The sequence below is a fragment of the Myodes glareolus genome, chromosome 5 (genome assembly GCF_982192425.1).
Source record: "Myodes glareolus chromosome 5, mMyoGla1.1, whole genome shotgun sequence".
In the NCBI taxonomy this organism is placed as follows: domain Eukaryota; kingdom Metazoa; phylum Chordata; class Mammalia; order Rodentia; family Cricetidae; genus Myodes; species Myodes glareolus.
The window spans coordinates 25,206,342-25,268,333 of record NC_142030.1 but is presented as its reverse complement, the minus strand read 5'-3'; the positions used below and the strand labels follow the sequence as shown (position 1 = coordinate 25,268,333).

The following is a 61,992-nucleotide window of genomic DNA, read 5'->3' as shown; positions in this document are numbered from 1 at the left end:
AACTCCATTTGACACGGAAGACTCGCACACTTCCCTCCGTTCGGTAGATTCCAATTTGCATTCAGAAATTATGCTGCAAAAGGAAAGAAAAATACAATTTGGGGGGGCTTTCAGTACTGAAATGCAATTTCTATTGCCTCAGAGCTGATGGTGTCACAGAAATCCCATAATATAGTTAACATTTTGCCTGTGGAATGGAGGAAGAAGTGGAGGGCCAGAAAAAAAGTGATTTACCTGGAGTCACATTTGTCAGTTTTCTTGCACTGGGACAAAATACCTAAGAAAAACAACTTATAGAGAGATTGATTTGGGCTCAGGATTTCAGAGGTTTCAGTCCATGGCTGGCTGGCTCAACTGAGAGAAGGCAGAGTGTTGTGGTGGGAAGACCTTGTAGCCAGGAAGTGAGGGAAGGAGAGAAATTGAGAAATTGGGACAGGAGGAGAGAGGGAGAGAGAGAGAGAGAGAGAGAGAGAGAGAGAGAGAGAGAGAGAGAGGAAGAAGAAGAAGGAGAGGGAGAGGGAGAGGGAGAATACATAACCTTTTAGAACACACAGACCACACACAGGCACACAGACCTGCAGTAATCTACTTCCTACAGCTGAGTCCCCCTCCCTGATGTTTATAACATTTCTCAATATGTCATCAAATTAGGACTCCATATCAATGAATTAATTTATTGATGAGGCTATGGCCCTCACCATTTAATCATCTTCCAAAAGCCTTAACTGTGAACAGTGCTAGATTGAGGACCGAGCCTCTACACATGAACGTTGGGAACATTTCAGGGCCAAACCATAGCCCCGTCTAATGAAACACCTTTGTACCTTCTCTCCAGGTTTCCCAGCGCCTCTGCTTAAGCTGTGTAGCTCAAAGACTGGTGCTACATTCAGAGTTCACTAAGGCTGAGTATAAAGCCTCTACCCTCCAAATGTAAAGACAGAAGGGATAAAAATCCAAATACCTGCAAGTGCCATAAATCGCCAGCTAATTTCTAGCAGTGCTACACCATGTGGGGAGCCGACATGGGACTTCCAGTCACAAAAAGGTAAAACAATGCCCTACTAAAGAATCTAATATGTGACATGACCTGGTCAAGTACTCACTTGAGGAATTTTATTATTGTTTCTCTGGATCTGTCTGACCTGTCTCTTAGAAATGAGACAACCATGGTTCAGTCACAGAGAGGTGCTTCAAGGTACATCCACATGACGCTGCAGCATCCAGATGTTCCTGAAGTGTGAGAAGTTAAGCCTAAAACTCAGCAGAACAAACATGGACTTAGTATGGCTTTTGATGTGGTTGATTGCCTTAAATCAAACTCCTTATGCCCCATTCAGAGAATGGAAGATGAAATAGAGAGGTATTGCTAACAAGATGAAATAGTGATTTGGTCAAGGCAAGGTGACCCAGCCAGCAAGCATCATCCATAACCATGACTCAGGGAAGCTTAAGGAGGTTCTACTTACCTTTATGGAGTCACGGATCACATCTCACACCAAATTAGAAATGAAGAACCACATAAGAGAAATGTATTAAGGTACAGCTTTGTTTTGAACTTGTACAGTTTGTGAACTCCCTCCCTTCCTCACTTTCTTTCTAGCCCTTGAATGCTGATGGATGGGGAGAAAACCACACAGTATTGTCTCAAGGTCTCAAAGAGAACCCTGTTGGGTAGACACACCTAGAACCATTAAGGTGACAGCTACACCTAAGACTTTATGGTAGTAACAGTGACTACATCATTGTCACCTGACAAAGAGAAGTGAAAAAATAGTCAGAGTGAAGCCAGAGGTTTCTGGTGGTAAGGAGAATGTTCTGAAGAATGAGTCTTGTCCTATTTTGGAGCCAACAGACCTCATTGTGAGAAGAACTTGCTCACCTAAAATAAATGTCTGAAGCAATGCCTAAACTTATTTGGACTGGCTGAATTCTTGGCAGAAGCTTATGCAAGAGAAAGACTGAAGGCAAGGAAGGATCCTGTTGATAACTTTGTTGGCCCAGGGGCGGTCACCATGTAGACGTTTCTCCGGGGCATATGTGATGAAGAAATGAAGCTGACAGTTCACTCTCCAGCAAAGCAAGCTCTCTGGCAACAGCCGTCACTTCAACTGTTTCAGGTAATTTAACTCACTGGGCAGGGAGTGTGTTCACTTAAGCACCAAATGGTCACCAGGCACGTTATGCCTGAAGGTCATGTGTTAGCTTTCTTACTGTCCATTTTGCCTTTATGTTCCATGAAGTTCTGTTTTTAGGAATCTATATTTCCTTTCTTTCTTGCCCTTCCTTCCTTCCTTCCTTCCTTCCTTCCTTCCTTCCTTCCTTCCTTCCTTCCTTCCTTCCTTCCTTCTTTCCTTTCTTCCTTTCCTCCTTACTCAGTCTTTTTAATTATTATTTTCCACATTCAGTTTCCCTTCATGCATCCAATAGACACTATTGGATAGTAGCTTTAGTTCTATGTCTGTTCTCCAGAATTGACTCAGGTCCAAGAGCTTAAATTCTCACCATGTAAGGAGCTCTGTGCCCACATCAGAAACACTAATTAATATGGCATTGTAAGATTACCTTTGCAAGTTCATGCCACGATATGAGCATGTGCGGGTCACTGGTGCCTATGCCCACTACCTGTGGAGCACACAGACGAAACCTTCTGTATGAAGGCTGCTATCAAAACCTCACTGCTTTTTAAAGGAAACAAGAATTTAGGAAGATACCAACAAATGATACAAGGCAGCATAGGCTGAGTTTTGCTGAAGCTGTGTATATTAACATACAGAAACGAGCTGCTGGGAGCAGTAGAGTTCGTTGATATTTTCGTAGGAGAGTCACGCATCACTAGGATTACAAAAAAAAAAAAACAGATAGAGGGTTTTTTCAGAGAAAATGAAAGAGGGTACAGCCAGGAGGAGAAACAAAATTACCAAGACAACAAGAAGAGAATGGGTTTACCTTTAATTTTCTTTCTCTTCTTACATCTAGGTCTTTCTAGAGCTTTTGTTTTGTTTTGTTCTTTGAGAAAGAGAGTACTTTTCTTTTACAGTATAATAGGTAGCATTCGCTGATTTTTGTTTTTATCAGAGATCCATTTGTATGTCCTTGATGTAGACTCTTCTTTGATCCATTAATTCAAATAAATGTATTTGATGGCTGTTACTTAGCCATTTTAGCTTGACCTTTCCCTAATAGACAAATCACAGGGTTGGTTAAGCAAAGCTCTGCCTAACTCTTCACTGTGCTAGTACCTCTTGCCGCAAGCACACAGGCTGCTTATGTCCCTGGAGGGTGTCTCGGGGGTGATCCGTGATTCATCCTCTAGGTTCTTTGTGTATTGAACAAAGAATCAGCGGGATACAGGCTAGTAGTAATACACACGTAGATTTACTAAAAGTAAAAAGAAAAATATGAATGCATTCCACATTGTTCAAATTTTCTAAGACAAGAACCCTAAAGCCACTTGCTTAGCTTTGGTAGCCTTTGAGTTTTCAGGACCCCAGAAAGCCCCAATGGCTCTCAAAGATACACCCTAGCATTCCCAAATCAGTAGAACATTTACTACATGAACACTATATGTGAAGAATTGTTGACCTCTAGCAGGTCCATTGCTCTTTGTATAACAGCTGATCTAACTGAAGGAAATATCTACAACTAACTTCCTCTCAAACTGATTCGGTGTGAGACTTTAGTATCATCCTCGGGACTTACAGAGCATCTTTATGAGAAGGAATAAGTACTCAGGGTAGCTTGTTTATACTCTACATTTATTAGTTTCAAAAATGTCTCTCAAAGATGCCTGAGGTTAGCCCGAAATTTTGGATCTATGACTTCTGAAGGTGCATGAGCTCTCTCAACAACCATATCCCCTCAATCCACCGTTACATTGTGTCCCTATCAAATCTCCCTTTATCCTGTTGTTTGTACTCAGGAAGTGATAATTATAGTTTAGAAAGCTTTATGGTGTTATGGAAAGAACATAGAGCTAAATGGCTGAACACTCAAGCACTTATTAGCTATGTGAATTTTCCTCTTCTCACCTGTTAACTGGAGGCCAGAACAATAAATAACACCCACTTCACAGGCTTTTGTGAGTGTAGACTCAGCCAACGAGCCTTGTGACTTCCAAAATATTATGCTTCCTGGTCTCTATCAGGGTAAGTAACTGGGCCAAGGGCCCTTTCCCATTAGCCTTCAAATTCCTTACATACAGATTGTATTCCCAGCAGAGCTCCTGGCATTGACTCACAGGTAGGGCTGGCCCTAAGTTGATGGCAGCTTACCTGTACGAGTGTGCACAGGCTCAGCTCCTTGTATCGGAGCTAACTTCTCCAGCTCAATACTTCCTCACCGAAATTGATATGTGGCTAACTTACTGCTGACATAAATCTATTTCCTTCCCTTCCTGCCCCATTTTCCCTCACTTCTCTTTTCTTTTCCATTCCTTTTCCTGTACTTCCCTTCTTCCCCTTCACCTCCCTTTCTCCCTCCCTCCCCTCCTCTAAAAAAAAAATTACTCCTGGTGCTGGTTAGTTAGATTTGTCAATTTGATACAATCTGAGCTCACCTGGGAAGATGAAACTTCAATTGAGAAAATGCCTCCATCAAGTTGGCCTGTAGGCAATCTATTGGGCACTTTCTTGACTGATGATTGACATCACTCAGACCGCTGTGGTCCTAGGTATATAATAAAGCCAAGTGGGTAAGCCAGGAGGAACAAGCCAGTAAACGGCATTCCTCCATGGTCTCTGCTTCAGTTCCCGCCCCAAGGTTCCTTCTTTGAGTTCCTGTCCTGACTTCCTCCCATGATGGACTATAAACTGCTTTTGGTCATGGTCTTTATCACAGCCATAGAAATCAAGTAAGACACTCCCTAAAACACCAAACCTCTGGGGTTGGGGCCTCTGAATCTATCATTTTCAATAAATTTCTCCAACTTTTGCTTCAGGTGAGCCCCTAATCAGTTTTATCTAAGGCTAGATAAGTTTAACATCACATGGAATTGCCTCAGGTGCTATTACATCCTTAGAGAGTGAAAGAGCGATGTGAGGTGGTTACTAAAGGTAGTGAAACTCACGGGAGGGGACGATTAGAGCTCCTGTGAGCCAAAGAGCTAGGGTCTCAAATGGAACTCATTTTAATCCCGAGTCTGAACACTGGTTGTGATATTTTGAGTCAATGGCTCAATCTCACTGAAGTCTGGATAGATTCATGAAGTAGAAATACTGAAAAAATTGGATGGTAACTTACACAGACTACAATTCCAGGCTTCATGGCAACACCAACAAATAGAAACTATTACTTACTAAGAAGTATAGATGAAGATTTCTTTTCAGTAATTCCTTCATTTCCCTTTATTTTACATGGACCTTTCTATTTATACTTAAAATTGCCCTCGTGCTTCAAATTTCTCATAGTATTTTATTCTCAAGAATAATCAGCGTGCAAGCCTGTCTTCAGCACTCACTTTGTTGCCAAAGTCACAGAGTAGCCACGTTATTTTCTCGATTCTCAGTTGAGCTAAGGCCCACATGTGAGGCAACAGAATTGGAGGCAGGTGTGGAGACTGTCCCACCTGCCATTGGTAATTATTCCATGGACTGAGTCCAAAAGCTAATGGGAAGACAGGAATTACAGGCGCAGCTAAGTAGCTGGCTATGATGAAAATGCCCGTACAGCTGTGATCTGGATTTAGTTCAGCTTTAAATGTCCTATCATCAGAAGTGCATGGATATCTCACGTAGATTAGGAAGGGGGATGTGGAGGAGACATGGGTGTTAGATGATGGTCTAGGGCAGGAAGCTCAGAAACCTTTAAGAAACAAAAGATAGGCACAAAAGTGGGCATGTTACTATATATAATACAAGAGAGCAAAAGAAACTTTCAGAGGAAAAAATCTTGAGCGAAAAGTGGACAATGAAAAATATATTTATGTAATATGTTTTGTATAACTATATATATATGTATAACTATATATAAACATAACTATATATAGTTATGTTTTGTATAACTATATATATATAAAAGCAAGGAACTCCATGCTTTTAAGAGATATACTTGGACTGTGAGACCATATTGTCTTGTGGTCAAGTCTTGATATTTTTGCTCATGAGATATGTGGTCTTGAGTAATTATTTGCTTATCTGTGCATCTGTTTTTCATCTGTGAAAGGAGGATTTTTACAGTCTCTTTTTTATTGGTTACAGTCTCTTTATCATGGTGGTTCTATGTATTAAAAGAGTTAGAGCAGATGAAGTGGTACGAATACAAAATAAATGATGAATGTCAGTAAAAATGCTGCAGATGCCACTGAGGGGATAGTGCACACAAGGGAACACAATCTGAGTGTATTCCATATATGAAATAGAACTAATTTTAATTATCTATGTAAAATAGGAACACGATCGGAATGTATTCCAGCTATGAAATAGAACTAACTTTAATTACCTATGTAAAACAGACACATGAACACTCTATTAGCACACTTGTGACTTTTCACAAAATCTTTTTTTCTGTAAGTGGCTCCAACAATGCCTTCTCTACTCCATGTCATTCCCACCCCTCCACCACAAGGCTGGGGAAAACATCCTTGTGTTTTACAAGAAATGACAGGAACATAGAGGACTTTGAGAAGATTACATCACAACAATACTCAGGATGCAGCAATCACTCAGGGAAGTTGGGGGAGTCAGATGGACCACTTCCTTCTTGCATCCAGAAGTCTGTAAACTGATGTGAGTCATCCCACCAGCAGTCATCCTCTATGTGCGAGGCTCATGACTTGGTGCAGGCCTTATTAAAGCAATGGAGCATGGTCCATGGCCTTGAGAACTTGGCAGTCAAATTTGGAAGGAAAAAATTAGTGATTACTGAACAATGTTCTGGGGAGGAAAGCACACTGAGCAGTAAAGGAAATCCCCAAGGAAGAATTAAGTCATTCCAAAAAGTGGGAGAAGTTTCTCAGTGGGGATAGGTCTTCAACTGAATTTGTAACGAATGTTGACACCAACTAAATGAAAGGTATGCACTGACCAGAAACATCACAGGAACAACTGGCCAAGGACCACTTCAGAAATTGCCCATCTTCACAGCAGGATCCAAGAGAGAGTTGTAGAAGATTAGACAAGAAAGCTGGAGAGACTTCAATATTATAGAATCTGGAACACCAGCTGGGAGAGTTTGAAGCACTGTAATTTTTCAGGAAAAGGTAGATGCACACCTATGAACACCATGATTGTTACTCGAAATAAAGTAACCCATTGGAAGACAGAGAGGCCTGTAGACAGTTTAAGTCAACAGCCCAGGCCGTGCCCTCTCAGGCCCTGGATGAGGGGACCTTCCTGCAGGTGGAGAAACTTTGAGAAGTTCCACCCAGAGAGTACTACACAGTCAGATGTCTGCTGAGTTTCTGGAGTTTCCAGGTGGGGTGACTCCATGTAAGCTCAGGGCCACTGCTAAGGTAGGATATAGAGGAGGGAGAGAAACATTTGAGCTGGAATTTGCCAACATTCCTGAGAGTTTTCTTCTTCAAGGCCAACAAGGCAAGAAAATATTAGAAGACAAAATTTTCTTTTTTTATGATGCTACTTTATTTTTTTTATTACTTTATAAATAACACCATTCAAAATTTCCACTTCCTCCGCTCCTCTCACTTCCCTCCCATTCCCACTCCCCCCTCCCTCTCCAATCCTAAGAGAGGGCAGGGTACCCTGCCCTGTGGGAAGTCCAGCCCTCCCCGACCCCTCTATCCAGGCTTAGGAAGGTATTCATCCAAACAGACTAGGATCCCAAAAAGCCAGTACATGCAGTAGAGACAAATCCCAGTGCCATTGTCATTGGCTTTTCATTCTGCCCCAGTTGTCAGCCACATTCAGAGGGTCCAGTTTGGTCCTATGCTCGTTCAGCCCCAGTCCAGCTGGAGTTGGTGAGCTCCCATATATCAGGCACATAGAAGACAACATTTTCAAAAAGACCAAGTCCTCTAGTGGGGAGAAGAATAGAAAAGCAAGTGTTAGAAACAGTGAGTGGTGGGAGACAGAATGCATGATTTGTCTTCAATGAGACACTAGTTGTTTTCCCACAGTTCATTATCATCGAGGGAATCTTTTGAGGATATGCTGTCCTGAGAGAAAGTAGTTGGTGGAAAATCTGGGAATCTTACAAAATACCCCACGAAAGGGAGGGGGTCAGGGGAGGGGAGCGGAGAGCCTCCTTTAACTTCAGCAGCAATGAGCACAAAGTCAGTCTTGCAGAATCTTGGGAGGCTGTCACTCTCTGGTTCCCACGGTCTAGCTCACTGGTTTGCACATGCTGTTGCCTTAACTGAACTCCGGGAGTGGGGACAGGGCCCTTTAACCTACTGGCTTCCTCCCAGAGGGAAGGCAGGAACGTGAGGAGGACCATGGGCCCCTGCCTCTTTCCAGCTGTGGTCCTGGCTGCATATATTTCCTACTGGCTGAATGACTTTGTTGTGTAATTGCCCCCCCACCCCACCCCTGTAGAGTCTGAGAATTTAGGGTACCTTTTATCTTTTTTAAATTTTATTTTAAGTATTTGTCTATTTGTGCTCTATGAATGGTACTGAGTTTGGCAAGTTTAGAGAACAGAGAGGAACCAGAGAAGTGACTCTCAGAACTGTCTTTAGTATCTAATGCTTGCTTCCAAAATGCACTTTTTGAACAGATCTGCAGAGAATTCCCACTTGCCCCACCTCGGACAATACATGGGCAAACCAGCCAGCCTATGCCATGGAGAGGACGGGTGGCTGGCATTTTGTCCCATTTCACAGTAGCCACCTTTGATCCCCTCTCGCTTTCCTGTCCCTCTTGTCCACTTCCTTTCTCCTCCTTGTCCTTCCTAGCTCCATTTGCCTCATCCTTTAACCTTTTCTCTCCATTTCTCTTTCTTCCTGGGATTTTTCCTGAACTTTCTATGACTTCCTCCCCCCCTTTTCCTCTTCCTTTTCTTCTTTCTCAGCTAGGGTAATGAGACTTGTGAACTCCTGAGTCAGAATGCTGGGCTCCTCGCAGCCTCTACCCCTTCTCTGAGTATATGCTACTGGATGCGTCTCAGGACTTTCTGATATCTGAATTTTCCCATCTGCAGTGAAAAGACACTAAGATCATCCCGGGTTAAACAAGATAACATAAAGCATTCAGCACCTGCTTGGCTCTTCGAACTCATGGCATGCGTGTAAGGTGTAACCATTAGCTTGTGGACTTCCTTTGGGAAACTTCTCCTCTCTCCAAGCATTATTCATCAGTCTTTGTCATAGAACAGCCATTCCTATTGGCTTTCTTAGCCCCTTGCATATGCAGTCTAAGATAATAGGGTTCTAAAGGTAAATGAGCACTGAGCCATCTCACTCAGTTGTCTCCTTTTCTAACAGAAAGGAGAGACCCCAGTAGTTTCCTTTCTCATGTCATTGCCAGGTACCACGTAGGCATAAAAGAAGCAAAACAACATCGACTAAAACAACAGGTTTTTAAAAAGCTGATCATCTTGGGCGTGAGGACATATGCAGATTCTTGGTTTGAATTCAGCCTCCAAGGGGATGACCAAGACTGTTTGGTGGCTGCACGGCCAGCTTTTGCAACTGCATGGTCGCATCAGTTATTTGACCTGACTCGAACTTTCTTTGCTGGAATGATTCTTTTGTCCCATGTGTTTAGCCTGGATTAAAACATAGTTGGTTCTTTTTTTTCCCCATGTTTTTTCTTTCTTCTTCATCCTTTCTCTCCTTTTATCTTTTTGTCATCTTTTTAAAAATTTAAATGTCTCAAATTGGCAACAGGTATTTTTGGGAACACAGGGCAAGGCCCACAGGGGAGAACAGACCAGCAAAGTCTAGCTTCTGTTTTTGGACAGCCATAGAGATGGATGAGGAATCTAAATCCACACTTTGGAACACCCCTGCCCTCCCCCCACCGCAGGCACAAATGAATAGCAACAGCAACTTGCAGGGTTTAAGAGGCAGATCTCTGTATTGGTCTGAGTAGCGGTGTAGTAGTATTATGGATTAGCCAAGAACCTGCATACCTTCTAACTACCAACACTCCTTCATCTGTGCCTGCACCTTCTGGAACACATAGCCTAGGAAGCTGCCAGGAAGAAGGGAACGATAGAAATATATTTTGACTACATTCTTGATCAATATGACTAAAAGTGACACCTTTGGGGCTCTTAATCCATTTGTATGTGGCTATTTGGAGGCTGCTGTGAGTTTCTGGCCAGTTCTCTGTGGGCTATAATGCCCGAGTACACACCCCAGTTCTGTTGTTCGCATGGCGGTGAGCTACTTTTCTTTGTGTTCATTACCTCATCTGTGAAAGATTTTAGAATCGGTTCTCATGATTGACATCGCTTCTTCAGAGCTGTTGTGAGAAGCAAGTGTACATGAGACGAACAGGGAGATCTCAGTCTGTGTTTCGATGGGTGTGTTGTAAACATTTTGTATAAATATTTATGAGAAATTTGGGTTCCTTTGTGTACTTTTCTAAGTATAGGATCCAGGGTTTCTGCCAGAACTTTAAAGGAGCATTACTCAAAAATGTCTACAGTGGTCTATGCCTGCTGCCCTGTGAGCAGAACCGTTAGAGCCGGAAGGGAAAGCGGCAGGAGGGTGGGGGGGGTCTCATGATGTGACAGGGAACTGATTGCCGATGTCAGCACTCTGACCGCTTCCTCGGAAATTACCAAAGGGCGAAGAGGATAGCGAGGAGCTGGGCCGGGAGCTGCTGCCCAGACATCTCTCCGTTCCTTAGCCTTCTCAGTTTCCCCATGATCCATCTCCCCTCACTCGGGCAGGCCGATGAAAGCAGACAGCGGATCAGAAGGTGAACCCTATCCTTTAAAGCCTTATTGAGTCTAGACAAGGAGAGCTGTGCCAGTCATGCTAACGCTGGGGAGGGTGAGACGGGAGGATGGCAATGAATTTGAGTCCAAACCAGGCTTCATAGGTGAGTTTCAAGCCAGTCCAAGCAGAGTGAGACCCTGTTGCCGTTGTTTGTTTTTAAAACCCACTGAAGACCTGCAAATGACCACTGTGTTCACCTCGCAGTCTTGGAACCTAGAGCTCCCTGCGTCTGTGAGCAGAAGCAGCAAGGGCAGCGAAGGGAACCAGAGCATAAACAATGGAGTTTCTGCTTTCCTTCCCAGGGTTGGCAGGGAAGGGATAAAAGACTCAGGTGAGTCACTTTCGAAGGGCATCCTAGGCCCTGCTCTTTCTCACAGCATGCCTCTCTCTGGGTCATTAATGTGTTTCCAAGCCGACTGTTTTGTGGGAAGCATTTATTGGCTCTTGTTATGTGTGTTTCATTGGAAGCATCAGCATCGAGGCCTATGAAGCACATGATAGAAACAGGCATGCATACGGAGGAAGTAGTCTCTGCGTGGACCAGCAGCAGGCAGGCTCACTGTATCAATGAGCAATGGGAATACAATTGAAAACACACTCAAAATGTATTACATAAAATAATTTACTTCTCATCCAGAATGACTTTCCAGACCTACTTGTGAGACCGCAGTCTGTGAGTACAGGTACAATCTCAAAGTTATGATAACATTAGGGCAAGACCAAAGAGTTGTACAAACAAGATCACGGAACTGTGTATAACAAAAGGGGGTTGGGTGGGGAACACTGATGGGGAGCTCTAGGGACAAACAAGACTGTCAAAGAGACAACGGGAAACAGTTAGAAAACCAGCTTCTTCAATACAATGAGACTTGGACACACACTACTCTGGTGTCTTCATTTTGCAGCCCAGTACGTTGGTTTACTAGCCACAAAGGTGCCCGTGCATGTGGCTGAGACTGGAGCGATGGGCGCAGTGTGCGCATGAGTATGTGTGTGCTCTCGAAGACAGCAGTTTTAGAAGAAGGAGAAGAAAATTACTTCCTGGGCATTCATTAGTAATTCGGGTAATATCCTGTACTTCCACTTACAAAACAATACAGTAATATAAACATTGTACAAAACAACATCATAAATAACACAAATGAAAAATTTTCAAGTATTTCATGTGCCTTGAAAAGCTCCAACCAGTAGTTCTACCAACTGATATCCTGACCTCTTTCTTCTTCTTCTTCTTTCCTCTCTCCTTCTGTTGGTCTCTGCTACCCTTGATGTTTGGAATAGGGTGGACAAACTCTTACCTCAAAGCAGAAAAGCAAGGAGGGCTTTTCAGTGTGTGAGAACTTACATCCTCCTTATTAAACAAGACCTTCCCCGTGGCGAGGCTTTACAAATGTAGGCATGAAGCTTTGAGCCAGGCCATGGTTCTGAAAGTGAACCACCACCCACAGCAAACTAAGGAGACTCATCTGACAGCCAAAGCTCTTGGGGGTGGGAACAGAAGAGCACCTTAACAAGAGAGGAAAGAAGCAGGACAATCTTTAGGTCCTCTGCCCTCACATAGCCAGGGGACCTGTGAGCGGGCTAGTCGGCAAGGCCTGGGCCTCTTTCCTTCATTAGGCTCAAATATTCCCATCTCCCAACTCCAGACCAGTCCAGCAGCTAAACTGGCATGCCCTGAGCACCCAGGCAAAGGAGGGAAGCCATCAGATAGGGACCTAAAAGTACCAGTCGTGATCACTCATGCAAGGCAGTTCTGTGTCAGCCAGCAGAGTTTTCAGAGCGTTCGCCCCTTAGCTTAGTGCGGTGCTTAGCATCAAGACCCGATGGTTCTACAGAACTTGCTTTCCACAAGCCAGTGTTCCTTTCTTAGCCTGCATGGCAGTTAATTTAGTTTGCTCTGTTCAAACACAGTATGAAGGACCAGAGATCAGAACATGCGTGTAAGCATGCGTGCATACTCCAATTTGAGCACCTAGGGTCTTTCCCATCTAGTCTTGTAGAAATGTGTGTGCACGTGTGAATGTACATTCACACACATATTTGAATACATAGATACAATATATACAGAATGCATATGCATATATTAGATATATTTGATATATACATACACACACACACACATCAATCTCACCTAAACGTCGAGAGTCTGTAGGAAGTGCTGCTGGCTGATGTTGTGTGTGCGTGTGTTGTCATAGGAAGTGGACCAACCAATTGACTTGAGGTCAAACTGCTGGAAGGGAGGCACTGCCAGCAATCTTTGAAAATCCAGGCCTACAGGGACGTTATTTGGAGACTTCCTCACGTGACACCCTTAAGGAAACTTGGGGGAAATTTGAAATGAATTGGGTCATATCCCAAGGAAAACCCCAACACCCACAACTAAGTCTAGTTTTACATGGAAGTGACTCACACACAGCAGGCAGCATGGACACTAGGCTACAACGTGGAGAAAGCATTGGTGCTTAATACAGATCAATATTTGGCCTCAGATTTTCCAGAGCATAGAGTCTTGGCATTTCTGCTTTCTGCCCCTGGTGAGAATTAGGCACACTGAGGCAGCAGGGAGGCACAGTCTGAGGAACTCTTGGGTGTTTTCTGCTTCTCTGCCCCGCAGTTGGAAGGACTGGCCAAGTCGAGATAGAATCGAGACTTGAGGAAGCGACGGTATGAATCCTTTTCCATCAGGTTGAAAATCTTCTTCTGGGCTTCGTCAAAACAGGTTATCGTGGGCTCTAACATGTTCCGGCTCGTCTCCTCCCTGGTGCAAGAATCTAGGTTCACCTAAAATGCAGAGATGAAGGTTGTATTAGATCTAGAGCCCTGTTGAAGGGAGGAGGCTGCAGGCTTATGCTCAACAAGAAACAGCCAGGAACCTTTCTTTACATTCCTTCCAGAAATGACGCCCACGACATGTGGTTCTGCTCTGGCATATGTGGGATTATAAAATGTTCACCCCGCTCCTAAGTGGGAAGAGCACTTTATTTTCCTATGTTCTCTTTCACATTGAGGAGATTTATCATTGTATTTATTAAGGAGAACCATTGGAATCATATGGGCAAAGGTAACTTTTATCCTAATAGATTTACTCGAAAGATTGATAAGATTCTAAAAGCTTCCCCCATCGTTTCCTTTAGCTGGTAGATCTAAATCTACCCTGAATGCCACTCCTAGGAATCTTCACTAAGATCTAGAAAGTTCTCTGCGGTGGAAACTTACCTCTTTTGTTGCTTGCACTGAGATGAACTCGTTGTAGATCTTCTTGGCCCTGGGGCTTAGTTTAGACGGGGACTTGATTTTCTTGTATTCCTCACAGCTGATCCAGAAGTCAATATTCTCTTCACTGTATTCTGATTTCAGGAAAGCTTTGAAAGCTGCCAGTCCACCTGTGACGGATGACAACGAGCCACAGTCAACACACTGGTTGACTTGCTCGATAGAGCACTTCAAAAACAGTCAAGGTAATTAGGAACCCAGATGCGAGTTGAAGGAACTCCCCTTCCTTCCCTCTTTGGCAGTCAGCTAGCCCAAATTTATGTTTGATAGCCAAAAGACCCCAGTTTTATCTAGTAATTTCTACCCAAGATTGAATCGTCTTCCAAGGAACTGTAATTCTGAAACATCCGTGTGGCTATCAACTGCCAAGGTGGGTTTAAAATGTGACTTGTGGTCCATTGTTCTGGAGGATCTCATTATGTGAATCTTTTCTTTGCCATTTTGCTCATGCAATGAGAGGGATTGGTTTATCTTGCTGATGATCCAGATGGTTCCTAAATTAACTTTCCATCAAATTTGGCAAAGTTCTCAAACATATCAGCTATAAGACTGAAATGTTTGTCCCTGATTCTGGAAGACAGAGCAATCCAGGCCTTCTTTGCAGTTCCCTCTAAGCTGACAAATTAGGAGATGACTTGTATAATATAGAGTACTGCTATCCTCCTCATGTCTCCTGTGTGTGAGTGTGCGCACACACCTGAGCACGTGCTTGTTTGGGGATGAGAGAAAGACAGAGGCATGGCTACTTACATTCATGAGTAATCAGATTTTCCAGTGATTCAGCCCATTTTTTGACTTCTTCTTGGCTCACCCTGGCAACATTACAGAAAAAAGAATAAATTAAATACAGCATTGAGTCTCTCTCTCTCTCTCTCTCTCTCTCTCTCTCTCTCTCTCTCTCGTGTGTATGTGTGTGTGTGTGTGTGTGTGTGTGTGTGTGTGTGTTATAAACCTCAGGCTGGTCTTGAACTCATGACCCTCCTAACATTTCAAGTGCTGAGATTACAATTGTGTGCTCTCACCTTGAAAATGGAGGCCATCATTATCCAAATATGGCTCAAGTAAGGGCTGCCTTCCCACCCACTCTTCTCCTACAATCTTTCTATCATCAGATAGTTAATACCTAATCGCTTTTCTGCAAGGCCACTTCTCTCACCTCTGGCAAGTGACTGCTTTGTCCTTCTTGCTGTGTGAAGAGCTGTGCTCACAGGAGTCAGACTTCTGCAGCAGGAACCCCAGCCGATGTTTCATATCCTTTGCACTGCAAGAAAGACAAGAGTTGACATGAAAAACAGATTTCTTTAAAAGAGAGACTGGTGGGCATCAATAGTCCCTGGCTGCTGTGCTCAGAAGCAGCTTCCTTAGGAGATCAGCAGTAGCATGGACTCCCAGGAAAGATTCCTTGTGTCTGCCTATGACCTTTGATATCTTCGGTGAAACCGTGCTAATAAACAACTGCTCTTTTGAAATGCCCCCAAAAACTGCAAAGCATGACACCTTCTCCTTATGGAACATCTCCTGGGAAGTGGGTGTTATCTCCTAGAGAGAGCTAGGTTAGCACTTCAATAAACTAGAGTGAGTTCAGCCAGCCCTGAGTGTGGTAGCCAAGCAGTTCCTAAGTGTGTGTGTGTGTGTGTGTGTGTGTGTGTGTACACAGAGCACAGCTTATGTGTGCATCCCTGTAAAGAGGAACAGAAAAGACACAAATGCTCAGGCTGAAAGCTGAGCCCCACTAGGCTTGTTTCCAGGCAATCTCCAGCAAGAGCTTTAAAAAAAATTGCATTACAGGGAGATGTACACCAGAAAGGGCGTATGAGACTTTGGGATAAGAGAAGCAAGACAGAGTCATCACTGAGGTGAGTAATTATTTAATTAGAGCACTTTCTAGTTCACTACCACCATTTAATAGGCAACTAGGGGATAGCGGAGTTTCTGACTACTTGAACTTCCAGCTCAATTCCATCGTTCTTTTTTAATAGCTTTTAAAAAATTATTATTACTGTTATCTCTTTTATTATAAAAGCCAAGAAATGATTGGAGGAAAATAGTGTTTCCTAAGCAACAAAGAATGAGATGCTCTTGCCTGGAGGGACTGAAAAAGAAGGGTGGCGCATGGTGGCATTTTAGGAGGGTGCTGGCACACTGGGAGCTTCTCAGTCGATTTTTCTCAGTGTCTGAGTCTCAGCGCTGTTCTTGGGCTGCCCTTTAAAGCAGGATTTTGCCACCCCTCACAAAGCTCTCTCCCTTTCTCTTTTTTCCCAGGTGCTGACTGGTGACATAGTCCTCCCCAGTGACAGCAAGATAAAATCACCAGAGCTGGGACAGTTCTACAGTGATGCTATAGATGCTTTGTAATCTAGCCCGAAGAGAATGACCTCCTATCTCTGTGTGCTGCCTCCATCCGGGTCCCAGCCGCTACTGCTAACACTAACGTAAGCGTATTTCCAAAGAGCTGAAAGTGTGTGTGCAAGGACCTTGTATCACAACAGAAGCATAAAGATAAAACCAAAGTGACTTTGGAAGTCACTGGAGACAGGTAGCCTGGATGGGATCCTTCCTCTGCCCCCACCATTCTTGTGACCTTGAGCAGAAAAGACCCTCTGGAACCCCTTGCACTGAAGATGAGAGCTGCTCAGCCCTTGACATGTTTTCATTTGTCCCAAAAACTATTTGCTGGGGGCAAACCTGAGTCCCACCACTCCTAAGTTCTGCATGGCTGGTTTTCTATCATTTGACAGAAGCTTGGAAAGACTCCCTTCTGTTAACTCCCCCAGGACTTAAGGGTGAAGGTGAAAAGGCATCTGCCTTCTAGCTCACCATCTCCCCACCCTGCTTCATTTTTAAAAGTGATCAATGTGTTTATACTCCTGGATGGCAGACTGTGGAAGCAGGCTCACTAACACACAAATGTTATGCTTTGGGTGGGGGGGGGTAGAAGGAGTTGGTAGACCCACACAGAGAGACCCACTTTCGACCTTTAATTTCAAGAAGAAATCATGTATACACACTAGCCTCATGGTTTTTGGTAACCCAGATACTCTCTAAGTGCTCTATGAAATAATTTATTCATGCCCTTAGAAAAAAGGACACAGGGATGCCTCTAAAACTTTAAGCTGATGAGTTACAATCAGTGTTTATTTCCCAGCCACATCTCACGTCAACAACTGGAGGTGGGGTAGGAGGATAGGAGACAACTGGTTTGGAAAAGCATCTCTGGTTGAGTGGAGCAACTGGAGAACCCACACAGAGCATTCTGATAGCGTTTCCAAACTTCCTCCTGGGGTTTCTTCCCCCACACAAGGACTAGCATTATCAGAGAGGGTGATCCTGGGTGCTCAGCAATGCTCAAACAAGGAACAACAATCCCCGAAAAGAGTACAGCTCCATCCCCGACCTCCTATCACTTTGCAATCCAAACAATTTGACTAAGGGACCACGCTTAAAAGTCAGAACCCGACTCCAAACTAAAGTCATGAGAAATAAAACACACAGGAAGCAGCATTTGAGGAGCCTGCTCCCTAAATCAAAGTGTCTGGCTAGTCCTGGAGAGAAGCTACAATTGTCCCGGTCCCCCCCCCACCCCCCCCCCCGCCGATAACCCCAAAGAACTTCGTAAGCAAAGCATGCAAGTCATTAAGAAAGTCTATGCAAAACTTTAGTCTGGCCAGTGACAGAAACCAAGCTTACCTCCTCAGGCAGGAAGCCGGCAGACCTGCAAGTCCTTTGCACATGGTGTTTAACTGTGTGATTCGCAGCGAGGAGAGAAAGGCAGGAGGAGAGCTCCTTTCTGTCTTGAGCACAGTTGCTTCCGCTAGACAATGCTGCGGGCAGAATTCTCTGAGACTCTGACTTCCAAGCCTGTAGGGGTCTCTTTTATAGGCCAGCCACGGGCCGGGCAGCCAATCAGATGGCAGATCTTCAGGCTCAGCTCCTCTCTGGCACTCTGCCTCTTCAGCCCCTGAAAGGGAGAGGAAGAAAGGACTGAAGCATCGCGTATCGCGGATGCAGGGGGACTGAGCAGAGAGAAGCCGTTTGCAAAGTAGGCATCTAGAGAATGAGGTTTTGCTTTTTGCTTAGCGTCCCTGCTAACGGGTGAAGTTTTGTATTTGTAGGAAGGGGACTATAAAGTTCCGCGGTGCTGAAAATAGGGGGCTCTTTCATTGGCTTGTAAAAGCAATGTCCAAGGATGTTGCCTCCCAGAAAGAAAGGAACCAGCAAGAATTCTTCAGCTTGTCTTGCGGCTGACTCTCAATATGCTTTTCCCCGTTTGGATTAGAAATACATTCTATGCAATCTAAGGTAGAGTTGATAGTAAGATCATGGTCTCTGGGCAGTGATTTGTGGAAGTAGCCTGCCTGATTGGTAGGCACAGAAGGATGTGTGTGGATGGCACACAGTTATATGCCTGGCAGCATAGCAAAAGCCCAAGGGAAGATAAATTCAGTATGTCTGTAATCAGCTTGACTTTGAGACATTTCTAACTATGTCACTGAGAACAAAATGCAGCCTAGCTTTGACATTCTCTCCTGAAGGGGCTTGCCTCCTGCAAAGCCTAAAGCAGCAGCTGAAAACCAAAGCAGGGGGTAGGCAACCATAAAGCACCAACTCTCATTGCAGCTGGGCTTAGGCCTTATGTAAGTCGAAGTCTTTATTATTCAACAAAGAAAGAAAAAGCAGAGCAAGAAGGTCCAACAGGCAGAAAGAAACGTTGTTTGCCTGAATACTAACAGGTTGCGGAAACCGGTGGAGGAATAGTCATCCCTGTTGGTGCCTCTGAAACTCTTCCACATTCAGTACCACGGACTGGATTCTTCAGGCTTGTGAAAGTATTTCACTTCACATCTCGTAATCACGGCTGAAATACCCAGATCGGCACTGCAAGGGGACCATTTTCACATTGGAAAGCTGTGACTAGAAGGGAGACATATTTTTTTCAAGGTCTGACCACGGCAGCTTTCATCTTAAAAATCACACAGAGACATCACTGCCTCTCCCTCTCTTTGGCTGAGACCAAGTAAAAACAACAAGATTTCAGATGATTTGCACAAAGAACAGAAGGTACCGGTTGATGGGTTTCTCGCGAAGGTACTAGACTATAGAAGGGGAAATAGAAATGTGTAATGTTCCTCTGTGCTCTGGACCAGAAAGGTTGTTCCCTCAGACACCCCACCCTTTTTATCCAGACACCCCCATGCACATCTTTCTTGGATGTTTGGAGTTTGGAGAGGGCAGACAAATGTAAAAGAGGGAACTGGGTATAACATTATAGGGAAAGTCCCCAGCCTTCTCTGAAGACTGAAAAACACTTGTTAAATTTGGCCACTGAAAATCTCAGGAAAGTTGTTAGCTGCCCTTGACCGTGGTGTGGGAGGGATCACAGGGCAAGATGAAGTGAGAGAGACCTTGGACCGGGAGTGCAGGCAGAACTTTCATCAGAAGAGATCAATTAAAAGCTCTCCCTCAACAGTGAACTAGAGCATTCTTTCTTTACCTGCGCACCTAAGAGAGGGGTCACTCAGATAGTGTGATGTGGGGAACATCAGTGGAAGAGCCAAAGAGATACACGGAAGCTTGAGAAAGTCCCAAAGGGAGAACGTTTTTACCTTGAATCTAGAAGGAAAGAAGTGTGATGTCAGTTAAGCAGAAGTCACTGTGATAAGTGAACCGAGTGGACTTTAAGAACCACCTGATACCCTCAATCGAATTCCTGAAAAGGAAAGCCATTGCTTGGGCTGGTAACAGGACAGGATGCAGACCCAGGTTTCTTGACACTGGATTGTGTAGACTGTCCACTGAGCTGGCCTGTCATTCAATGGTCTTATCAAATGAGAGACACTATGTACATAGAGATATTTCTAAACTGCAGAGTGCTTGGCAAATACTTTTTATTGTCAAATTATACATAGCAGATAATAAAGCTCAGTATTAATTTTATACCTTTTATTCAAGAAGCTGTGTGTGTGTGTGTGTGTGTGTGTGGTGTGCTTGCACGTGTGCACACACATACTTCCTAACTACTTCTCTGAGAAAATAAGTTCTTTAACTCTTTTTTATGTCCACTTCTTTGGCCTTTCCTTACTTTCCTAATTGCATTAACACTTTCTACAGCATTTGAAAGTTTCCGATACATTAGCTCATCTGTTAATGGAACTTGCTGCTTGTTTTGAGAAAGAGAAACTGGCATATCATGCTACTCTGCCGGTGGGCCGCCTCCCCTCTCTGATAGGTACAAAGCATCAAATCCTATTATCTAGTGGTTTTTCATTCCCACATAATTTTTATGTGGATGGGGTTGCTCCCAAAAGCTCTATTTTGTATGCGTTCACTTAACACACACCTTCTGAGCATCTCCCCTCACATGGTGAAGGAACAACACAGCCTCCGCCCTAGTGGACAGAATCAGAAAAGCATCAAAGGCAAGTGATTACAAGGGGCTGACCCACACCAGGAAGAAAATAAACGGGATGTGACAGAGGGTAACTGGAGGGCAAAAGATTTGTTTGTTTGTTTGCTTGGGTTTTGTTTATTTGTTTGTTTGTTTAGTCAAAGTGACTGGTAAAGCTGAAAATAATAGTCCAGAAATGACAGTACTTTTTACTTAAACTAAGGAAGTTAAACAGAAGTGAGGTGAGGCATAGTACGCTAGACAATGGGGAAGAAGAAGGCAGTGGCTTAGAACTGAAGTGCAGCTGGAAACCAGATGTTGCAAGGATTTAGGGACTGTGGTCAGGGGACTGGACGTAATCACAAAGTCCAGAGAGACAAGACAGGTGTTGGATGTGATCATGCTGGCTGATGTGGGAGGAAGAGTTAAGGTGTGTAGGCAGAAAGATCAGCAGATTTAGCAGTTAGGATGCCAAGTCATTAGTTTGTACAATGCAAAATGGAGGCTTATTTCCAAAATTAGCATTTCTTAGACACTAGAGCAAGGATTCTCTTAGGCTCTGGTGACTTAAATAGGAATCAGAAATGGTTTGTGCCTCTCGGCAGCTCACCTGATGATGGGGAAGATGCGTGAATCACTGGAGATGCTAAGGTTAAGTGCAGCTATTGCAAACTTGTTCAGTATCTACAGAATTGTAAGAGAGCTTGGGGAGATGGAGAATAAACTCAGTCTTTAGAATCTCAATGGTTTTTACAAAGAGATGCGTCAGGGTTGGATAGAGACACAATTGTTACACAAAGAAACCAAGATCATTGTGATTTAGGGCACAATACTAATTTCTAACTCTTTGGTCATTAATTGTTCAAGACAGTATTTTAAGCATTTATAACAGTTGTCTCATCTATTTCCCACAATCCTCCCTAAAAGACAGGGGTCCTAGTGAAGGATTTTAGTAACCTTCCTACGGTTTCACATCTCAGTGGTGGTAATGGCATGCCATCTCAGGCAATCTGATTCCAAGGTATTAATATCAATGATATCATAGCCATGCAAGATGAAGAAAAGTGGGCTGTTTGGAGATCAGAGCTATTGGATTTCTTCCAAGAAGTAAGAGGAAGCCCAGCCTCCTCTCCTCAGTGCACACTCAGACAAGAATAGTGAAAGGCAAAGAAAGATCCATGCAGTGTGGTGACCACAGTGGGAAAAGAGCAAATAAAGAATCCCAGTGAGATGTTCAGGTCCATGCTGAGTTCTATCATGAGCTTTAGGTTTAAATACAAGACAATCCCATTTAAGGTAAGGTTCCAACAAGCCATTGTCTTGGCCCCAATCTGTCCTTCAAGGTGCTTTGACAACTTGTCAGAACTATGTGAATTCTCTTCCTGGGAAACAAATTCCACCATTGGCTGACACCAGGCTTCAGCCTTTTTCTTCTAGCATGAGGCTCCTGGGGGGGATTTCCAAATTCTTTGGGCCCATTGTCTCAAGAATCTTATAGCCAAAGGGAAGGGCACAGGTATCTCTCTACATCACTTCTTCAAGGAAGCATAGAATCATTATTATCATTATGTAGTCATGATTGCCTCTTTTGGAGAAAAACACAAGGAAACAAGGTTGTTTGGGATCTCTTTCTAGAGAGCTAGTCTTAAAGTCTGCTGGGAATGGATTGGAGGACCAAAGGGAAGCCAAAAAAAATTTCCCTGTAACACTCAAAAGGTTTGCTTGATCGTTTGTTTGATCACTCTGAGGACCACGGTTTACTTGATGAGGGTCTGAGCTGGCCAAAGAATTGAAGCTAAACAGATTAGTGTGCACGTGAGAATTTGGGAGCCGTAGTAAGGTTGGATGGGAGAGAAGCCACAGTGAAACAAAGAGCCAGCGCTGAAAGTGGTGGTGGTGAGAGTCTCCAGCCGGGCTGTGGGAATCAAACGGAGCCCTGCACAGAAACGAGCTCCTTAAGCCTGGATGGAGACACTGTTGACAGAAGCTCTAGAGAGCTGCTTCTTCCTCTGCGACATGACGTCACACAGCAGGGTGTGAGCTGTGTGTTGTGTTCAGGTAAAATCTGAAAGTCCCCCAGACTTTGTTCCTGGTGAACAAAAGAGAATCTTTCTTAAGTATTTATGTGATCCGACACAAGGAAATCAGCCATGGCTGCAGGTCGTCTTGCTTCCGTCAGGTTCTCAAAGAGGGATTGCTGCTCCTTTTGGGCCAGATGCCAGCCAGAACTCAGCGTTAGGCTATATTTACACTCTATCGGATTACAATTTCCTCTAAGCCGTGAGAAAACCCCTTCTCTCTTTAGTGTTTCCTACAGTGGCCCTGGCACCAGTGAGAGTTCGTGATTATTAGTTTTTAAAGAATAGAAAGCAAACAGATGGCGTTGGAAGGGGCCGCATGCCAGGAAGACACACAGGGACTTTCCCAGTGTGTGTGGCTTTTGGGAAATATGTCTGACTCCACAACCATATACGATAAACCAAGGACTCTGACCCTGACACTTGACAGGAGCAGGCGGTGCAACCCTCTGAAGGGGCAGCAGCACACTTAACTAGCTGGGGACAAAGCCTTTCTTTTCCAAGAAGTGGGGGAAGATCCAAAACAACCTTATTCCAAAGACTTTTAGCTTTCTTCTGAAAGGCTTAGCCCAAGATAGAACAGCAATTTCATGGGAGTTCATTTGCATTGTGCAGGTGGAAAGAGTATGTCATGCTAAGCGCTTGAACCTTACCAGGAGGCAGACCTAGATTCTAATTCTAGCTCCTTCATAGATTGGCTGGGGGATGGTAGCCATGCAGTGTGACCTTTGACCCCAGTCCCACTTGTCATCTGTCCTCCCTATGTGAGCTCCATGTGAACAGTCTTGTGCACCAGTAGGTTTGATATAACTTATGTTGTGCATTATGAGATCCCCGCATGCTCAGCTACAGTCTCAGCTGCTGTCCTTATTTTGACTCAGGGCTTAGATTTTAAAGTGTGGTGGGGACTAGGGATTGTAGCTCAGTTGCCAGAGTGCTTGCCTAGCATGCACAGAGCCCTGGGTTTGGTGATGCAGCCTTCAGGAAGTGGAGGAAAGACAATCGGAGGTTTAAGAGTGTCATTGAAAGAAGCAGCTCTCAGTTCAAAAGAGTAGAGAGCACTGTTTATCCAGGAGCAGAGTATGAGAAACCATGGCCTAGGAACATAGATTTAGGTCATGCAAAATATAACGCTGCAATGTAGAAGCAGTTTCATGGAGGTCTTTGGTTTGTTTGTTTGCACTTCCTTTTGTGTGTGTGGTAACAAAACAAAGAAAGGTAAATAAAGGCATTCTAAAAATACAGTAGAAACGGCTGCTTTTCAGGAATTGTTGCTCCCAGGCTCATTCTTGGTTACATAGTTAGTTCAAGGCCAGCCTGGAATAAATGAGAAAATAAAAATTTGATTGGGAGCTAAACACCGGAAAAATGCTGATTGAGGAACAGCCTAGGAATGATTCTCCACTGGGGTGGAGAAACATCGCAGAGGCAACCAGGGAACAGCTTATGGGGTCTGGATCCAGGGACCCACAGTTGGTTACAAAGACAAACTACAGAGAGGGAAAGAAAACAGAATGGACGCTGGAGCAAACACACAGACTTGGCTTCTCATGCCCTCCCAAAGCAGTGTCAGCCCCCGAAGGCTGGCTGTGGTTTCTCCTTTAACTCAACCCTGAACATTCCAGCTAAAAGTCAATTTTTCATTCAGGCTACTGTCATCTCTAGGAACTTATGAAAGGTACTGTTTTGATTTGTACATCCAAGTTTATCAACTCACACAATAGTGAATTCTTCAGACACCTTTGCCTCTTTTGTACAATGCTTTCACGAATTTCTCGACACTAACTGGCTTAGAATAGTTTCAGCATTGATGGTGCCACTTGAGGTAGTGTGCCACCCTCTCCCTGGGTCACTGTTTTGAGGTTTGTCACTCTTTCAAAAATGCCTGTCTCTGGAGTCTGTTCGAAAAAGCAGTATAATTTTTTTTTATTTACAAATCAAAGCTTCTAAGTTTTGGGATACAAGAGAAGACAGTACACTAAAATGCCCCAATTTAGCTTAAAAGAGAAAAATCAGACCAACTAGCCTGATTGAGATGTTGGCCTTAAAAAAATCTATGGAGTAACTCTGCAAGAAACGAGACAGTCGCAGAGAAAGAAGTACAGGAGGCCTGGGGATGAGCAAGTTGGGCCATGGATTGAATTCACGCACCTTCCCTCCTCCCTCATAACAATGTGCATCATCAAGATGGTCCTCCTTTGATGCTTTACTTCCCATGGTTTCAAGAACCACTTGGCCAACTACGGCCTGGAAATCTTAGATAGAAAATTACAGAAATAAACAGTTTTAAAGTTGGACGCTGCTCTGAATAGCATGATACAGTCTTGTGCTGTCCCTTCCTGTCTTGCCTGGGACGTGAGTCATCCTTTCGTCCAGCCTGCCTAAGATGTATACACTACCCACCCATTAGTCAGTGACCATCTCAGTTTTCAAGATAGACTGCCACTGAATCTCTGTGCTTGTGTCCAAGTAACCTTTATTTTTCTTAATAAAGGCTCCTAAGTTTAATGGTGGTGTTAAATGCGTACACCAGGACACAAAGGATGGAAGAACAGATCAATTCTGGTTCTGGGTGGCAGCTTCAGGGCACGTAGGCTGCTGTGCAGGGTTTGATGCCATCCATCACTTCAGGTGTCTGCCAGGCATCTTGGAACACATATCTTTGGGATTAGGGGGCGATTGCCCTACTGTTATAAGCAGAGAATCCCCACCCTGGCTTTTCAATGTCTTTGTGATGCTGTTCCCCTATTTTCACATCATTTGTATTTTTCACATTACACTCCATACTAAATCTGGACACGCTCTACTCTATCCCTGCCAAAGACGTGCAATTCTAACAACTCAAACTCTGACCCCTCCTCTAGGCTCACATTGCTCTGCTGTTTTTAGCAACTCATGCTTTAAATGCAGCAAAGTATAACCTTTAAACTACCCTCCAGGTAGGCATCAAGACGTGTTTGTTTACTCCCCACTACTAAGACAAAATACCTAAGATAAAGCACCAAAAGAAAGATCTACTTAGAGGTGTGATTCTAGAGGATTCGACCTTGGTTACTCGATCCCGTTGTTTCCAGTCCCAAGGTGAGGTGGAATCATCATTGTGAGGATGGAACTGCTCTCCCCAGGTCACCAGGAGCAGGCAAAACAAAGAGGAAGGGTTCAGGGACACCACACACCACATTGACCAACTTCCTTCAGGTAGACCCCACCTGCTCACTTTCCATTTGGGAATAAACTCATCATGATGAATTCTGTACATTAACGATCTAATTGTATCTCAGTAAAGCCACAGCTGGTAACTAAGTCTTCCAGACGTGTGTCTTTGAGGGGATGTATTACAGTCACAGTGGGTTTCCCACTTTAAAACAATAGAACCAACGCCCTATGCAAGAGCTGCGCAGCTGAGAGAAACATAGCTCAATACTATAGCTGTGCTGCTGGTTTCCAGGGGCCACGCTGGTCACCCTCATGGATGGCAAAACCCATCCTGTCTCCCGTGCAGGCAGCTCTATTGAGAGCTACCATGTAGCTACTACACTCATTCTTCTTTCAGGCCAGCAAGACTACTCCATAAACCTACTGTCACACTCAGCTTCCAAAACTCCCTAAGTTTCTATGAAATAAAAGCCATTTTTTGTAGCCCAAAGCTACCTCAGCTATGGTACCCAAAGGTCATTTCGATATTAATTTCCAATCCCTTCTCAAGTGTTCTGCAGTGTTTTTTTTTATTTATTTCTTACTCTTAAATCATTTTTAGCTAGGAGAACACTCATCCTCCATTCTATCTTCCCCAGGTCAGAGTAACGAGGAGAAAACACACCCTCCATTCTATCATCCCCAGTTCAGAGCTGGTCAAAGCTCTGGATGGACATGGCTTTGTATCTTTGAGGTCTGCCAAGGCTGCTATCAGACTCAGTTCACTCCTACCAAGCTATAGGAATAGCCGCCTCTTGTTTCAGAGCAAATCACAGCAGTGGGAATAATATAATAGCATGGGGCTGACCTAGTCGTATGATAGGGCTCTCCTACAATCAACAGCTCATGTGCTCTGATTGTTTTTGCCAGAGTGTTGATGGGCTCACGGTGAGTCACAAAAATGGTCCTAGCCATTTCCTCTTAAAATAACCCATCCATCTCTAAAACACTTCACAGTTCGTGAAGCACTTTTCCTGCATTATCTCATTTGCCTTTTGCATCAAACTCAACAAGTCCAAATTGCAATAATTTCCCTCTCTCAAAGATACTCCACCCTCAGGGTTCTTTATTACGGTAATCCCCACCCCACCCAGTACCAATAATGTTCCCTACTCTGTTCCTCCTCTCCATCCTTAACCATGCTAGTTTAAATCTTCCTTACTTGTCCTGCAGAACAGATATGATCACTTCATTTGTTAAGCAGAAATACTAGTGCCTCAAATGAAGTCATTATCCAGGATACCAGTTTTCAGTAGAGGACGCCACAGAACCCCGAGAAAAGAAAGAAGTCTTTTTATCCTCCCAGAACATCTCCAGAAGGACTTAGGGTTTTATTGGAACATAACTACATCCGCTCATTTCCCTATTTTTTTACTGAATCCATATCTTCTTTTACCTCATAGGGCCATAGTTACATAGTCCTAACACAGACCATATGACCCCAAAGGTGAAGATTCTTCGTCTTTGCTCTTTGGAAATATATACATAGTCCCTTCACTGGCCTTCCGTGTTACTTCTTCTCTTTCAAACTCATTTCACAAACTATAGTCACACTATGCTTCTGGAAATTAATGTTACTAGTTTTCTTCAAAAAAAAAGATGGAATTTCCTACCCCAGTCTAACCAAGACATGACATTCAAATACCACTGGTATTTAATTTCCTGTCAGTCCACAAACACTCAGAAATATTTGATTTGATCTCTCAATGGACTATGATTCCCTATACCTTAGTCGTTTTCATCTAGAAAAAAAGTGCCAGGAGGAAATGCTTCCTTTATTCTAGCTTCCCAAGTTCAAAGTCACCCAATCATCAAAGTCAAATCCTCCTATAAAGAGGATTTCTTGAGCATTTCGTTGAAAAGAGCTTGTGTCTTTAATTCCAACCATGTATTATAGTTACTTCAGATCTAGTGACAGTGAGCAACTTCTAGTACAGATTCTGATTATAATATTATCCCTCCTCTTATTTTCCTATGTACCTATTTGTGACAAGAGGCTGTTCCCATTGCATTTTCTGGTACTTATGGTTGTCTAGTATGTATGTTGCTCTTAAATAGGCTTAAGCTAAAGAGAAGAGGAACAAATAAATCTATGGAGAATGAATTATTACATAACTGTATTTTACAGATTCAAAGACTCAGAAATAAGATTAGTTGTAGTGAGGATAACCTAGGTTGTGCTGTAGCACGCACACACACGTACACACATACCACACGCATGCACGCCTTATTTCTTGTTAATATGGCATGTTCTTTTCTATTAAGTATGACTGTGCTCACTACTAGTCTTGATGGCTTGACTATAGTGCTTGTGTCTGGAATATTTCAGGTATTCATGACAGAAAAGGAAAAAACATAACAAATAATAATTATGTGGAGGCTTCTGTGGAGATACACTTTACTTCTGTTTGTATTTCGTTTAACAAATTTGATGTCAAAGAGCTGGAAGTAATTATGAAATTTCTTCCTAAGTGAGGTCGCAAATATATTTTAAATAGCAAAGCGGTTGATAAGGAATTTAAACATACTATCGAGTGACAGAATAGGGTCTTGGAAAGCAACCCAGCTTTCTTATTCTCACTTCATCAAGAAGCAGAGGCTCTGGAGCTGGGATGTCCAGGAGCAACTGTGTGCTCTCCATTCGCCAAGCCGACTTGCCAAGGACTTCATACAGGAAAGAAAAACCAAGGTGAAAGCTTGCTTAAGGCCACGTCTCTCATCATAGCCTCCGTCCCAGAGGAGCAGCCACCACTGTGGCCGTAGAAGGCAGAACAGGAAGTGACAGCTTCAGTTACTGCTGATTGCCTTTAAAGGGTGCTAGAAGCATCAAGAACGCTGTAAATGGCATAAGGCTCTGACCGCATTACCTGAACTTCAGGCTCCATTACGGGTAATCACCAGCCCAAAGGCCTGGGGAGTTTGACAGCACAGGACTAATGGGTCGTAAAGAAAGCTAAGGATGACTTCGCCCACATTTGTCTTTTAAATTTCATTAAGTTTCCTGTTACTGGAAAATTTACTTGAATTCTGAATTTAGTTTATGTGAGTAGAACTTTTTTTTTTTTTTTTTTGAGTACCAAACAGTTCACAGACGTCTACTGATCCAGATAGTATGGGAGGTCCATGGGATAGAATAAAACAGACACAGTCCCTGGTTGCCATATAAAAAGGAGCCATTAAATAACACATCTCTTCAAGGGTATCAGAAGCTGAAAAGGAGGAAAAGCTGACGCATGCATGCGAAAGGAGTCTTTGGATTCCTTTTGTCTGTTTCCAAGAGGTTCTCTCCCAGCCTCTGAGTACTGGCTTCTAATGTGAGCTCTTGGACTCTGTGTGTGAACACACACTGGGGAGTCACCTTCAAGCATGGAAGTGGGCGCTGAGTAAGAGATCAAGTGCCTTACCCAGGTTCCGAAAGCCAATGCTCAGCCTCCTTGCCTTCTACAGACACAACACAAAGGGGCATAGCTTAAGAGTCAGACCTCCCTCGGTGTGGGTGTAGCTGTTTGGATGAGAAAGGTCCCCCCATAGGTTCTGGTGTTTGAACAGTTGGTTCCCAGTTTGTAGGACTGTTTGGGGAACCCCACTGGAGGCAGACGTTGAGATTTAAGGCCTCATGCTCCTCCTTGTTCACACTCTGCTTCCTGCTCTGCAGGGAGAGTATGCACTCCCAGCTTCCTACTCTGGCCCTCGTGCCTGTCTGCTCTGCCATGATGGACTGTCAGCCCTCTGGAACTGCGAGCCGAAGGGAAGCATTTCCTTCGTTGTTCATGGCCTGTTGTCACAGCAACAGGAAAGGAAAGAAGACACCTGGTCAGGCTGAGGTTGAATTGTGGTGAATTTACCCTTGCTACATGTCCTGGCCATTGAGAATGATGTCACAGGTATTTAACTATAAAGAGCTCGATTGACCAATTTCCCCAGATGCCGACGTTGAACTCTGCTGCTGGATTTATGCTTTGTCCAGACTGTTCTTACCAGTGGCTGAAGCTTGTTCTGGGGTGATACAGGGATCCACTATGTTTACTTGAAAACTGACTTGAATGCTACACAATATATACATGTATCAAAACATCACACGCAACCTGTAAATATGTAAGACCTTTCCTATGTCTCCAAATGGGAGGTAAATTGTCAAAGGTCATGAGAACAGAATTTGATGAAGATCTGGCTCCCAGTGAGGTAAAACGGCAGGCAAGGCAGGTGGGGGCATTTTAGGTTACTGTACTGACCAGCCTTAAGGAAAACCCGCTATAGGCAGTGGATCCCTGGGTCTCCGTTGTTGCATTCATTAACTGTGAAGCATAGCAGCATCATGGAGAAACGCTGCTTGATAGCTCTCTCAAAGATCCGTGCCTACCTAGTGTTCATACACAGCCTAAATTCACCCAGCCTACGGAAATGTAGTGACTGCATTGGGATGTACCCTCTTACACCAACTAATGATCAAGATATGCTCCTCCCAAACACTCAGACAGGCCAGTCTCATCCGGGCACTCTCTCAATTAAGACTCCTTTCATAGAGCTAAACAGATGGCTCAGTGGTTAAGAGTACTGACATCTGCTCGTCTGGAGGATATAGGTTCAATTCCTAGCACCCAGATTTGGTTTGTAACCATTGGTAACCCTAGTCCCTGAAGAACCAATGCTCTCTTTCTGATCTCCACAGATACCAGGTCTACATGTAGTGCACAGGCATACATCCAGTTGGAGGAGTATTCTTATACATACATACATACATACATACATACATACACACACACACACACACACACACACACACACACACATAATAAAATCTAAAAAATAATAGACTTCCTTCTCAGGTGACTCTAGGCTATGTCGAATTGATAATTAAATCTGATTAGGATAGGCTAATATGTCCTTCAACTCTGGTACCTTTAGCATCTAAGAAAAGGGTAAGAGGAAGGAAAGCAGTACCTGGTGGCTTTATCGGTTAAGCTAAAGAGATTTTATTTTTCTTTCATTCTGTTTTGCTTTTTGGTTTTTTCAAGACAGGGTTTCTTTATGTAATAACCCTGGCTGTCCTAGTACTTTGTAGACCAGGCTGGCCTCAAACTCATAGAGATCTACCTGCCTCTGCCTCCCAAGTGCTGGGATTAAAGGCATACACCATCATGCTGGCTATCTTTATCCAGGTATTACTTTTATTAATAATTGTGAACATGGGAGAGAGTAGACATAGAGATTCAGATAAAGGGTAAAGCAGCTAATAAAAAGGATAGGCTGGCTTGGACTAAAGTAGAGTTGGGAAACCATACGGTCCAAGAACAAAATTCAGTTCACTTTGAAGCATTGTTACAACAGATGAAATGTCTCAATCCAATTTACATACTAAATTGGTCCCCCCACACACACCCCAGTGCAGTAGTTTTTATGGGTGCTATCTTTGGGAGGTGATTTGGTCACGAGAGTAGAATCTTTCCTTGTGGGTTTATGGCCTTCCCAATAGGACCCTAGAGTGCACCCTTTCCTCTGAGAGAATGCAGAGAAGTTTCCAGTTTGCATTCATGAAAAGAGCATTCAATGGAACCAACAGGCTGGCACCTTGATCTTGGGTTTCCAGTCTCCAGAACTGTGGGAAGAAATGTCCGTTCTTTTTAAGGTCTGCAGTATATGGTGTTTTTTCATAGGAACCTGAACCTGAAGGGACTAAGGCAGTCAGGAACTCGGCAGTAGCAAACAGGTGAAGGACATGCTGCACAGCTTGTGTATGCTCTCAAAACCCTTCCATATTTACAAGCTGGCTCTTAACAGACAGGAAAAACGAGCCAATCCTAGATAAGAGCGAAAGCAATGGGATTGGATTAGTGGGGTTGAATCGGATACATTAGGGATAAACTCACTCAGAATTTTGACCTACATATTTGGACGTTGAGGAAAGTTGTCAAATATTTAGCCTGTGTTTCCAGCATGGGTTATCAGATGGAAGGCTCCACTTGCCGATAGAACTCAAAGTGAAAGGTAGGAGCATGTAAACTACTCACGAGACACCGTTTACCTTTTCTCGCTTTAGCAACCTTCAGTTCAGCAGGATCGACTGCACAGGTGAGTTACTGGCAATCTACCCCCTGAATCTCTTTACAGTCTTGTTCCAGGGAGAAGCGACAAGGAGGCTGAACAACACAATACAAACTGGTATCGGATGAGGGCACAGGAGAGGCACAGCGTGCTTAGCAAGAGCTAATGGGAAGAGTGAGGTGCTGGGCTGGCATCCATTTAGAAAGAACCAAAAGAATTTTGCAGAATGTGTCATTTGAAGCAGGCCTTGATGAATGACTAAGTTGCCAAGAGTCAGAATGTAACTTGAATGATTCCAGGGTCCTTAAGGTACCATTTTCAGGCACCCCTAGGAAGCCAAGCAAGCATTACTAACACCAATTCCAATGTGAACCATTATCCAACTAATAACTGATAATTGCCTGTGGGAAATTCTATTCTCTCTTACCCAGTTGATCTACATCTTCTGGAATGCTGGAGCTTACTCCTCTGGTGTCCTTCCTAGATGCTCAGCTCTCTCAAAAACCTTGCTGCTTTCTCCCCTGTGTGTTTTCTTCTCATTTTCTCTGAGGCAAGATGGAGAACTATCGAGTTGGAAATAGCACTCTGAAAGGCTGTGTGAGGAAGGGGTAGAGGGGCTGACTCACCTGCTAATGTCTCTTTCCAGTCTTAAGCAGACAAAATAGGCAGAACAGAGGCCCCTGTGTTAGGAGGAGATAGAAGCCAGGTAGGTCTAGAATAAACCGACAAAGACTGACATCATGCTTCAGGATACTCTTTAAGCTTGTTCTGAAACTGACAGTATGAGGTATTAAAGTATGAGGTATAGGGGTTGCTTTCTTTGGACACACACAAACCAGGTAGGACTGAGTGTGCTTGATGTCCAGCAGGGGGACAGAAAGTGGCTACAGCCTATGTTGCTGGATGTTATTCGCGTTTGCTCTATTATGTTAACTTTTCAGCGGTAGAAAGTTCATAGGAGAAATGCTTACAATAGAAATCCAGTTGTTTTGTAATCTTCTAGAGCAGGGTCTATAGCCAGTATTGCATTGGCTCAAGCTATACCCTAGCCCTTCCACCATCTCCCAAGAACCCTACTTCCTCCCCAGGAAATGAGGCTTGTGTCCCTTCAATGCTGCCTTCCACTGCTGAGTCACTAGACTAAACTGTGCTTTCTATCCTTCCTCCGCGTAAGTCAGTGGACTAATGCACTTTAGAAAAATTTCAGATAACACATCTTGAACCTATTTTTTTCTATTTTAAATTTTTAAAAATAGAAATTGGGGAAATGTGGCCATGATCATTATTAGCTACTTTTTGTGGGGCTCCTGGTCTAGGTAAAGTGCAGGGCTAAGAATCATGGCCTTTGTAAAGACAGAATAATTTACAACACAGACCTATGTGACATAACTACGTAGAAAAGGGAGATGGTATGCTCAACGTGAGGCAGAAGCCCATGTCTTCTGTGAGACACTGGCGCTGTCCTGAGTTCCAATATCAGGGTCTAGCCTAATTCTAGAAGGAGTCGTTCATTTCACAAACCCAGAGCTAGAAGAGGTACTCCTCTCAGGACAATATAATCATATGAAGCTGGGGATTCTATATAAGAAATGCTACTCTATAGATCAGAATTCTGTCCCTAGCATAACCAAGGTCTGGCTTGTACTGATTGCAACGGACTCTGTGCAGACGAGCTTTATAAACCCCAAGGAGCAGGACACACGCCAGGACCATGCCTTAGAGGAACACAAAGTCCGCCTTCTCCACACTGCTGTACCACAGTGCCCGTGAGTTCCCGATAGACAGTCTCATGCAGTCCCTATGTCATGAGGAGGCTGGAGGGGACAAAGGAAACAATCCTGAGCCTGTTTTTCAGGTGAGAAGACTAAGTCGCAGGGATATCAAGAAAGGGCCTTATTAAAATCTCTCAGTTGGTGATACGAAAGTCCCAATCTTCTGACTCCAGTTCCAAGGCTCCTTCCAGGAAAACACAGTGTCGTTCCGAAATATGGTCTCTGCAGCCTCTTAGCTAGTGACACACACTGAGGCCTTCCACAGAAGCCACCCAGTTTCATCTCGACATGACAGAAAGATCAAGAGGAAAAAACGGACCCGGCTTTTAGAAATTATGCCACTGGAGCATCATTGATGAGGACTGTGGGTGGGTGATTTAATCTACTCGGAGACACCAAACAACATCCAACAGCAGGTTGTTATGGCAACACCACTCTTACTGGCTTCAAACAAAAATATCTCAAGGGCAGAGTAATTAGGTAAGTAGAGCAGAGAGTCTGTGTTTGATGCAGTCATTTTCCAGCGATTACCATTTTATTGTGCCCATGCTCATAGGTTCCCTAATATGGAAATTCTTGTTGGTGTGCGTGTGTGTGTGTGTGTGTGTGTGTGTGTGTGTATGTGTGTGTTATATGGGTCCCAGCAGAGCAAGGCCCTCCAAACTCCTTTACCAACTTGTACCATATGGCAGGCTCCCACTCAAGCATATGTCCCACAAAATAAGAATATGGGGGACTGCAAGATGCATACACCCTCCAACTGCGTCTGTCGGGGGCTCTGAGTGTGTATCGTGAGAACAGTGTTTGCTGTACCTTGACATTTCTTTGCTTTTTAAATTATATTGAGACGCATCCTGGTGTTGCTTATTCCAGCTCTGACTCACATTGTCATTTCCCAAGGCTCCCGAGAGGTCTTCTGCTTCTGTTTCTAATGCCTGGCATCCCTTCCCACCCAATTAGGGACCACATAACCTGCTCTACCCACTCTGCCCTGGAAAACAGAACTCTCCTGTTCAATTGCTTATTCATGCTGGGAGAATGTTGCTGGGAGAATGTCCCCAGCTTTCAAACTTCCTGGGCTTTAGTTTTTGTGTCCCCCCCACCCCCTCACCCAAATACAATGGGAAAGGAGAAACGAGCTATGTGCCAGGGTTTAGTCAGGTCTTTCTCATTTGCCTCATCCTCACAGCACACAAGAGAAACTGAGACTCACCCACATTAAAACCAAATCCCAGAATCCCATGGCTATTAACTAGCAGAGTCAGAATGTGCATTCAGTGCCGGGTGAGCTCAGTCTTCATTCTATACAACCCCACACTGTCTGACTGAAGAGGGCATGTATTTTGCATTTTGATGTGAGGTGACCAATAGCTCACGGCCTCAGTCCTGCTTTCGTCTGCTGTCTTTAGGATCATTGCTTTTACCCTCTTCAGTCAGTTACTCCCAACCAAGGTGTTCTGTGCCCCTCCCCAGGAGGGGGAGCTCATTGAGTAATGTCTGGAGCCATTTTTTTTTTTGTTTCAGCCAGGACTATACAACTTGTCTCTATTGGGTCAATGCCAAGATTCTACTAACCATTCTACAATCGACGTGATGGTCTCCCCAAGAAGGAACTCACCTGCCCAAAACAGTTGTTTTTAAGTTAAAGGTGACCCTACAAATTATCCCCACAACGAACTCTGCTGCCCAAAGTATCAATGCTGTTCATCATGAAGACAAAACCTGTGGTCTCTCAATGTAGATAATATTTTGCATGGAATTTAGCTCATTGATCTCTTTCCAGGTCTCACGGAGAAAGGACAGCCTAGAGCTCAAGACTGTTCCCAGGAGGGATTGAACATTTTCCACCATTTGAGGGGCGAAACAGGTGAGAATTGTTCCACAAGATATGATGATGGCAGTGTACACACAAGACACGGTGAACTTGTAGGGAACCAGGGACCTTTGCCTTCACAAAAGCTGTGACGCTCGAGCTGAGACGGGAAGCGCAAACAACGCTCTCCGAGTGGACATGGGATGGGCCATGTGTTCCAGGTGTGAACAGTGTAACATTGTGCCCTGAAGATGGTAAAAAGCATGCTGGGAACATGAGTGGTTCTTAGGGTCTAAAGCAAAATGGTGCGGCCATAAGAAGCTAAACAGATAAACAGGTGTCAGCTCTCCAAAGGCCCACGTGAAGTTCTCCTTTTGTCTTCCAGGAGGCGGGGAGCCTGAAGCACTGGTTTCTAGTTTCCTTTGAATAGAGGGATGAGCATCCCAACCTAATGACCAGTTCTTAAACTCTGTCTGCTTTCCTTTGCTTCTCTGCTGCTATCCAAAACAACCTGGGGAAGAAAGTGTTTACTTGGCCTATGGGTTGTAATTCCTCATCAATGGAGGTCAAAGCAAGAACCTGGAGGCAGGAACTGAAGCAGAGGCTGTGGAGAAGTGCTTTTGACTGACTTGCTCCCTGTGGCTCAGCCGTATGTCACTCAGCCCAAGACCCTTCCCAGGGATGGCACTACCCACAGTGGGCTGGGCTCTGCTGCATCAATCATTCACCAAGGAAATGTTCCAGTAGATGTCCACAGTCCAGTCTGACGTAGGAAGTTCCTCAGTTGAGGTTCCCTTTGGCTAAGCGGCTCTAGTTTGTGCGAGACTGACAGACGCAGCACACCATCTAGTAACATCTTGTAAGGACAAGTTGAAAAGCTCGCTTCCTAGAACTCCATTTTAGTGTGTTTCACATCATTATAACAAATGTTCAAGGTTTAGCTGACAGTTCTAAGGAATTGACATCCTGGCAACCGGCCTGTGCTGGGCTCTGGAAGGCCTCTGGCAGACAGATGAAGTCACAGGGATAGGAACATTTGGGAAGAGATTACATGGGAAGACAGGAAGCCCAAACTGGCAGAGATCTCAGGCCATTTCTCTTTATGAAAATCCATTCTTGTGTAAGTTACCCACTCTTTCAAGATACAACCCACTCTAGGAGAAGAGTATGAATCTCTTCTGGGGAGAGCATCCACAGTATTCTAATCCTTACCTTGGATACCTTTCTTAATGACTCTATGACCTCAACAGGTCCACTTTGGGAACCAAACTTTCAGCATATGAAACTGTAGGAACAAACCCAAATTATACCTGAATAGCAACATATCACTACAAGATATACACCAGGTGCCTTACAGATACTGATTTATTCATGACTGTACACACTGGAAGTCAGAAATCAATGGGCCATTCTCCTTGGGAAGTCTCAAGGGGTGGATCATTGCCAAAGTCTTTGCCACTCTTTAGTTTATGGGTAGATCACTCCAATCTCTCTCTCTACTGTCACATGACTTTCTCTATCTAAACTTCTGTGTCCACATCTCTCTTTTTTTATATGCACACTAGTCATATCAATAGAAGAGTCATCCTAATTCAGTCTGATATCATCTTGTTATAATTATGCCAATAGAGACCTTGTATCCAAATGAGGCCATGTTCAGGTATTGGTAGTTAGGACTTTCTTCTCTTCCTTCCTTCCTTCCTTCCTTCCTTCCTTCCTTCCTTCCTTCCTTCCTTTCTTTCTTTTCTGTCTTTCTTTTCTCCTTTATTCATCTTTCTTTCTCTGTTTTGACAGTGTCACATTATGTAGTTCTGATTGGCCTGATTCTTGCTATTTAGTCCCTGGTTGCTCTCAAACTCGCAGCAATCCTCTTGAATATTGGCATTATGGGCAAACGCCTCCACACCCAACTTTCTTCATATCTGTTTCATTGCTCTTACTTAGAAAGTTGTTTACTTATGTTATTAGTATGGATATGTGTCTGATTATAGAGTTTATGGGCACCACATAAGTGCAGGTACATAGCTAGGGAGGCCAGAAGGCGATGCTGGATCCTTGGAACTGGGATTCCAGGTGGTTGTGAGCCACCCAAAGTGGCAAGAGCACTCTTAGCCACTGAATCATTGCTCCAGCCCCTCAACACATCTTTTTAAAATGTTACTTTGGGCATTCTATCAGCACATATTAATTATAATAAACTTATATATGATGAACTATGACATTTCATACACATTTTGGGGTCATAGTCACCCTCATTACCATCTCTTGCCTGCCACTGACTCCTGCTCATCCCCTTCCTTTACCAACTGCCACCTTCTACTTTTATGTCTTTTGAGGTCAGTGGCCCGATGAATTTCATTAGGATTGCTTCCAAGGGTATGAGTGAGGAATTATTTCCTGAAGCATGAACAACATACCAGTGACTACACCACCAGAGAAAATGCTCTTGTTCTCACAACTATCCATTGCTTATAGGTTTTTAGGGAAGGCTGAGGACTTGTGAGCTCCTCTGCCATCCGTGACGATGTCCAGGCAGGCTCAGTTTTCTACAGATCTCCTGCGGGTGATCACGGCTTGTGTTCAGGAATGCAAAGGTTGCCATATATCATTTTAGAAAGTAAAATTCAATCTACAATTAGCTAGTCAACATTTTCTCCTTAGACATGCCAAGTTCCTCTGCACTGGACTAACCACTGCTTTCTAGGACCATTGCCCCAGGGCCACTCCGTCTTCTTGTTTCTGTTGGTATTACTATGAGTGAAATGTCTCTAAAACAGGATAAATAACTTGCGCAGGCTTTGTAAGGTTTGTAGATAATAAAGAAAATCATGGTAGCATCAACTTGAGTAGTACATGTCACCCAGCTGAATCTGAAGGAATAAACGTGCCCGGTCTTGATAGTCAGCTCTCGCCAGCCACATGAAATGAGCTCAAAGTATTTCCTCTTTCCTAAAGAAGTGGGCTACTGGGGAAAATTAGAAGCTTAAGTTATTATCCTGATAGTCTGAAATTAGTACATTGCCACTCACTAGTGCCTTTGGAGTGTCCTTGTTTTTTTTTCTAGTCTCCAGAGCTACCATCTAAGCATAAATGTTGCCTTTTGGGAGCATCTGGTGAAGTGGTTCCATGCCCTCTGAAACTGTATATTGTCAGAGAACAGAGCAGAACCCTGGGAGGAATCTGGTTTAGGACTGTGGGGAATCTGCTCATGACTGCCATGAATTTACTGCATGACCTTGAACAAGTCAGTTTCCTCCCCCAAGCTTCTTTTCTTGTAGAACTTACGAGGTCTCACCAAGATTAACACCTAAGACTGTGACTCAGAACGGATTCGTTTATGGTCAGCTCTTCCTGTTCTAAGCCAGAACTAGGCGTCTTTCAGGACATCTGTGCTACATCTCTCCCTCCTGCCCCGAATGTTCTCTCTTTGGTCATTGTCTGTAATGGCCTGTCAACTCTTCTTTCCTTCACTCCTTTCTTAAGGGGAAGTTGACATCGCAGCTTCTCAGATCAGTCTGGACCACTAGGCATAGCCCCAAGATATCCTAGCCCTCCCAGAATTCTCCTCAATTCCCAGATTTGAATAACTCCACATGGGGTCATCTCTGAGAAAGGAAATAGGATTTTAAAAGAAAAGCTATGCTTAATTCCTAATGTGTTAAGATCATTGGGTGTATCACAGGGCTTAGGACTATGCTCCCTTTCCTTGTACATAACTCGAAGACCACACTATGAAATGTATTTGCACACATAAAACAAAGGGTTCATACACAGAAGTGTACAATTGAGAATACTTTTATCTTTATCCTCTTTCCAATTTTTATAGATATTTTGGCTTATTTTTTTGCCTGTAGCCCTGAAACCCAGAAATTACTTGCTATAATTTACATACTTACTGTGTGTTTGTGTCCATGTTTTGATCTTTATGGAAGTGAATCAGTCATAGCTTAGGAGCCACCCTCATCAGTGCAATCTCACCTTTATTTTGTTTCTAACAAATAAAACAGAGACAAATAAATTATAAAAATTAAGGAGAGTACAGTCTGGTTGGGACAGATCATCACGAGAAAACCAATAAGGCACTACATGGGTATATGTATCATGTAGGGACCAATCTAGTTGGTTGTTTGCCTTCAGGGGTATGAGTCTTGCACTATTATGAAAGATGAGCATCTTCAAATGTCGATTATAAATAGAAAAATGTTTCAGACAAGAAGTATCCTCTGGAGAGCCAGAGGCATTGAACTACGTGTGTGAATCCAGGGACAACAAGTGTTTGGATCCTGAGATGAGATTGAGATAGAACAGCAGGCTGATCTGCAATTAGTCCACTATCAGAGCAATCGGGCTCAGGTACACAGGCATTTCCCTACAGCTTTGAGGTTGAGAAGGATGCCTCTGGTAGTACCTGGATCAGAGAATAAGAATAAAGACCAAAAAATGAATAAAAACAGGCATTTAGTTCAATGATGCAGAATACATATCCCAAAAATAAACCTGCATGTTTATCATTGAGTAACCTTCAACAAGAGTGCCAAGAATACAAGATGGAAAAGAGGCGGTGGTTCTCATATATGATGCCAGTAAAATGAAATTCAAATGAAAAAATAAAATTATACTCATATCTTATATCAACTCTGAATGGATTGCAGATTTAGGACTGAACCTATACAACTCATAAATTAAAATGTTTGAGAAAGTTTCTTGACATTGATTGTAGTAATTGTTTCTTGGATTTGACCCTAGAAGCACAAAGGAAAACATCAGACTAACAGCTTCTGCATGGCCAATGAAACAATCAATACAATGAAAAGAAAATGTATATAATGGAAGAAATATTCACTAAAATGAAAATGATTAATATCTAAAATACAAGAAATGACTTCAATTCAATGACAAACAAATATTCACCAGTGGATATTCACTACATCAACCACACATAGAAAGGTGACAGAATATTATTCAGCACTAGGGAAGGAGGCAGGTCTTCACAGCTGACAAAATGGATGAACCCGAAGTCACTATGTTACATAGGTTACACCGGAAACAGAAGTACATGGAGTATATGGCATTTGTATGCAGTGCTTCTAGGACAGTCAAACTTGTAGGAGCAGAAAATAGAATGTCGGTTGCCAAGGACTATAGTCCAGACAAATACAGACACATTATCCAAAAGGTACCGTATGCAATAATAAAAGTGAACAAGTCTCAGTGGTCTGTTATATAACACAGTGGCTATAGTTAACGATGTTGTATTACATACTTGAAATGTTGTCAGAGGGCAGATTTTATGCTGAGCTCTTATTAATCATGGTAATAATAAATAAAGCAGGAATAAATTTTGGATTTGATGCTCAGATTTATGTCGTAGGTTGTGATATTCCAGGTACACATTTATCTCCAAACTCATCCGCTTAGATGCATTGAAGGTATATATTTGCATGCTTGTCAATCATAACTCAGTAGCGTGAACTTGGAAAGAACTGCATAAAGAAAACTGCCAATGTTTAGAAGAGCCACGTGAGCCAGCACACTCCTGCTTTGTGGAAGACTGAACGGTGGGCCGATAAACATGAACAGTTCTTGTCTATGCTTTCAGATTTTTCAATGCAGGAGAGTCTTTAAGAAATTACTACTTGTCAAGATTTGATGTAGAAGAAAAGAAAAATAGTCACAGTTATGTGAAAAGGCTATTAAAACAGCCCTTCTTTTTCCAACTGTGTATCTGCACCAGGCTAGATTTCCTCCAACTCCATCAGCCAAGACTACTTATTAGGGCGGGTTGAATGCTGAAGCAGATAAGATCTGGCTGTCTTATTGCAAGTCAGGCAATAGCCTGCAAAATTAAAAGTGCTAGCATTCTTGCTCCTAATGTTTTATGCAGGTAAAGTGGGCTCCTTCATAAGAACACGTTATTTATGTTGACATTAACATAACAGATTCATTGGTGCTATTTTAGAGAAATTAGTAAGTAAATATTTTTAAAATTTGACTTAACTTTCTAATGTCAAAATATCAATAGATATTGTCGACATCTATAAGGAAAAAAGTCTTAAAAGTTTTCAACAATTTTAAGACTGCAAAGGCAACGTGACACTAAAACCTTGGAAATAATCAATAAGTTCTTCAATGTTAAAACATTCAAAATCATAACTGAATTCCCTTCCTATCCTGACAACTTCAAGTTGAATTTAGAGGTTTTTCTCCTCAGAAAACTTCACTGGAGTATTGTAGGTACACAGGTCTTTTTCACTTCTTCCTGGCGATTCGCAGGGCTGTTTGACCTCTGGCTCCCTGGAGATTCTGCACTAGCACTGGCTTGAGGGTATAGCTTAGAAAGAATTTGACTCTCCTTTGTTATGGTAATTCCACCTGTAAACAAGGTTCCAGCTTTGGGCCCTATACCCTGCCACGCCTGGCTCCCCCAGCTGATTCTGCCTGAGGCGCCGGGCACCTATCATCCTATTCCACTGCTCCTGATGGGAGGGGGCCATGCCCTTTTGAACCCTCTTGTCCACTGGTATAAATACCCGACTTGAGTTTAATAAAGTGGCCATTTACTCTTTGGTAAGTGAGCAGGTCTCTTTGTGTCTGTGTCTGTTTAAACCCTCATTCTCATGGACTCTAGTTCAGGAAAGTGCACGCCTGGATCGGGTGTAGGTATCCACAGAAAAGTGCGGAAGGCAACAGAGTATGAAAAGAGCCAACTATTTTCTCCCATTTTAATACCCGTCCCTCTCATTCTTTATGCACAAGGGAACTCCAGGACATGCCGGTGAATACCCAGGCCACATAGACAAACACATCTCCCTGCAGCAAACAGCTGCCTAGTTAGTAGACACTCTCTGGGTGTAATTCTATACACAGTGCGGCAATGTTCCATCTCAGAAAGACAAACATTTTGGAGAGCCCCACATGGCCCTGGAGCAGACTGTGGGCTTTTTGGGACAAGGAATCTTGGGTTCTAGTTCCTATGGCTTGGTACAGACGGTGATGGAGAGAGACAGGTTACAGCTGAGCACCCCCATCTTCCTTGTAGAAGCAACATTCTCAGGTGAGTGATGGAGTTGAGACCTTTAAAGCAACAAGGTCTCTTCCTGCTCTTATTTTTATGATAAATCAGGTATCAAATTGTTTATTTTCTCTGAATTTCATTTTCTCTCTACAAATAGATGGCTAGAGGAGACTTGTCTTATACCAACCATGTAAGACTGTTTTGATTCTAACCCAACGGAAGGTAGTAACATGTTCTTGCCAAACAATTAAACCTAATGTGGAAAGCACAAAGCGTTACTTAAATATTACATGAGATTAATGGGGAACACTTTCCCTCCACCAGTGAAACAAAATGGAAAGATGACAAAACAGTCATTTCCAATCCTTCTCTGGTACTGATCTTAAGTCTGAAATATCAACAAGAAAGGTTTCCTTCCAATGCGCTCTCTCTGTTAGTCCTCCCTGTTACTAACATTTGGGTAAAAGAAAGTAAAGAAGCATGAAGGTATTATCTAATGAGTAATAAAATATTATTAGCCTCATTCATTTGGTCACCTATTCTATTCTGAAGTTTGTCACCCCCTCCACAACTGCCCTGAAGTGAAAACAAACAAACAAAAAGGAATTCAGATGCAACTAAAAACAATGAAATGCAATATTTCAGTGAGCATGTGTTTGGACTCCTCCCCCAAGGCGCCCACCTAAAGCAGAGGTACACACCCCTCTACCCTGTCGCACCTTGTTTGATCTCTATAAACAGCATGCAAATATTTCCTTCTGTTACCTTTTGCATTTCTTTCCCATCGTTTAGTTTTCAACTTCTTTAGGACAACACTGATTTGATGCCTTGAGTCCTCAATGAGCTGGTGTGTAATGGATTTCCACTGACTGCGGCAGTGACTTATCTATAGGAAAGAAAGTGATGGATACATCACTGTGTATGAAATGGTCTCAAATTACTGCTCTTGGAAATGCTCCTACCCTGCCTATGTCTTCCAGGACGTAGCTAAAGCCCCTTGTCTTCTTCTAGTGCCACTTTGTTCTCAGTAGCTCTGGATGAGCTAAGACATGACACTTCATTCACAAGCTTTTGGGGGAAAGAGTACTTGAATTTAGATAATTAGAATTTATAGCTAGATCATATGTGTGTATGTGTGTGTCATGTGTGCATGCACATGCATGTACATGTGTGTGTTATGGTATGTGTGGAGGAACTGCATGCACATGAGTCCATACACACCCATACAGAGTCCAGAGGAGGGCAGAGGATATCAACTATCTCTGTGAGACAATGGTCTGTATTCTGTCAATTATATCTTAAGTAGATGCTGATTGGCCAGTAGCCAGGCAGGGAGTATAGGTGGGACAACCAGACAGGAAATAGAGGCGGTCAATGAGAACAGAACAATTCTGGGAAGAGGAAATCTAGATTGGGAGTCCTGGCCCAGCCACAGAGCAAGCAAGATGTGACTGCCTCGATGAAAAAGGTACTGAGCCATGTGGCTAACATAGACAAGAATAATGGGCTCATATAAGTTATAAGAGTTAATAAGAAGCCTGAGCTAATGGGCCAATCTGTTTATAACCAATGTAGACCTCTGTGTGATTTCTTTGGGACTTAATGACTGCAGGAACTGGGCAGGACAGAACCCCTCAGACAACATGTGTCCCTGTATTTACAAGTATATGCCACTATGCCTGGCTTTTTTGTGACTTCTGAGTGAACAAACTCATGTTCTTAGGCTTTCTGGATGTGCACTCTACCTGCTGAGCTAACAAGCCCAGAAATTTCTTCTCACTATTTGTTTATTTGTTTTTATTTATCCACTATGAGAATGCAAGGCTTCTGTTGGTGAATGCAATCATTTGACAATAAGACATTCTAAAATGAAGAAGCCTAGTTCTAAACTTCCCTAATTTAAAATACATGAGCAATGGAGAAGGCAGTGCCCAGTTCAAGGAAGTCACACTAGAGAAAGAGTGATGATTCATGGCGCTCATTCATTCTCTGCCCCAGAATGATGCTGTGGTGGAGACAGCCAGTCTGTGCTTCCATATGAGATGGAAAAGCATCACATTTCCTGAGAACTGTAGTCGCCATCACTTACTGCATACTGACTCTGCTCATACACTATTCCAAGAACTTTAAACGGATCACCTCTGACCCTTGTACCGCCAATCTAACCTCAAAAGTATTATTCCCTTCTTATAGTCCCAACAATAACAAAACAGTGGTTAGGTCACAATCTCAACTAGAAACTGCAATACACATTAGTACATATATTAATATCTATGCCTGCATATCTGAACCAGGGCACCCAGGAGATGAGATGAGCAGAAAGACTTGCCCTTTGAAGTTTTTATAGTGTCTTCAAAATTGCCTTGCATAAAGGTTTGTACAAAGTCAACCACACTTGAGTGATGGTTGAGTGTGTTTTTCCCCAAACATTAATATTGTGTATTATATATGTCAAATATTCCCAACTGGGTAGGGAAAAGTAATATTCTGTCAGAAGAATTTAATTTGTATGTCCTGCATATGAGGTTTTTAAGTTATTCCTTAGATTGAATTAGTTACTACTTGCATTGATATTTAGAATAGTTTTTCTCTTGACTGCATGGTATAACTTCTTCTTATGACTTGTTTGTCAAGGAGAAATTGACTTTTTTTTAAGTACTTGAATGGGTATTTTTTTTTTATTAATTTAAACCCAGCTGAAAACAGTACAGGTTTTCATCAATAGTTTCCAAGTTCATAGCTTGTGGTCTATCCATACAATGAGATAGATACCCTCAAACTATTTCTTGATATCAGCAGGAGACAAACTGCACAGGTTTTTAAACATGCCTAAGATATAGCAAGTGAAGTAGAAAATGGCAAGATAAAGCATGTTGGTGTCCACTCTCATATTAGGAAATTCATGGAGTGTAATCAGACAGTGCTTCTGATTCTCACAAATGGGTTAGGGCAGAGAGTAACTACGATCATGTATTACTTTAATAATAATAATAATAAAAATAATAAACTTTACGAGATTGCATTGTTAAAGTAATTTGCTTTTTAGGAGACACAGTAATGGGCTAGTCAGATTGCATTTTCTACATCTTGTAACCCCTGGGCAGAAACAACGCATTTCTGAGTACATTAGCTTTCCAAGGACAAGCACCGACACTTTCTGTCAAAGGAAAATCTATGTCAGAGCCTCGGGAGGGTAAAGCAGGACGCAGAGCTGAGAAAATACCTGAGATCTACAGCCACATAAACAGTGAGGGTTGCTCATCACTTCCTCTTATTAACAACGACAATACCAGCTTTCATCATCTGACAACACTGAGGCTTTCACCACGTTTTCAAGGCTAAGGTCAAGGTAGCGCCATCGCAGGAAGAGCAAACCTACCGCAGAGGGCCAAGTCCTCAGAATTGGGACCCGGCTGAAAGCAGAGGTAAGCGACAAGTGGACAAGTGGGCCGGTGATTCAGCAGTGGTAAATCACCCAGGGGATTACCCCGCCCACCAGCGGCTCCTGACTGTGTAGGAGACTAGAGAATCAAGAGAACCACCCCTGCTCCTCGAAAGAGGCAGGAGCTTGTGCTACGCCAACTTTGCCCTTGAAGAATCCCTATTGGAAGACGCACCTCTCTAGAAAGCTAGCTCGCACATTTGTTTAAAATCAACGTGCGTTTTTATTCTGCTCTCTAACTCATCTGCCTTGCTCATATCTGAACAATAGTTTTTATTCTCTATATTCTCAGTGACATCTGCTGAGTGTGTCATTGGAAATGAATGGTCTGTATGTCCTAAAACGTTTTCGATATCAACTGGGAAGAGAGGCGTTCTTGGCCGTGTTATTTAATCTCTTCGCTGAAACTTACTTAGTTGGAAAGGAAAAATAGTAATTCATGTCTTGTGATAACTAAATGGCGGGGAATTGCATCCTGGTACTTATGACATGATCGATGCTAATTTAAATGTTAAGTTTCCTTCTCAAAACCTGTTTTTTAATATGGAAAAAATATTCCATTATCTAGTGAGTTTTATGCTAGAATTGCTTTCTGCTAATATGCCAAATGAAGAAATATGGGGTTTAAATTTCCCATTGAGTGAGAGAATTTGTAGAGCATTATAGTTCAGGGCTGCTATGGAAACAGGACTCTTAAAATTGGGCCTTTGTTTCTGCTCTACCATCTTTTATCACCACATTTCCATATCCAAGGTTGCATAATGGTCCAGTATGGTAGCTTTCCTGGCAGCTACCATATTTAAATTCCAGGAAGAAACAAAACATAGATGGAAAATGCTAAAGGCCAGATCTAAGAAAGACCCTTGTTTACAGAGGGTTCTGGAGGCTTCTTCCGTAGTCAACCTACCTTCAAAGATGGCTCCTGAGTCTAAAGTTTTAGTTGAAAATGGGGTGCTGTTTGTAAGGACAAAGAGAACTAATCTTGAGTGGACCATACAGTAATTCTACTTTAAATATCAACACTGATATGTTAACACTCAACCTTGCAGAGTGCAAACTTTTGGGCTCATGATGTCTGGAGTATCTCCTTGCTCTAGAGATAAAGTAACAAGAGCTTACAAAGTAACTGTCAGCTAGAGCATCAATGGAGAAGGCCACTTGTAGAGCCAGCTCTTTAGCGAACTGTCCCCTGCTTCCAGAACTGGGAACTTTCATGTGTCATTTTACTACATTACCAAATACAGGAAGAAAGCTGAAGTTGCGGGAAATGAAGTGGTCAAGTTATCTGATGGAATTGGAGATCCCAAGAAGTCTTGTGTTTGGAGACACCACTGTGAACTGAATTTTTAGCTGACCTTTGGTTTATCAAACTATGAATTTCAAGCCTTTGACTCACTGCTATTTTGCTTTTCAGAGACAAACTTCCTGTGGCTTGAAGGCACATTATACACAATACATCTATTCATTTTTTTTCATTGAAGAGTTTTTTAGATTGCCTACTGTGTGGCAAAACTAGATTCCATTAAAGACTCTGAGACTAAAAGATATTAAATGTACTCTTACTTTCAAAGATAAAAATTGGAGCCATGTTTTATAAGCAATTTACCTGCAATGCAAAGTAAAAAATTAGTCTTGTATTATACATCATACTCCATGAACACAAAACATATTCAAACTCTCATAAATCAACATTTATTCTTGCCATATATAATTCACTATTGTTTCTATTTTATCTTAACCTCTACCAACTGCCGTTTAATGTTGACTGTCATTAATAAAATTATTTATGACACTAATAAATTGGAGTGCAAAGCATTGATCTGTAAAAAAGAAAAAGGCAATTAGTTACATAAATCCATCGTGATGTGAAATACATTAAAAGTCACACAAACAATGAGCTCTTTGACCTTAAAAAAATAGGTGAACACTTTCTGGGAGATATTGGATTTGTCTACACTTGGGTTAACTCTGACTTGATTTTTAGAAATGAGAAGAAAATTATCAGGTGTGGAAATGGAAGCACATTCTGAACAATGGAAAGAGCATGTGCTGGCAGGGAAGGGTGAAAGACTGATCAGAAAGCCAAGCAAGACCTCCAAGTAAGACCTGTGATTCAGAGAGTCACAGGCATCATCCTGTAGGTTCTTCATCTTTTGGTGACGTAGCATTAATAAAATGCTAATCATATTTGAAATTGATCTTGGTCTTAACTGTCTTTCTAGACAAATGCTAACAGGCATCCAACACAGCTTCACTTGAAGTTGTTAGCACCCAGTGGAATGGTGTTTGTGCATTGCAGTAAAGGTCTTGGTTTCTTATCCGAGTTCAAAGAATGAAGAGAGAGGCATGAAAAGAAAAGAAAGAAATGAAACCCTTCGGAATTTAGATTAATACAGTGTGATGAAAGACGAGAGAGCCAGAGTTGGCCCTGGGAATGTCATCCCCATAGAAATATGCCCAACACTCGGGGAAAGTTCTCCAGAGGGTGTGGACATAGACAAGAAAATCTTCAGGAGTTCTTAAAGAAAATATCACAAGTAACATCTGGATTCCAAAGCATAAATCTGAAACATTCCTCCAAAATATGCAAAATAGGAAACGTTTAATTACGTGGTGTGTGTGCATGTGTGTTCCATGTATCTGTACTGCATACCTTTGTGTGCAGATGTGCTCACTCATGAATGCGCAGAGGTACATCTGGTATCCTTTTCTGCCACTCTTCACCTTATTCTTTAAATAAGTTTTTCACTGAGCCCAGAGCTGTTTCCACATTGCTGTTTGGCTAACAAAGCTCTGCCCATCTCCCCATCACTGAGTTTACTGATGTGTACCACATGTCTGACTTTCATGTGGAATCTGAACTCAGGTCCTGACTTTATCTAAGCCAATTCTCTAGCTCCTTTATACATTCTTACAATAAATATTTATGGTCACTGACTGTCATATTATAGAAAAAAATGTTAAGAAATCAGAACTAGGATTTAAAAGTCAACATGCAGAATGATCCAGTTTTGAATAGTATGTATTTATACATAAGCATGTGGAAAAAGTAGGAAAAACTGTAGAAAATTATTAATAGTGGATACAGAATATTTTAATCTTTATTCATTTTTGTAACTTTCACATTGCATATAGTTAATATACTTTATTGTTGTGCAAGGTTTCCTGTCCCACCCAGTTCCTGCAATCATTAAGTCCAAAGAAATCACACAGAGGTCTACATTAATTATAAACTGGTTGGCTCATTAGCTCAGGCTTCGTATTAACTCTTATAATGTATATTAGTGCATTATTCTTGTCTATGTTAACCACATGGCTCTGTACGTTTTTCAGCGAGGCAGTCACATCTTGCTTCTTATGTGGCTGGTCAAGACTGCAGAGGCTTCCTTCTTCCCAGAATTCTCCTGTTCTCCCTGACCCGCCTTTACTTCCTGTCTGGTTGTCCCACCTATACTTCCTGCCTGACTACTGGCCAATCAGCATTTATTTAAAATGTAATTGACAGAATACAGACCATGGTCCCACACCACCTTATGAATTAAGGCATTGTGCGTGTGGACATGTGTGCAGATGCATTAGTCTGTGTATTCCCATGTGGAGGCCAGAGATTGACTTTGGGATGTCTTCCTCTACCCCCTTCTTCTCCCTTTTTGTTTTCAGAAAGAATCTCTCCAAAGAATCTGAATCGTGTTGTATTGAGTAGGATTGATGACCCATGAGGCTCAGCAGCTGTCTGGCTGTCAGTACTGGAGTTAGAGGCATGTGCCACCATACCCCACTTTTACATGGGTGTTGAGAACCCATCCTCAGACCCCAATGCTTATATAACAAACATTTTATCAACAGAGATAGAACCCCAGTCTTAAACATGCTTTTTCCTAGACAGAGTCTTGCTATGCAGGCTGACATTAAACTCACCATATGCCTGCCTCTACCTTCTAAGTGCTGGGATTGCAGACATTCACTGCCATGACTGGCAAGACACTTATTTTTTTAAAGTAACTGGCTAGACATGAGAAACTGCTAAAATATAGAATTAGGAGATAATTGCAGTTTTAGTATTCTGAAAGCCCATTAGGCTTTGTAATTGTATTCCACTGTTTTAGAAACTGGTACCCAGGGATCCGGTACATAAAATTACATAAAAATGGAGCATTAAAGCCTTGTTGTATAAAGTGTAAAATATGTTATTTCAAAAAGAGTCTTGCAGTTAAGTGATGATTTTGGACTGCTTACTCACAAGTAGCATTTGGGAACCTTTTACATTGATGGTCATGATTGCAGCAACCACATCCAATCGTGAAAATAATAACAATAAATAATAACAATAATAGTTTGTTCCCACAGCAAGCCCATTAGTTGAGTACTATCTGAGTGTCAATGGGGAAACTTAATCTTGGAGAAACAAAGGCAGGTCTGCAGATAATTGAAAAAGTCAGATTGCAAGTCCACATTTCCTGTTTTGGCTCAGCTTCATCAGGGTATTGCAGATCATTTATAGAAAGCAAAAATAAAATGCCTAGGAGTAAGTAGAATATGTGATGGAGGTACGGGAATTAGCAGAGAAGTCAGCCCCTTCCTTTTTCCTTTCCCTGTGCTCTGGTGCCAGCTGAGCTGAGAAATCAATACTGGAGAGCCGTGTATAAGAAGTGAAATTTCTGTCTAAATTGTAGCATGATCTCTGAATCCTTCCTACATTTTTCAGTGTAATATTTTCCATTATCCCCACAGATGCTGCAGGCAGGTTTTAGAATAAGGTTTCAAACCTAATGGATTGAAATCTAAGTATATGATTTACCTTGGCAGGAGCCTGGCTGATCCCAGCTACCAGCCACACCTTTTTTCAGATTTAAGCTCTAATCCCTGGAGCCTGTGACATTTATCTCTGGCCCACCTGGTGATCGAAGTACTTTTTGGTCATGAGAAAAGGATACAATAGCCACCTCATCTCATCAGCCAGAGCGCCCCTCCAGACAGATAAAGACCACTTGGGCATGACAGTTATTGGCTCTCTTTTTCCAACTCCAGATGCTGAATCCAGTGAGACTTACAAATTAGTCATGGATCTGTGTTTTTTTCCTTACAAAATTCAACTGCTCTTTTAGGACTTTCTAAATGCATTTTACAAGTTTCAGGCTTCCTTTTCCCCCCAGCATTTCCTAGCCACCATCCCTAGCTACTGTCTCCTCCCATCAGTTACCACCTGCAAGAATTCCATATATTAATAATCCCCAAACATAACCCTTTCAATCTTATGATCCTTGACCATCTGCTACCCTTGGCCTCTTAAGCTTCCTGACTGTAAGACTGCCTGCCAGGATACTCACTATCCTAATAGTGTGTCTCCTTGGATGCTCCCGTGTGGCGCGCTTCTTGACCAGCAAGGAAGAAACGACCAAGAAAGAAAGAGTTGGGGATTCTTCTCAAATCACACTTTATTGGAGTCTCTTGGTTGAAGGGAGAGCGGGAAGCGAGAGAGGAAGAAGGCCAAGCAGCATCTGCTTATATAGGTTGAAGGGACTCGGGTACTGTCCTGATTGGTGAATACCAGTCTGCTGATGCCCGAAGCCTCGGGATTGGCCAGGGACAAAGGCTCAATTGCGCATGTACAAGCAAAGGGCGCTCAGCCCCACGCGGCAATACCAAAGAAGGACTTTGTTTACCTCCAAGCTGCAGGACTGTCAGCGCCATCTTGTAATGGCTATATCTGGACGGCTCCTTACACTCCCGTCCAGAGGGTTTCCCACATTGTTCTCCAAGTCCAACCCTTCCTCGAGACCATCAGAGCTAGTCTCTTTGCAGAATTACTTCCCATACTGATGCTTTTTGGATGTGGGTATGACAAATTGAGTCAGTGAGTCGGAGTTAAGGCATAGGCTTAAATTTCATCAAATATACTTTGAACTGTCACTATGTTCTAGACACTGTGCCAAGTCCGTGGATGTGGAAAATTATCATGACATACTCTTACCTTAGTCGCATGGAGTTTATGTCTTCTGAGGTAGAACAAAGTATGACTAATTGCAATTTTAAGGCAAATTGAGATGAGATGCATGTATGCTAGACAAAGTGACGTGGTTTGGGAAAGAAGAATCCAGAAGAACTGTGTTGTCTGTGACCATCAAGAAGAATGCCAAGGAAAGAAAGAATATGCATGAAGCTTTAAGGATGGATAAACTATAGACAGATGGAGAAACAATTTCCAGACTCGGAGGATGAGGGGAGTGAATACATTCAATGGTGTATGATAGGTTAAAGCTTTCTCTTCTGTGTCTGGACACTGAGGGGCTTGTTTTGTTTTAACAGGACTGAACTTGGACTTCAGTGCATGCTAGGCAAGTGTTATGCCACAGAACTGGGCCTTCATCCATTTTTACTTTCTCTTTTGAGAGAACTCACCTAAGTTGCCCAGACTGATCTTAAACTCTGTGAGTAGCACAGACAGGCCTTGAATATCTGATAGCCCTCTCTCAACTTCCAAAATACTTGTGATTATATAGGCTTATGCCCCTGACTCCAGCTGAAAAGAAAGGCTTACAGAAATTAAAAATAAACACCTGGAAATCGGCTTGATCTGAAATCTCGAAGAACCACAGAAGGCCTGGTGAAAATTGTGATCTAGAAGAGTCCTTTAGTTTTTAGCCAAAGATGCTAGAAATTCTTGTCTGGTGGTTTCTCTATAACCTTTTTATTCAGTGATCAGAATCTCCAGGTGTAGGAAGATGGCTTGGAGCAGTCAACAGACAGATATGACGGAAACTAAAGGTGAGGATACCCTCAAGACATATGTTACCTGGGCGCTGGTGGTGCACACCTTTAATCCCAGCACTCGGGAGGCAGAGGCAGGTGGATCTCTATGAATTCTAGGCCAGCCTGGTCTACAGAGCGAGTTCCAAAACAGGCTCCAAAGATACAGAGAGAAATCCTGCCCTGAAAAAAACAAAAACAAACAAACAAAAAATTCTGGTTAGGACGCATGTTACCACCATCACAATAAGAGGAGGAGTCTCGTGGGAACAGAGCAAATGGGTTGACAGCTACAACCTCACTGAACAAAGGAGTCCTCGTTGTCCCCTGTCATCTGAGCCTGTTTTAGGAGATGCTTCAGTATATCTTCTACTTGGTTGGTTGTACTTATCCTTGTCCCACGTTCTGAAGGGCAATCTCAAATCTAAGGCAACCTTCTGAAAATAGTTTTCGAAAAAATTTTCAATTTTTCAATGGAACATTTTAGAGGGAAAGAAAAAAACAGAAGAGAGAGAAGTTATCTATCACTGCTTCAAATAAATTACAGTGTTGCAGTTCGTAAGGACACTCTGAGACTGTTGATAATGTTTAGCCTTGAATGGGATAGAGTTAGAGATTTGTTGACCAGAATTAGTCATAGAAATTTTGGAGAACACGGAATACATATAGAGAGACTCAGGGGTAGTGGGGAGGCCTAAGAAAGATTCTCAAGCCCTTTTGAATCAGAGAAGGAGAGAAAGAGGAGGTCACTGGTGGCTTCTCCACCTCTTCTCTGGTTAACCAGGCTTTCACCCTGATATTTGATTACCAAGTTTTTATTAATAATAGAAAAATTTAGATAAACTCATCAACATAGTATTAACTAAGAGATAATCCTTGGTGGATTTTGTTCCAGCTAATAGTCTAAAATAAAGAATAATGTAATAGTTGTAGTTTTAAAATATCTTCCTTTAAGATCACTGACGCTGAACTGAGAAGAAGCTGCAAGTTGACAATCTGTCGCAAACAGAGCCCCTTTTTGGTCCAGGGAAGGCGTGTGGGCCAGCGTTGAGGTGGGGGCTTGAGGGTGGAATGCCCTCCACTAAACTGGAACTTCCACAAGTCTTAACCTAGAAGGCAATTTGGGTAGATGGAAAAGACAAACACACCAGAAACATAGCCTCTCACATCTGTTGACAGTGTGAGGGGTCATGAACTCCGACCTTCACCCTGAAGATGGGGAAGAATGAATCCAATGGAATCGGATCATTTGCACAAAGTCTCCTGTTTGTTTTTTCTAGAATCAGAACCAGAATGAGGAGTCCTTTATTTCCTGATCATGGACTAGTCTGTCTGACATCACTCCACACCCTGTCTTAAGTTTCCCAGGGCCCAAACAAACAGGAAGTTGGGGAGACTCATCCCTTACTGTAATGACTCGTTGTCTGTAGGCTGGAAATAGAGATGTAGGCACTGGGGGTGATATGAAAAGAGCTAAGGCGTCTCTAAACTCACACAGTCTATAGTTCACACTCTCAAAGTTCCTCTTCCTTCACTCCTGTATGCCCCACCCCAAGACTCCTCTCTATGACCTACTTACTGTTCCACAATACCGATTCATATTTTAACTTGATTACTTCTTTCTCTTTCCATCCTCCATGTTCAAATCCCATCCAAACAAAGCAAATATAAAATATTCTTCTAACTTCAGAATAATTGCTTGCCTGGAAATTTCTAGAGCTCTTCTCATACTGTCAGAAAGCTAAAATTGTAACCAGTTGGGTAAAGTCTATGTATGGGCTTTTAAAAATCATTTGGAGACTATGTAGCATAAATAAGCAGGGTGATTAAATTTATGTTTCCCCCCAGGGTTTCACTATGAATTTCTTATCATAGAATACATAGAGAAAGGCATCTTGAATATAAATAAAAACATAGATGCCCCTAAAGGTTTCCTGTGGAAGTTCCATCTCTGCTATAGCTCTTGGGTTGGGGCTTGTGTTTGGTAGTTCCCTTCACTGACACCTTATGTGGGTGACTCTATGGTATCATTTTGCTCCCATAAAAGCATATCCTAATCTTCTGTAGTGATCACTGTCTCTGGAACAATCCGGCCATGTACTTTTTGAAGGATCTAGTCACACTGCCTGGGTTTTGGACGACTGCTTCCTTCCCACAGCAACAGGTTGGTAATTTCAAGCACTGACACTAGTTATATGATGAAACCTATCCAAAAGGAACTATATTTTGACTTTGAAAGACAGCTATGCAATACGATCAGGCATATGGCATTCCTGTCGTGATTTTGTGGCATCTGCCTCACTGGGCGTGACTGGTGAAATCTGGGGTGTTAATAGTAAGAGATACAGGTTCTGTGAGCAGCACTGAGTTCTTTCTTTTCGCAGATATTCTCCTCACTTCCTCTTCAGACAAGACATTTTGCATATGGGATTCGCAGATGCCACAGGTTCACAGATGGAGAGGAACTTCACTTGAAGACCTGTGCTCCTGAAACTACTGATAAGACAGTTCCAGACTCTGAGCTGCTGCTATGTGTGGATGAGACTTGTTAGAGAACTTAGGAGGGGGTTGCTGGTAGAAGGACGTAAGTCATTGGGAGTTCTGGAAGGTGGTTGCAAGAGCATCCCGTGAGTGTCATTTGTACAATGGGGGCTCTGGAATATTTGGCATCATTGGAATATAGAAGGATGATGAAGCTGAGGGAACATGCAAGTTCTTGGTGCCTTGGAGCTCTGGCCCAGCATACTGTGAAGTAGTCACACATTTAAAGCTGCCCTTTGTATGGGTTGGTGAAAGTCCCCTCTTTGCTGAAATTCATACATAGCATGTGTTTCTCTTTGGGAGGTTGTTGTCTTACCAGAACTTAGAGACTTTAGCTGAGAAAGGTCCCTAATAGAAGCCCTCTTTCTTCAGTCATGTTGCAACACTTCCGTATCATCCAGCCAAGTGGGGAGGTCCAAATTCAACACAGGTGATTTTCATACGCAGTGCTGGGTACCCACTTGAGACTGTGCTTTCTGGTCTCTTGGGCTTAGCTCAAACTTCCAACTGAAACACCTTGTTGATCTAGTGGTCAATGGCTACTGACAGAGAGGGAAGAGTCAGTTTTCTGCAGAGGTGTGATCCATCCATGGTAGGTTGGCCACGCCCTAGTGCATTGCTCTACACTCACATATGTACCAGCAGTTCTAACCGAACTCTGAGGGTTGAGAAATAGAAGACCTGAAGTGGTCATGTATGACGTTCTCAAAGATTCTAGATTTTACAAATAAAGCTGCTATGAACAAAGCTGAACAAGTGTCCTTGTGGTATGATTGAGCATGCTGTGGGTATATTGCCCAAGAGGGTATAGCTGGATCTTACAGTAGATTGATTACCAATTTTAATGTTGGTCTTTTGTATTTCTTTTTTTTTCTTTGGTTACATCAATGTGTCTATCCTGGTGATACTTTGAAAAAATAATTTTTGAGAATGTCATGCATGACCACTACATCTAGAAAAGATGTACATACAGACAACGCTTAGGTCTCAGAGACTGATGACAAACTGATTTTATTCATTAAGATGGAAGTGGGGCAAGGAGGAGAAAGCAGTCAGAGTGCGATTTAACTGCTCATTTGACTTCCACAAAACTGTGGGTTCTTGTGATGTATTCAGAACAGGGGTTAAGAAGAAAATGGCTTTCTGATGAGTCAACAATGCTCTTATACCCACTCAAATAATATATCTCCGTTGACTCACCTTCCACTGAAGTGGAGACTAAATACTCATGTACTTCCAAAGGAATTTAGTTGGCTGTAGCTAGGTAACTGAAGGTCTCTGGGATTCTTGTAGAAGAGCATGGATGTGTAGGTCATGGTTTGAATCTGCCCATGATGAGTGTTGAGGTGATTCTGATATTGGTGGTCAACAAACAGTGCTTAGGAAATGCTAGTTTCGATAAACCTAAAATTGCCAACAATGCCTCAACTCTGGCCGCTCATCAGGTCATTTTCTGAGTCCTTCCACCAATATACAGCTTTATTTGTGAACCCTTTCTGGCCCACTTTGAGTATCTTAGTCAATCATAATTAGGCTCTCTTGATCCATGGAGGACACATTACAACAATTATCCCATTGTTTTCACAGCTTTGAGAGGTAGACTTTCTCTTCTTTCATTCTGAAGTCGCAGGATCTTCGCAGGGCACCCAACAAAAGCTGTCCTCAATTTCCCCAAGGTGCTGAATGTTCCAAGAGGTGGTTGGACTTCCTGTGAGCTCTTGGGTGACTCACATAGTGTCACAAACTCCTCTTCTCTAACTTGAAATTCATTTTTTTTTCCTTTGTACTTGAATCACGGGAGTTTCAGAAAGAACAATTACATACCATGGACAAATCACAGTGAATTAAGGCACACGTATTCATCTGTAAGCAGAATGTTAAATATGAAATGTGTTCTTTTAAAAAATAGCTTTCCTAATCTCTCTGACAAAAAATTAATATTCTTAGTCTCTAGAGCAGAGGTTTTCAACCTGTGGATTGCAACTCCCTTGGGGGTCAAACGATTTTCTCACAGGGAACACCTAAGACCATGGAAAAGTACAGATATTTATGATACATTATGATTCACAATAGTAGCAAAATTATAGTTACAAAGTAGCCATGAAAATAATTTTGTGGTTGGGGGTCACTATAGCACAAGGAACTGTATTAAAGGGTCACAGCGTTAGGAAGGTTGAGAATCACTGTATTGGAGAATGTCTTACTTCTCCAGGACCAGAATGGCGCTGCAGATTGGAATCTACACAAGAACAGAGAGAAAAAGTTATGAGAAACTCATAGCAAACACAGATGGGACCTTGTAGGCCTGGAAGCCCATACGTCTCTCCTTGCCATACATCCCAAACAGAAGCAAAGTCAGATGCCACATGAGAGACGAAATTAGTGTCACTACTGACACAACCATGACTTCCTGCAACACTTCCACAGTAGCTTCTCAGGGTCTATCTTCTCAGTAGGTTGTGAGATCAAGAACCATAATATTGAATCAGAGCTACGGATGATCTCATAAAAGGGCCGTGTGTGTGCGTGCATGTGTGTGTGTGTGTGAGAGAGAGAGAGAGAGAGAGAGAGAGAGAGAGAGAAGAAGTTAATGAGATCAGAGACTTATCTTCTTATTTTACACATAAAGAAATAAAACAGAGGAAATCTTTCTTACTTTTAATCAATCTGTTTAACAGAAAGAAAGATAAAGAGAGAGACAGGCAGATAGCAAAATAGAGAACAAGGCACATAACTCTTGGTCAGTCACACATTTTAGGATTATGTCTAAGGAGAAAGAAGCCTTTGCCAAACCATAATTAATTGCTAGCCCATATCTTATGGTGAAATGAAATGTAAAGCTTCCTCCAAAATGGACTTAATGAAGACTAGCTTATCAAAGGTCCTAATGTGAGGAAGTCAGGCATGATGTCACATGTCTGCAATCCCTGCACTCATGAGATGGAATTTAGGATATAATATTACCTAAGTAAGCAAGAAATAAGCAACTTTCAAAACTCTAGAAATGACAGAGATGTCTCGCTGCCTGGACAGTCACCCAAAGTTCCTCTGTACCGTTGGGGCATCCATCTTCAGCCTACAGGCCCATAGTATCCTTTCGGGGGTCCTGATTTATGGAAGAGTCTGCGAGACTTTCTGCAGTACACAGCAGATAGTGACTGAACTGCCTTTGAAATTTCCTGCTCTATGGAAATGTCTGCTGGATACTATGGGCCTGTAGGCTGAAGATGGATGTCCTAACGGTACAAAAGGACTCTGGGTGACTGTCCAGGCAGTGAGATGTCTCTGTCATTTCTAGAGTTTTGAAAATTGCTTACTTCTTGTTTACTTAGGTAATATTATATCCTTCTGGAGTCTTTGATGGAGTTGAAGAATGGTTAGTTATAGTTATAGTTTTCCTTAGTTATGATAAAAGATAAAATAGATATAAATATTGTAACTGTAATTCTTGCTTTATAACTGTTTTGTTAAAGCCTTTCTTTTTTGTTTAAACAGAAAAAGGGGAAATGATGTAGGTGGGTCTTCTTTCTATTTGCTGCTTTCATTGGTTAATTAATAAAGAAACTGCTTGGCCTGATAGGTCAGAACATAGGTGGTTGGAGTAGACAGAACAGAATGCTGGGAGAAAGAAGCAGAGTCAGGCAGAGGCAGAGAGCCGCCCGCCATGAAGCTGCCAGGTCAGACATGCTGAATCTTTCCTGGTAAGCCATGACCTCGTGGTGAGATACCGATTATTAGAAATGGGTTGAATCAATATGTGAGAGTTAACCAATAAGAGGCTGGAGGTAATGGGCCAGGCAGTGTTTAAAAGAATACAGTTTCCGTGTAATTATTTAGGGTAAAGCTAGCCAGGCGGCCGGGAGCCGGACAGGCAGTGGGAACGCAGTCCACTGCTCCTTTTGCAACATCTCTCATTTAAACGACCAAATTAACTAAAAAACAAAAACAAAAACTACACAACAACTAAATAAATAAATAATTTCAAAGCACAACTCCATCTTGTAGTATTTGGGGATTATTAGATATGATTATACCTCAGTAAAACACCACTTACATCATTGCATGTTGCCTTTTCAAAGCCATTTCAAAATCATCAGTCAAAAACAGGGCAGACATAATCTTAATTGTATGTATTAGAGCAACTGAGGCATGCTTGAAGTTGTTTAATGAAATTCTTGCATATTGGCTGAGCCAACCCAGTGTACAATACACCTCATAGCTCACACCTTTGAAGAAGCTTATTTCTGTCTGAATGTGACCAATGCAGCCAAGCCACCAGTTCTGTATTCCAAATGAAACCATGTTTTCTATGTGATCAGAACACTAATCCAGAGTAATTAAATAATGTGAGACTTGAAACTTGAGTAGGCATAGGATCTAGGTTAGACAAACTCTAAGATAGCTCCCATGGTCCAGAGCTCCAAGCCTGCCTCATGCTCCAGCCTAGCCCATTCTTAGGTTAGTCTAAACCAGCCCAGGTGTCAGCCTGCTTCAGTGTTAGGTGAGTATCCCTGACCTAAATCACCAAATTCAATAGAAAATAAGACATCACCTACCCCTATCCAGAGGGTGGTTGCTGGCAAATATTCCACATCATATATACAAATATATAGGTGACACACCACATTAATGGAATGAGGTCATAACAGTATCATCTCATTAGATGAAGAAGGACTTGACAAAAGAACATCTTCCCATGTCAAAAACTCCTAACAAATCAGTTGTAGAAAATCTGTTCTTCGTGTGTGTGCATTTGCATGTACAGGAGCTGGTGTATGTCCCGGTGACTAAGGATGAGTGTGTGCATACATGTGGGAGGCAGTTGGCATGAGTGGGCATTTGCATGTGGAAAACAGAGGAAAAGATTTGCTGGGTTTTTTTGTCAAGTATTGTCTACCCCTTTTCTGAGACAGCCTCCGATTGGCTCAGGACAAGTACCATGGATCCATCTGGCTCAAGGACTGGAATTAGAAGCATATCACCATACCTGGCTTTTAAAAAGTGGGTGTGGGAGTCAAAAGCCAGTATTTACACTGGCAATGCAAGCATTTTACTGAGCTACCTGTCCAGCCTGAAAATGTGCACCTTAACACCATAAATAGCTGTACTCGTTAGTTTTCATCAACATGACACAAGCTAGAGTCATCTGGGATGAGGGAACCTCAATTGAGAAAAATGTCCCCATCAGATTAGCCTGTAGGCAAGTCTATTGAGGAATTTTCTTTATTATTGATTGATGTGGGAGGGCTTAGCCCACTGTGGTTGGTGCTATCCAGGGAAGGTGGGTGGTCTTGGTATATGAAAAGTGGTTGAGTGTGAGCCTTGGAGCAAGTCCGGAAACATCATCCTTCCATGGTCTGCTTCAGCTCCTCCTCCAGGTTTCTGCCTGACTTCCTTTGACGTCAGACAGTGACTTGGGCACTGTAAGCTGAAATAAACCTTTTCTTTCCTTAGTTGGTTTTGGCCAATATTTATCACAGAAACAGGAAGTAAGCTAATCTGGAAGTTGGTACAAGAAGTGAAGTGGGGTATTGCTGTGAAAGACCTCACCACGATGTTTTCGAGAGGACCATGGGAGTGTTTAGAACTTTGGGATGGAAAGCCATTGAGTTCTCAGAGCTTAAGGCTCTAAGAGCTTTGGGCTATTCTGTGGGATCTAGGAAAACAAAGGTGCTCAGGACAATATAGATGAGGGAGGCTTTGCTTAGGAAGTTTCAGAGGGAATTTTGAGAGTCCCTCAAAGACTCTATCTATCAAGGCTATTGGTTGATATTTTGAATTAAGAACCTATGAGTTTAAGTTTACAGAATAATAACAGTAGTTTCAAATTAAAACTCTATAGATCTACTCCTACACGTATTTCCTCTATTATTAGTAGCTTACATTATAATAAGCCTGAAATTTGTGGCATTTGTCATAATTAAGATATAACACTCACTGTTACACACAGCCCACAGTTGGTATTAAACTTCCCTCTTTGGGCTGTACCTATGGATTTTGACAAATGCATAATGACAAGTCTGTCCTTCTAGTTTGGTGTATGGAAGTTTCTCTGCCCTATAAACCTGTGTCTCCCCTCCCTCCACACACCTTGTCCCTTCATTTCTCCCTTATCCCCCTTCTCTGGCATTATCAGGTCTGTTTACTTTCTTTATCTTCCTCCCCCTTCAAAAATATCGCCTATTTGGAATTATATAATGTGTAGCTATTTCAGACTAGCTTCTCTGACTTACTAACTCCTCCCCCCCATGTCTTCGTGGCTTGTCAAATCATTTCTTTTTTTTTTTAGCTCTGAATATATTCCATTGTATAATTATCAACAGCTATATATTCATTCCCTAGTATACACACAACTTAAATCTTTCTAGTTTTAAGTAAATAACTAGGAATTGGGTTGATGGATTATATTAAATACTGAGAATATTTTAAGATACTGAGAGTCAGGGGATTAAAACAAACATTAAAAAGCTTTTTTATTTCTCCAAAGCAAGCATTCCTTCCCAACCCAAACTCATTCTTCAACACCCCAGTCACCCTCCCTAAAAATCTTAAGCAAAATTTGCTATTTATCCAAAGGCTGTGTTTGTGGGAATGTACTAGGAGTATGTGCAGAGGGAGAAGGTGAGTGGGACATGAAACAGGCCCTGCATTCTGTGTCTTGGTGAATATTGTGGGGAGAGAAGATAGCAGAGAATGGGATATGATATTTTATAAACTAAACCGAATTCATCCAAGAAGATAATTTGAACCTGAAGTTATCTCTTGAGTCTTCCACTGAAAACTTTGAGAATTTGAAAAAATCTTGGGAGGAGGTTTAATTTTTCCTCAGGACATAGTGGGTGTTTG

The 61,992-nt window shown here is 42.5% G+C and overlaps 1 protein-coding gene across 1 annotated transcript; it reads right to left on the bottom strand.

The window, feature by feature from the left end:
• Positions 1-11,447: 11,447 nt before the first annotated feature.
• Positions 11,448-17,862, bottom strand: LOC125412268 (regulator of G protein signaling 4). Its single transcript, XM_048452943.3, has 5 exons — positions 17,804-17,862; positions 15,273-15,377; positions 14,867-14,928; positions 14,060-14,226; positions 11,448-13,624 (listed from the first exon to the last, which is right to left on the bottom strand). Exons 1-5 carry the CDS (start codon positions 17,845-17,847, stop codon positions 13,385-13,387), a joined length of 618 nt encoding a protein of 205 aa, XP_048308900.3. The 5' UTR covers positions 17,848-17,862; the 3' UTR covers positions 11,448-13,384.
• Between the last annotated feature and the right edge of the window lie 44,130 nt (positions 17,863-61,992).

Bases quoted from the DNA above. Each gene is read 5' to 3' on its own strand.
- LOC125412268 (XM_048452943.3), bottom strand. From the start codon at position 17,847: ATGTGCAAAGGACTTGCAGGTCTGCCGGCTTCCTGCCTGAGGAG. The intron at 14,929-15,272 runs GTGAGAGAAGTG...TAATGTTGCCAG, and splicing joins AAAGCAGTCACTTGCCAGAG to GGTGAGCCAAGAAGAAGTCA. The intron at 14,227-14,866 runs GTAAGTAGCCAT...CATCCGTCACAG, and splicing joins AAATCTGATTACTCATGAAT to GTGGACTGGCAGCTTTCAAA.